The sequence below is a fragment of the Peromyscus maniculatus genome, chromosome 10 (genome assembly GCF_049852395.1).
Source record: "Peromyscus maniculatus bairdii isolate BWxNUB_F1_BW_parent chromosome 10, HU_Pman_BW_mat_3.1, whole genome shotgun sequence".
Taxonomy (NCBI): Eukaryota; Metazoa; Chordata; class Mammalia; order Rodentia; family Cricetidae; genus Peromyscus; species Peromyscus maniculatus.
This window is the reverse complement of record NC_134861.1, coordinates 83,888,614-83,960,702: the sequence shown is the minus strand read 5'-3', so window position 1 is coordinate 83,960,702 and position 72,089 is coordinate 83,888,614. Positions and strand designations below refer to the sequence as shown.

At 40.0% G+C, this 72,089-nt stretch overlaps 1 protein-coding gene across 1 annotated transcript; it reads left to right on the top strand.

The window, feature by feature from the left end:
• The first annotated feature begins 14,403 nt into the window (after nucleotides 1-14,403).
• On the top strand, nucleotides 14,404-45,404 carry Gc (GC vitamin D binding protein). The gene is made up of 13 exons (XM_006991660.4): nucleotides 14,404-14,636; nucleotides 23,905-23,974; nucleotides 24,545-24,677; nucleotides 26,861-27,072; nucleotides 29,212-29,344; nucleotides 29,647-29,741; nucleotides 32,140-32,269; nucleotides 33,300-33,502; nucleotides 35,120-35,249; nucleotides 35,709-35,806; nucleotides 37,186-37,318; nucleotides 41,075-41,134; nucleotides 45,237-45,404. The coding sequence occupies exons 1-12, from the start codon at nucleotides 14,495-14,497 to the stop codon at nucleotides 41,108-41,110; spliced, it is 1,515 nt and encodes a 504-aa protein (XP_006991722.1). The 5' UTR covers nucleotides 14,404-14,494; the 3' UTR covers nucleotides 41,111-41,134; nucleotides 45,237-45,404.
• The last annotated feature ends 26,685 nt before the right edge of the window (nucleotides 45,405-72,089 follow it).

Genomic DNA, 72,089 nt, shown 5'->3' with positions numbered 1-72,089 from the left:
TCAGTTCAGCACAGGAGGAGGCAGCTACCTGGTTGGTTTGTTGGTGGGGAATTAACTAATGGCACTAAGATCAGGGGTAATATTCACGGCTTAGTACTGATACACTTGGTTTGTTTCATATAATATATAGTGCATAGTAAGAGTTATAATCTCTTCTATGCATTCCTAAATATAGCCCTAAATCCCATTACCTTAATTTCATCCAAGCTATGAGCACTGGAGAGGGGGGTGGGCAGCTTGTGTAAACTATAGCATTTGTCTTTAGTTGGTTCATGAATGTCAATATGTTAAAACATCCACTTTATTAGATGGTTATATGTGGTTTCATATTTCAAAAACATAGCAATCATTCTACAAGAAAACCTTCCTGGTTTTCTTCTATATCAAGATCAAACTAAGTGTGGAGTTGAGGCCTTGTTCTGAATAATCAGACAATGTTACCGCTTTGAATTCTAATTTCTCTGGCTGTAGAATACAATACTATCCACCCAATAGAGTTGTGCAGATTCATCTTCCACAGTAAATAAGCCTGGAGCCCTTGCACATCCTAGACACTCTGCCAGAAACTGGGTGTACCATGTCTATGAATCAGAACATGAGACAATAGGAAAGTGATTACACCCCCAAATTTTAAAATGATAAAGCTGGCAAGTGTTATGAGAGCATATATAAACATGGCTTTACCCAATCAAATACCTCCCCAAATGGGATGTTTAAGTTGAGACAAATTATACGCCTCAGCACTAAGATGCAAAGAGAGCAAGAGGAGAAAACAGCAGGTAAAAAAATCAAAGGCCAGAGGGAGCTTAAGATGTTCAAGCAGACTTGCAGTGAGTGAGGAAAATGATGTAAATAAGAGGTGCTGTTAAGAGCAAACCACACAGGCTCTTTTAGGTGGGACCAACAGGAGATGTTTATGGTAACACAGATTGATGAAATCTCCATTAGTACTAAATATTTAAGTATATTTCTGATAATGAAGAATTACTACAATTTAATGAAAGCAGAGAGCAAAATATATAAATGGAAAATTCAGTGAATTTAAAGATGGCTCTGTGGTTAAGATAACAGACTGCATTCACAGCAGACCAGGGTTCAGTTCCCAGCCCCCATCGTAGGTGGCTTACAACTGTCTTCAACTCCAACTCTAGGGGATGCAACACCCTCTTCTGGCCTCCATGAGCACCCCACACATGTGTACATACCCAGACACAGGCACATGCAAATACATATACTTTCAAAAGATTCATTTTAAATAGAATTTAAATTGGAAGAACACACTCTTTTTGTCTTGTTTGGTTTGGTTTTTCGAGACAGGATTTCTCTGTGTAGTTTTAGTGCCTGTCCTGGATCTCACTCTGTAGCCTAGGCTGGCCTTGAACTCACAGAGATCCACCTGGCCCTGCCTCCCGAGTGCTGGGATTAAAGGTATACGCCACCACCACCTACAAACCCACTATTTTTATATGGCCTGCCACCATGACCTATGGAAACCACACAGCTTCATGTTAAAATGAATACAATTAAGATAATGAATGTATTTCTTTTTTTTCCTTTTATTTTAATTTACAATACCATTCAGTTCTACATATCAGCCACGGATTCGCTTGTTCTCCCCCCTCCTGGCCCTCTCCCCTTCCCCCCAGCCCACCCTCCCCCATGCCCACCTCTGAATCTATTTCTTAAAGGTAGTAACAGAGACTTTGGCCCAGCCACACAGTGCCAGGTGCGGGTAAATATTCAATTTTCACTGTGTTGGATTGCTCAATCAAAAGTCCAGGGTTCAGCTAGGATGTTCTGTTTGTCTTTTTGAACTGTGAGGGCAAATAATACAAACTAAAAACCAGAAAGTAACATTCCCTGTTGAAAATAAGGAAAGAGGCTTAACCTACAAAGCATTTTCTTAGAACGTTTACCTTAGAAGACTTGCAAACTCCTTCTAGGATTCTTTGCAAGGTATATAAAGTCTTGCTTTAAAAGTAAAGTCAACTTCGTGAGAGAACACTTTGCCTGTTAGGATACTGTTACTTGTGGACTGAAATGCTGAAGAAACCCCTCCCCCTATTTTGTTTTTTTGCAAAAATCAAGGTATATTCTAGGGTTTCCTGGTTGACCTCAACAGATAAACTGAGATGATAGTCTTAGTTCAGAAATGATCTGAATGTAGATTTACAGTCTACGTGTACAGCTGGCTAAGTGAGATCGCTTTCACAGTTCTGCATGTATCCCATCGGCTCCCCATTAGTCACTGAACCCTTAAAACTGGTATTGTAACATTATCACAATGTTTTGCGCCAATTTTATAAACTTTACAGTACAATATGTGTTCCTTTTCTGAGGCAAACCAAAGGTATATTTCTCAAGGTTCTGCTGCTATCAGCAGTGTTGATGGAGGATTTTCTAAACATTTGTAATAGATAGAAATAAACCAGAAAAAAGAAGAAAAAAAAGTGGTGGAGGAAAAGGTGAACACTGCAAGAATACTCAAAAGGGCTGAGAGTTGCAAACGCCAAGATTGGCTTTGCATAGTAAATGGAATAGAACAGCTCTGAACTATAGCTTACTTTTCCTGGTTTGGTCTGACAGAATGATTGAATGCTTTTGTACAAAAATCAGAGCCTTAAAAACAAGGATTTGGTGAGATTGTAAAATGGTGTGCCACTTTGGCAAAACAATCTGGTGGTTGGTCAAAATGCAAAACATTGTTACTCTGTTACTCAACAATTCTACCTTTAGGAATATAACCTCAAACTACTGAAAATGTGCACCTATGAAACATGTACATGAAGGTTTACAGCAGTGTGTTGCTAATAGTAAAAAAGTTAAAACAACTCAAATAGCTATCAAATACTGGAGAGAAATAAAATGTGGCTTATTCATACAATAGAATATTATTAAGACATAAAAATGAATGAGAAACTGACAGATTAAATGACTTTGGTGAACCTTCATAATTTCATTTGTAGATCTTTCCATTTCTAATTTATAAATACATTTGGGGTTATAAATTATAAATGTACTGCCTCCTGTCAACATTGTATACTTCTATTTGATGATTTCTGTGTCAAATATTATATGGAAATGTTTCCAAGTATTTTCTGTATTAACTGTGAATGAATAGAACAAAATAAATTGCCTGTGTTGGAAAAAAAAAAAAAAAAAAAAAAAAAAAAAAAAAAAAAAGTAAAGTCAACTTCATGCTTTCTTTACAATTTGGGAATGATTTTTTTTAATATCTGAAAACTATCTCCTTGAAATTTCTCAACAAAAACAGAAAACAGCCCTCCTAGTTTCTCTGGAGAAATAGCCTCTCAATGTGTGCCTTGCTCTGAAACACCGTCCTGTCTCAAAATGAGAGACCTTTGTTTTCTTTCAGGTAAAAACACTAGGCTAACACAGAGGATATTTGGTGCTTTGATTATATTTTCCCAACAAAACTCACTCACTTCTCCTTGAATCTTTTATAGTCAAGTACAGCGAGGGAATCATCCTTCAAACAGCATCTATACTTCAAGAATGATGTGGTACTGAGTCTCTGGGTCTTATCACAAGCCTGGCTGGAAATCAAGCCTGTCACTTCAATTGATGTTGTCTTTAGCTGCCCCATGACTGCACTAGGGCTTCGCGCCTTGGACCTTCATCTGAAGGAGCCTGGATCATGATGGGGAAAAATGGCCTTTCATTTATTCTCTCAACATTTCTTTATTACACATGCTAGGACCATGTTTCCAGGCTCTAGATGTAAAAGAGTAAACCAATTAATCCATGTTTTAAACTTTGCTCTATTCTAGGGAATGAAAGTAGTAAGTAAGTAACTAATCATTTTTTCACATCTTAACATTCCAAACATTTTGAAGCTGGGATGCAGTGCCTGCAGAGATCCTGACTAGCCAGACAAAGGGACTGCGTGAGAATCCTGCTTCAATTTTCAGTTTGCCTGCTTCAATCCTCATTAGCCAAGGGCTTTGTCACAGTAATGATTTTCTCACAGCTCACGTTGGTACCTGTGTCAGGATAGTTTCAACGAGTGTGCCACACTGGGTCAAGAGAAAACGAAGAACACATTACAAAGACATGCAGCAGAGTTACGGCATCTCCCCATCCAGTGATAGCTGACCGGTGGAACACTACTGCAATGCTAAGATAAAAGTGAGCTGACTGGAACTCAGTGTGGAGAACTCTCAAAAATACAAAAATTAAATCTACCATATGGCACAGGTATAGCAGCCCTTGGCATGTGCCCCAAGGGTCAGACATCCTATTCTGCAGATACTTGCTCAGCCATATTCATTGCTGCTCTATGTACAACAGCAAGGGAATGGAAACAAACTAAATGTCCTACAACTGGTGATGGATAATGAAAATGTGGTACATAAGCACTGTAGAGTACTCTTCAGCTATTTAAAAAAATTGAAATCGTGAACTTGCAGGTAAATGGGTAGAACTAGAAGAGCTCATATTGAGGGAGTTAACCCAGATCCAGAAAGACAAACCTTAACTCCAAATCTTCAGGTGTGAGTGCATATGCCAGAATAACTGCCGAAACCAGAGAAGTAAAAAGGGACCAGGGCTGGAGTACAAGGGTAGGGCAGCATTAGAGAGGAGAATAGCTGGGTACAAGTGATCTGATGGAGGAAATGGAGGAAAAGAAGGGGAAGAACACAAATACAGAAGAAGCAGGGAGGAGGGGAAAATAACAATAAGGATGTCTGAAAAGGTCAGAAGGAATCATTGTATTAACTATTTACCTTAAAAAAAAATCCATATAATACATGTAAGTCTGTGTGTAAATATATATACATACATAGTTTGAATGAAATCTCTCAGCTAGGCTGACAAATGCTCCCCACCCCCCAAAAGCAAGAGACCACCTGAAAAAAAAAAAACCTCTAACACCAGGCATGAGAAACCATGTTTTTAGTTGTTAGTCAGGGTCATCGTCCAAGAGACATACAGGCTATGGCTACTGCCCTTAGCTGTCCCCTAGAGGTGGAAGGTAAAGTGCCTATTGCTAAAGACACCATGCACTTCACACACAGGGCTCAGAGGCCCCTGACACACATAGCCTGGCAGAAGCCAATAGCTCAATAGTTGAACTGAAGACCCACTGGACAAGCGGGAAAACATGCCTGGAGCTGGAAACTATCCAAGGGGTTAGTAAAGTCATGCATCTTGGAGGAGAATCTACAACAACCGCCTTACTATGCCAGCATAACCCTAACTGCATTCTAAATATGTCCTTATATCCATAGATAAGCGTAGTCGGCATCTCTCATCAAGGAAATTTCTCTTTGCAACAGTCAGAAACCATGCCATAAAACCACCACCAATCAAAATTCAGGGCTGTGGGGCCCAGTCCCAGTGGATACATCTGAAAACGAGTTCTGTACCTAAAGTTCAAGGAGCACTGTAGATGAGGGGGTGGAAAGACTGTAAGGGCCAGCACATCGGGGAGTTTGGTGTGAGACTGTGTCTCCTAGCAGCCTCAGAAGCTGCACCCATAAAGCCTCACCAACATGGCTGCCTAAACATGAGCTGAACAAGAACAATCAAAACAAGCATGCCAAAGTGGGTGGTTGAAAGTTCACAAGGTCTAAGCCTTATACAAAGAACTAAAGACTACCCAGGATACTGAAAGTGCCAGAAATAGTCTTTCCCAGGGAAAAGCAGACCAAGTGTTTTCTAATACCAAGTGGTTAGCCTGGAGACGTACATGCAAGTAACATTATATAGACTGAGCAATTATACTTAGGAATATACATATATACATATATATGCATATAAAACTAATGGCAAACAGTGGCTGTGAATTTGAAAGAGAACAATGAAGACTATGTGAAAAGGTTTAGAGGGAAGAAAGGGGAAGGAGAAATTATGTAATTTTATTATAATCTCAAAAATAAGAGACAAAAGAAAGGGAGAAGTAAGCGGGGGCTGAGAATCCAGGAAACTGTCCAATACAGTCTTTCATTTATATAGTTCATGCAATTTTGTGCCTATATTAAATCCAATATGTCACAAAAATGTGGCCACATTGCCCATTGCTATAACTCGTCCTGAGGCAATCGAAAGCTCATTATTTTTCTCTTCCATCACACATTTTAAATTGCCTTAACTCTCGCAGAACAATTCAGTCCCTCCAGGTTCCTTTCCTAACGAGATCATGCAGATATCCTAGGGGGATCGAAGCCTTTTCCCTGCATGGTGGTTTACCACAGATGCTGACACTGTCTGTATTTATAACTGGGTAGAGAAGCACCAACATGTTCTCCCGGCTTCCAGGTGTTTTCCTTTTTGCCCCTGCTGTACAGTCTCCCTTCCATGGATAGTAAGGACCACTGCACCCTTATAATAATACCTTTACTCTATAGAGATTCAGCAGTATCAGGGAGTACGGTGATAAGATGGGGGTGTGGCAGAGTCCTGCTAATAGCATTTCCTGATGGGAAACAGGACTCTGCATCCGCAAAGCCAGGGAATGGAAAGCATCACGCTATGGTGAGTGGGGCCGATCCTCCCAGCATCCTTTGGTTATCTCACTCACGTTAGAAGAGAGTATGCCAATATTCAGCTCAATGTACACACCTAATTCTGAAAGACAATCTCAAAACCAGTGGTCAGCAAACTGACTTCTTGCCAAAGTCATTTCTTGTTCTAGGCTGTTTTTAAACTTGGATGACTTTCAAGTCATGATAGATGAGTCAGAAGCGTCCTCCAAGTACATTACATGTCACCTCTAAAGAAGTTTACTGAGAACCGGGGCTTTGTAATGACAGAGCTCCTGAAACCTTTACTTGTACTGGAGTTCTCTGAAACCTCCGGAGGTTATTCCTCACCCTGCCACTCATGAACCCTAGATAACAGTACACATCCACTCCCACCCAGCACATACTGCTAGTGATGATAGAGTGAACCAGCATGACATTCTGCAGAAGGGTGAAAAAACACAGGGGTTATGAGAACAGTACTGTCACTAAGAAGCAGAGAATAAACATGTCCCTGGGACAAGATAATGACTGCAGTGACTCTGGGAGTCACTGCCTTGAACACTGCCATGAAACCTTTAAACACTCATGGAGGGATTCTCTGAGCGTCACAGCACTACTATGAAATGATAAGAGCAGAACTGACCTTTCAGTTGCTTTCACAGTATTTCTTAAGCATTTAACAAAACTGGCCAGCTCCACAGTTGCAGGATTATGCCTCATTAGTCTTGCCATGTAAGCCAATAACTCCTTCCTTGGTTAAAGTCAGTCACTGTGATGATGCCTCCTGAGGGCTAGCACCACTCCACCCTGGACTGCCCCAGGGTCAAGGGTGGGGTGGGGTTTCACCACTAGGTTGGTTATTACTTACAGAGACCTACCATGAGGTCTAGTCAAAAGATACCACCAGAGCCTCTAATATGAAATGCTGTCCTACACCCCTGTAGTCATGCAATGCACAACTTGTGTACGAACCTTTCTCCGGAGGCCTCATGGGGATAGCATCCCTGTCACGACCAGAAGACACTATCCAGCAGCAGACTCACCTGCTCTTACAATTTTTCTACCCCCACTTACCCATGGCGTCCTCTGAGCCTTAGGTGTAGAGATTATGTTGTGGCTGTACCAATTGGGCTGAACTCCCAACAACAGCAACAACAAATTTGGCTTTTTGAGACAGGGTTTCTCTGTGTAGCCTTGGCTGTCCTAGAACTCACTCTGTAGACCAGGCTGGCCTCGAACTCAGAGTTCTGCCTGCCTCTGCCTCCCAAGTGCTAGGGTTTAAGGCATGCGCCACCACGGCCCAGCCCCACAACCCTTTAAAACTTTGTTTTGGTGTATGGTGATTATTGCAAAATGGTTTTCTTTCAATAATAATGGACTACTCAGATCAGGCATGTCAACACATGCCTTTAATCCAAGCATCCAAGCATTAAGGAGACAGTGCCAGGAGGATCTCTACTAGTAGGTAGAGCTACAAAGTTGAGGACCTGCAGAAAAAAAAAAAATAGTAGACCAGTTACATTTAAAATTAAAAGTTATTTCATGATGTTCATTGGAGGACTCTGAGTAGCAAGATGGAGGTGCTACATACAAGTTAGAAGGAAAGCAGTTTCAGGTATAAATTATGTCTACAAAAATATTTTATTAGACTTTTTGTATCAGAATTACTGCCTAATATATCTATCTATTAAAGCAATTCTCATCCTGCTTTTCCACCAGTATTAAAATCCATAAGATTAAATGTTTTTGACTATCTTCTTTGTATTTTACCCCAATACTTCAAATAGTACTATATACTAATATAAATGTTTCAACTAGTCAATGAATGAATTTACTAATGTTCGTCAAATTTTGTCACAAACAGTGCAACAAAAATATGATGTAAACATTTTTTTTCTATTTTATATCATATAACTGAAAATCAGGGATGTTGACTATTTTATTTATTCCCTTGACCTACATTAATCAGCATTTATAGAACAGGAAGATTTAGGACACTCTTCATGAGTTAGTAGATAAAATATGTTCTTTTTAACCAATATTTTTATTAATTCCTTGAGAATTTCACACAATTACCTTTAAACATACTCATCACACAAACATCAAACAAATGGTTTTATGGATATAACAGGACAATTTCATGTATGAAAAAGGATATAATCTTTTTAAAAAAAAATCTCCCAGTTCTGTTATGTGTATATGGGTTGAATGTTCTCCTAGATATTTAAAATAAATTATTCCATTTATCTGTTAGCAGGAAGTCCATCTGGTTCATAATCAAGGTTAGTGGTTTCCATATAATTTTTCCTTCTTGTATTCTCTTAGTACTGTTTCTTCTGTGATTACTTTTAGCATCACGACACTCCTCTTGTCTGTCGTTAGTGACAACCTGGGTTAACTCAGTGCGGGGTAATACCAGCTAGGCTGAAACAAAAATGGAAATATGTGCCACTGAACTTCCTAACAAAGAAGAGAAGCAGTTATAGCAGTCTGTAGAAATCAATGCATGAACAGTTCATGAATTTTATGAAAATACTAATTCATAGAACCACATAAACACACAACAGCCTACAGTAGATTTATCACAGTACCTGATTTCAAGCCGTACTATATAGCATATTAATTAAAAACAGTATGGTACCAACATAAACAGACTAACAGACCAATGAAGCCACACAAATAGTTCAAAAATAAAACCAGTGTCTTCAGTCAACTGATTCACACACACACACACACACACACACACACACACACACACACAAAACATACAGAAAAACAAACAAAAATGCACACATTTGAGGAAGGACAGCGTCTTCAGCAAATAGTGCTGGAACACTAGATATTCATATGTAAAAGATGGAAACAACCTCCACCCCTCATACTACAGAAAAATCAACTCCAAATGAAACAAATATTCCAACGGAAGGTCCCAAACTAGTAGAAAAAAATATAATGGAAATACTCCAAACAATAGGTATAGGTAATTGGTTTTTTTCAGATCAAAGTACGAGAACAAAACCAAACACAAAAATATAAATGAATCACAACAAACTAAAAGGCTTCTGCAGAGCAAAAGAAACAACAGAATGAAGACACGATATACAGAAGAGGAAAAAATCTTCGCCAATTATCCATCTGTCAAAGGGTTAATATTCAAAATTTATAAAGAAATAAAAAATGCTTTTATTTAAAAAAAGCAACCCAATTTAAAAATAGGCAGTTGATTTTTTTAAAAAAATGGCTAATAATATGTAAAAAATTCTTAATATTGCTAATTATCAAAGAAATGCAAGTTAGAATCTCAGTGACATACCATCTCACCCCAGGTAGAATAGCATTATAAAAAGTAAAAACTAAATGTTGTTAGGATGTGGAGAAAATGAACTTTCCTCCAGTTTGGAGGAATGTCACGCAGTACAACTATTCTGAAGAACAGTATAAAAATGTCTTACAAACCCTTGCTTGGGAGTGAGATCACAGGCCCTGGAAGGGAACATGATACCTATGTGTGTTCTGCACTATGCTTTGGACACCTGTATTCCTAACTAGATCAGGAGGTCTTTTTGTCCTTGGTAACAACAGCTGGCATGCTATCTAACATAAATTGAGGTGAATTTATGCTAGCTCAGTCGGTAGAGCATGAGACTCTTAATCTCAGGGTCGTGGGTTCGGGCCCCACGTTGGGCGCCAGATATAGATGTAACCAACCGTCTTATTAAATAAGAAACACAGAAACAATGCAAAAGAGAAAGCCGAGAGGTCAGAGCTCAGAGCTAAAATCTCACCCTTCCGCCTGCGGTGTCCCAGCTTCCCGAATGAGGCTTCTATTTCCTGTCTGTTCGTCTATTTAAAGTATTTTGTTCTGCCTTCTCATTGGTTGTAAACCCAAACACGTGACTGCCTCATCACTGTCTGAATGTACAGCCCCCTAGGTCTTAAAGGCATATGTCTCCAATGCTGGCTATATCCCTGAACACACAGATATCTATGGGATTAAAGGCGTGTACCACCACCGCCACACTCTTACTATGGCTCTAATAGCTCTGACCCCCAGGCAACTTTATTTATTAACATACAATCAAAATCACATTTCAGTACAATTAGATTACCACCACATTTATGTGATAAATGAATTGTTTAAAGGTTTTTCTATTGAAAGATGGAGACAGAAAATACACAGAAAGAGGAAGAGTGTGAACAAAGACTGTAGAAAGACCAGAAAAAAACAAAAACAAAAAAAAAAAAACAACAAGCTGTTCCTCCTGTCACTTAATTTAACAGATACCTAGAGTCCAAAAGGAGTGACAACTTTAAAACTTTAAACACAGACTGTGACTTGAGAGGCTTTGAATAGGTAGATTTTAAAAGTGTTAGATAAATGACGGCAACCGAGAGAATGACTTAAAGGCTAGTTAGAAGGCTTTTTCACCACGAGGCACAGAAACTTAATGTGAATTTCAAGCATCAGTGAAAGGGAAGACTAAGGGGGAGGGGTGGGCAAGACTGGAACTTCTCACAGAAGTCAAGAATAGGAAAACAACTCCAACAAGAATACCCTGAAGTCCGGACCATAGTTTCTCTTTATTTATCAACTTCTAAGGTATTACTGCCCACTCTGTACCTAGCTATTATCACAAAGACGAAGGACAAAAAGTGTTGCTGAGAATGAGGAAAAGGGGGGACTCTTAAATACTCTTTGTTGGTAGGAATATTAATTAGTACAGTATGTAAAATAGCATGGAAGCCTCTCAAAACTAAAAACTAGAGTGATCATTGGGTCCAGAACTACAACAACATCCAGGTACATAGCCTAAAGAACTGAAATCAATCCATCCAAGAGCTGTCTCTACTGATAGGTTTATTGCAGGATTATCCACAGGAGTTAAGATATGCAAGCCGGGTGGTGATGATGCACACCTTTAATCCCAGCACTCGGGAGGCAGAGCCAGGTGGATCTCCATGAGTTTGAGGCCAGCCAGAGCTACAGAATGAGTTCCAGGAAAGGCACAAAGCTACACAGAGAAACCCTGTCTCAAAAAACAAAAAAAAAAAAAAATATGCAAGCAAGGCAAATGCCCACCCCTGAACAAATGAAGGAAATAGCATACATTTGTACATGCAAGTATATATAGCGTACATATGTGTGTACACATGGTGTTCCCTCTCATATATATCTCATATGAGAGGGAACACCATGCTTAATGTCCTTAAAAGGAAGGAATGGAATAATTTGCAGTGTTGATACCTGGAGGACATTATGTTGAAAATGCAGGCACATATAGACAAATACTGTGTGATCACTACTACACTTAGACTCTAAACTAAACCAGCCTCATAGAAATGGAGTAGAAAGGTTGTGGGTATCAGAGGAGGAGAGGCTGGGACAGAAACATTTTTCAAAGGACACAATGTTTCAGTTAGGTTAGAAAAATACAATAAGCAATCTGCTGTACTGCATGGCAGTCATTAGACATTTCCAAATTGCTAAATAGATTTTTAACATTCTAAATAACAACTTATGAGGTGATGATAGATTTAAAAGGTGGTATATCATGAAGCAATAATATCTATTTCATCAGGTATCAGACAAACATACTGATGATGCATTTAACAGAATAAGGGAAACAGACTCCCAGGAAGGAGGTCATTTCTACTGGAGTAAGGTGTTGGGGGCATTTTTCAGCAGTCTTTCACAGCACCAGATGTAATAGGCAATGCTTAGGTAAAGAGTATAAGACCTAGGAGCCACTTCGAGAAGAGAAACGTGATAGAAAGAACTCAAGAATGGCCTTGTCTGCTTTCTGTCTCCTTCTGTCTTCCCTGCTGAGGAAAAGAATCTAAGTTTCCTCTAAAGCTAATAGAGGGACAGAGGAAAAAGAAAATCTGTTTTTAAGAAGTTCTTTAAAATTTATTCATTTGAAATGTGTGTGTGTGTGTGTGTGTGTGTGTGTGTGTGTGTGTGTGTGTGTGTGTGTGTGTGTGTGCATGCCACCTATGTGCAAGTGCCCAGAGAGGTCAGATAAGGGCATTGGATCCACAGGAGCTGGAATTACATGTCAGTGTGAATGCCCAACACAAGTGTTTTGAACCAAACACCAGTCCTCTGGAGAGCAGCAAGCACTTTTAATCACTGAACCATCTCTCCAGCCCTAAATACATTATTTATAGGAAAAAGATGCCTGCACAAGTGCACTGCTTAAATTTTTAATTAACTTGATATTTCTGCAATAAATTCATCAATTTCTACAACTGTTTCTGTAACAGGCTCTGAAGTTTGATTTGTTTGGTTTTTTTCCTTTCAGATTTTTCTTCACAACAGATTTATTACCAACAATTATCATATGAGGTTTTGTTCCGGCCATGTAGGAATATTTCTGCTTTAGGATCACACATATGATCACCCTGTAGAAGAATAAGACAAGTCACAAAAGTAAGAGTGAAATGGATGCATTCATGCCGATCTTTCAGTTGGAAAAAGACAGACACATCCAAGAGGATAGTTTTGGCAGCTTGTGTGAAGATTTCCCAAGAGCGTGCCTAAATGAGATGTTGAAATTCTTGCAACATGTAGTTTATCATTAAACATTAGGAGTGCATTTGAAAAACATAAAGTTACCATTTTAAAAAATGAAGACATGGGCAGGTCTTTAATTCTGTTGCAAGCACCCATGGAAAAATGGTCCAAATGTATTCTTTGAAAGAACTAATTATGAGAACATGACTGAAATGTTGAGTAGATTCTAAAATATATTCATAGTTTACTCTTGACATGAAAAGTACAAAAGTATACAACTGTGTTAACCATCATACTGATGTCTTTGTTCTTAGTGGTCTTGGTATTCTGGAACATCCATTCCCAAATAGTTTGTAGTTCAGAATAAAACTCTCTTTAGTGCTCCCAGAGGAAAGAGAAATTGTGAAGATTTGTCTTAGACATGAACTTGATCTTTACACAGAACACAGCTGGTGTGTGAGCAGGAAGCTGCCTCCCATGTGTCTTTACCACTGCTCCCAGACCCTGCTAATGTCTTCTGCTGTGTGGGGTTCCACCAGCTTTACATATAGAGTTCCTATTTAATCTTGCACCATTAACTTTTCCAACCAGCTAGACTCCATTTTCTGAACCTAACACTCATGCTCTTTCCATATGGTCGGTGATCCAACTGAGAATGTAACTGTTTTTTATGGTTTGAGATGTCAGTGGGCTCTGCCTGCATGGTTAATCTTTAGCTACTGAATTGATTGGTAAGGGTATTCACAGGCATTGAATTTTAATCTTCAAATGGATTATAGGTTTCAATGATTCTATGACTTCTTCAGACATTGTAAGCATGAAGAGTCAGGGAGAATGTGGCAATAACTAGAATAAAAGAAGTAACATTAATGCATGTGAACATGTGTTGGGTAAGCTCCTGGTAAGCTCCACACATGGCTTAATTTCACACCAAGCAAGTGGCAAAGGAATTGAGTTATGGGCACATTTCACAAATGAACAGTGAGCTTAGAGAGGAGGAGTAAATCCCTAAGGCTACACAGCAGGAAGAGCTGGGCAAGAATGTGGTTCCTGAACTTACTTAAAATATCTAGTCTGTGATATTCTAAAGTGATGCTTGTTTGTGTTAGACTTAAAGAGAGGAAGGGAGGGAGAAAAGGAGAAAAATAAAGGAAGAAACATAATCCTCCAATTTTCTATCAATACATAAAAATGGTAGGGAGTATCCAAAGACGATATATAGATATGTCTTTTCCTCTGTACAGAGGGGCAAGTGTGCCCCCGTTAGGACATTAAGTCGATTCAGTGGAAAAACTGCCATGGGAAAGGATCTTTATGCCCTGGTTTTTTTCACTGACAAAGTTAATGATTAAAATCTCCCAGACTCTCCTCCACATTTCCCCCGGGGTATCTATTTGCCTTGATGATGATATTATTTTCCTTCTTTGGGGACAAGGTTGACTGTCCCTTGCTTCTGTGTGGAGATTAATAATTGATGGGTTCCTATTTGTAAATGCAACTGGTAACTCTGTGCTCCTGTCCTCTGCATAGTGACCCGCAGATGAGAAGAGGTGCCGCAGGACTGCCTGGACACAACATGAAGAGGGTTTTAGTTCTCCTGCTGGCCATAGCACTCGGGCATGCTCTAGAGCGAGGTAAGATTCCCCTTGTGACTGAGAACTATTACTAGTTTAATGTTCTAGTGCCACTTTAAAAACTGACGAGGTAGTAACAAACAGACGAAATGGTGGATGATTTGGAAGACAAAATGAAAGAAGGACCAAGTGGGGTTGATCTGAGCTCAGCTTTGTCATATAGCATTGGAAAGAAATGCTCCCCACACCAGACGGAGCTGGGTGTGGTGCATGCTGTCAACCTCACCACGCAGGAGGTGGAAGCTGGAGGACAGAAGTTCAAGGCCTCCTGGTGAACTGGCTAAACAGGGAGTTCAAGGCCAGTCTGAGCTACCTGAGACTGTCTCAGAACAAACAGAAAGACTCATGAAAGAAGGTAGAGTTACCTTTTAGTTATCCCTCACACATTGGATGAATAAGATCTATAATGTAACTGGAGACTGATACACAACTAAGCATTTTTCCCCAAATGCTTATCCTCCTTGGCAGCACCACACTGACAGTGGTCCCAGGAGCCATCAGAGAGATCTCTTTGATCCTCATATAGGAATCTTACTCTTGGGCATTTGGAAGGAATTAAAGTTTTTAAAATACCTCTCACACAAAAGAAATTTTGGTAACTGTGTAATAGAATAATAAACAAAGTAACAGAGCTCGTTTCTTGTATAAATCTCCCTTAGAATGGTATGTTCACCTTTATGATATTTTAAGACTTCTGACAATGTTAGCAGACTACATGATGTATGCTACTTCATGAATTCTGCAGCTTGAAAACATTCCATAGAAGTTTCAATTTATTTTTCTGCAGACCTGTTAACCTTAGTTTAATCCTTCATTGCATAGTTCTGGTGTTTGAAAATTTATAAATTTATAAAGTTTCCTATGAGTAATCTTCTCCTCTGGCTTATTCTGTGATGCTTATAAGGGAATCTGCATACAGTCTACTTTGTCAAATTAAGGCTTTTGCTTAGGACTCTCCCTTAACAGACTCATCCAGGTCATCTGTTTATAGTCATAGTAGTAACATATTCAACCAGGGATGTATGCCTTCTCAGGAATCATCACTTACTAATTACGGCATGTATAAGCTCAGTCTTGACTTTATCTTATTCTTTTTGCATTCACATTTTTTATAAAGACTTATTTATTTTATGTGCATGGGTGTTTTGTCTGCACGTATGCCTGTGTAAAGGTGCCAGATTCCCTGGAACTGGAGTTACAGACTGTTGTGAGCTGCCATATGGGTGCTGGGAATTGAACCCAGGTCCTCTGGAAGAGCTGCCAATGCTCTTAACAACTTAGCCATCTCTCCAGCCCCTACATTCATATTTTTCCATGTTATTTTTGTTATCTTAATTATGTGAAATTCGTTTTTATTTATTCACAGATGCTTAAGTCAGATGTAAGTCCTTAGCTAAGACTATAAAAATCTTAGAAAAAGAGATATAAATGGATAAATGAGTTGTGTAGATGATGAATGCCCCAGAGAGCCCCGAAAGCATATTTGCAACAGAGTTTCTGGGGACACAGATAACCTGGAAAAATCCTCCTGACGCTAGTTCAGACTGAATCTCCAAAATCAAAAGTCCAGCAGTAGCTAGATCTTGGAGATGCGTGTGGAGACCACAAGTTGAGAGGCATCCTGCTGACTCGGCAGCTGGCGTCGGCTCTGCCTCCACTGCCAAAAGAGCATCCTCCCATCTCTATTGCAACATTCTCCCAGAGGAAACAAATGCCAAAAAAGTCAAATCAGTTCCCTCAAGGATCGCAGTAACTTCAGTTTTACAGCCTATGTCCTGTAGGCCAGACGATACCCAGAGCCATGTAAAATACATGTACAAGGAAAAGCCACTCAGCATTCATCCATAGTTCCCTTCGGTCACATCAAGTGTGGCATCCAGAGCCCTGCTAGGAAATGCTTCATTCATCTGTTCCCTGGTCAGTAACACCCAGGGCACCAACGGGAGCCATGCTATGACCCTTTGGAGGCTGAGCGTGCCCCCTGCTGGTTGGAAGGGGCAGAGCGCAGACTGAGGGAATGCAGCGTTTCCAACTCGCAGGCACAAGCAGGAGTTTGGGGGAGTGGCGGTAGTTCTCGAAGTCTGTCACCTTCGGAGAGACCTAACTGTTTCCTAGCACACTGTTCCAAACACCATGTACTCAAGACACATCTTGAAAGCTGTTCCTATGGCCTGACATATTTAAGAAACTAGCCATGTGTCACTCCGTGATTCACCATCAATGCCTTAACTGTCATCAAGGCTCTGATAGTCCACAAGAAACCCTATTCAAATCGGAGTTTTCTAAACACCCTGGATCTTTCCTGAGTGATGGTATCTTTGGAGCTGTCTTTTGGAATTTGGGTCTGAAACGATACCTGCTGCAGATGCCCTGTTCTTTTCTGTCAGAGGGCAATGGGGAACTGGACACATCTTGGGGGAAATGGACTTACCAAATCTGCCAAATCATGGTGATATCATAAGAAAACAGCCACCCACTTCTGCTGGCCCAAGACATGCAGAAGCAGTTCTTGCTGGCTGAACTATGTTCTTTCCCAAGAACTGAAGCAGAGCCAGCACTGAGCTGCCGCTGTCTTTCCCCCTACCCTTCCTACAGTAAGAGAACTGTTGACACAGCTCTGCAGTCCCTAAGATAATGATCATCAGCAGCAAACAACTGTGGACTTTAAAACTATTCTGTATACATATTTCTATTAAGTATAACACCAAACTGCAAAAAAACAGAAGTTCCCTTAGAGTTGGTAAATGAACTACATTTTCTCTTCTTCCTCTTCTTTACAAAAAGCTTGAAACAAGTTAGAAAAATAGCTGGTTACTGTCATCATCACAAGAAATATTAGCCCCCTCCCCCCGAAAATCAATAGCAATGTCACAGCTCACCGCTATAAAGCACAATGGCAGGTATGCAGTCACCATTATGTGCATGGTATAAGAATAAACATGCACGCCCTTTAAAAGACCATGGGTTCAATCTATGTAAGAAGATAAAGATGTCCCTCAAAATAACACATGAGGTTCCCATCCACTACCTGCTTCCATCTAATTGTATTACAGACTACTTTCATTCTACTCTTCAATCTATTCTTCTCCAGACACAGAGGCCTCAACCATTCCATGCTGTATTATCTCTGCACCCCAGAGCTCGTCACCAACTCTCCCATCTCCTTGGAACACTGACCCTGCACATATCCAGGGGGCTATGACAGCTTTCAGTTGTCTGAGTATCAACATCCACTTACAGTGAGGGTTTCCAACCAACCTCACTTCGTACCGACCACTCCCGACTTCCATCCACTCATCCTGATCCACCCTTCTTCTTACTGCTCCCTCCTTTGCCCTCTCTCCAGCTACTCATTTGTTTGTCATAACAAATGTGTCATATAATTATCAGCATGAAAGAGAGAACTGGAGTTTATTCCCCACTGTAATTCCCGGTTCAGAATAGTGATCCGTTCAATGAAGTTTTTTGTATAATACCGCAAAATTCAAGTACCAAGCTCAAATGTAGTTTTGATTATTACAGGAAAACTGAAAACCAGATTTTATGGTTCATGTCATAATCATGGAATTCCAGCACTATAGGTGAAAGGCTATGACAGGAGGAAAATCAAATGCTAATATGGAATTCATGTTTTAGAAGAAATAAGCTCTTCATGAGTGTCTACCATTGTTATCATGTTTATGATATAAGGTATCTTAAGACACATTAGACTAAGTTTTATGTTCTTTAAAAAAATGTCTCAAGACTTATTCTTCCAATCTAACTGAAACTTTGACCAACAACTCCATTCCCACCCCCACAGCCCCCAATAAACATCATTGCACTCTTCATTTCTATGAGTTTGACTCTTTACAGTCAATGGATAGAACCATGTTACTTTTTTTTCTGTTCTTAGCCATTTGTACTTAATATAATGATTTCAAGGATCAGGCACACTGCTAATTAATAGAATCTCCTTCTTTTGTAAGGCTGAGTAGGATTTAAAAGCACTGGATGCTCTTGCAAAGGACATGGGTTCAATTCCCAGCACCCGCATGGTGAATCACAACTATCTATAACTCCAGTTCTAGGTGATCCAATACCCTCTTCTGGCCTCCTCAGGTACCAGGCATGCACATGAGGACACATACATGCATTCATAGTAATGTATTGTGTATCAATAACACATTTTGTTTATCCACTCTTCCACTGGTTCACATAGGTTATTTTAATATCTTAATTCTTGTGATTATAATGCTGTTGCAATGAACATGGAAATTCAAAGATTCCATCAACATGATGACATTATTTCTGTTTATCTACCCAGAAGTAGTATTGCTGGATAATACAGTACTATAGTTGTATTTTCAGTTCTTTTAGGAATTGGTACACTGTTTTCCATATGGCTATTCTGAAGTGCATCCTCACTAACATTGTATGATGATTCCTTGTTCTCTGCATCCTTACACTATCCTTCTTTTTAATAATCACCACTCTAACAACAAGTGTGAAATGACATCTTGCTGTGGTTTTGATTTACGTTTCCCTGGTGTTTTATGATATTGAGAATGCTTCAAATACCTGTTGTAATACATATAGCTGCTAGAAATTGTTCATGTATCTATATTTCTTCTTTTATGAAATGTTTTCATTTTACTATTTTTAAATTTTATTGTTTGTTTCTTCATGTGATTTTCTTATATATTTCGGATAGTAAACTCATATGTAGCTTTAAATTTCTCTCACTCTGTGGGTTATCTCCTCATCTTGTTTCCTTTGAAGTCTTTAATATTTGGTGCATAGGGGAGCTGGAGAAATGGCTCAGGATTTAAAAGCACTGGATGCTCTTGCAGAGGACATGGGTTCAATTCCCAGCACCCGCATGGTGACTCACAACCATCTATAACTCCAGTTCTAGGTGATCCAATACCCTCTTCTGGCCTCCTCAGGTACCAGGCATGCACATGAGGACACATACATGCATTCATAGTCTCAGACACATAAAGATAAATGAATAAAAATAAAATACTTTTCATGTGTTCCTATTTCAACTGTTCAATTATTTTGCTTTTTATTGCCTGTTTTTTTTTTGAAGACATATAAAAAAAACATCATTGCTCAAACCATTATGATGTAAGTTTCTACTATGATTGCTTTTAGTAGTTAAATAGTGCTAAGTCTTTCATTTGATTATATTTAATTTATTTGAGTTATTTTCTGGATTATGAAGCATATCATGTGTAACTACCCAACAAAAGAAGATCATCACCACTTGCTATTTATGTCACCTCATTCAAGAAGTACAATACAGAAACACAACTTAGACATCCTCAATTGGATAATTTCTTAAAATTTCACAATGAATGCTTAATAAATTGGCTCTGTGAAATTACACATGTTGTGTACAAAACTGACCTGCACCCAGGAATTAGAAGTTTACATTCGTTTACTTAGTTTAGAAGTTCACTTAGAAGTTTATAATAGGAAAGTTCCCTTCCCAATAATATCTTTCATAGAAAATGGAAGTTCACTTAAAGGAAATATAATTAACATTGATCTCCTTTATAAGACTCACTCATAAATACCCAATGTCATTTCAAGTCCTTGTGTCTGCCGAGACCAAAGAAGTTCACTGAGAAATTCAGCCAACACTCTGTCCTTTCTGTTTTCCTATGTCAAACCCTCTAAGTTTGTCTTTTAAAATTAAAAGTGAGGATTGAGTATGAGAACTTTCGAAGACATGACTATCATAACTAGGACTTCAGAAAGGTATTTTAACAATGATTTTTTTAATAACATAAAAGAAAATGGTGCCAAATCTAAAAGTGATTCTCTAACTCACAGAAACAAATGCAACAAAACAGTTATGCTAATTAGCAAACATAATTTTCTCTAAAAATATCTCAAAGATGAAGTTCTAGGGGCTATAGAAATGGCTCAGCAGCTAACAGCACTCACTATTCTTGAAAAGAAGAGTTCATTTTCCAGAACTCATATTAGGCAACTCACAGCCACCTTTAACTTCAGTTCCAGTAGATGTGACACTCTCTTTCAGTAGAATCTGTGGGCACGCACAAGCACATACATATTCACATATATGCACGTGCGTAAGCGCACACACACACATACAGCATCACCATCATCATCATCATCAAATTTAGAGAAAAAAAATGTTTTTAAATGATGAAGTTCGCTGGGCGGTGGTGGCACACGCCTTTAATCTCAGCACTCAGGAGGCAGAGCCAGGTGGATCTCTGTGAGTTTGAGGCCAGCCTGGTCTACAGAGTGATATCCAGGACAGGCATGAACACTACCCAGAGAAACCCTGTCTCGAAAAAAATAAATAAATAAATAAATGATGAAGTTCTATCCATGCTGTACATACAGGGTAGTATAGATAACAATGATTGATCTGTGATAAACTACACATTTTACTACATTTCTATAAACATTAAAGGGTATGCTATGCATCAAGTATTTACTACACTGCTACTCAAATCATTGGTACTCATAATTTAGCTATTATTATGATGTTAATTATCTTTGTTTGAATTGACATTCATAGAGTACAAATTTAAAGGTTAACAAAATTGGGCATCATGAAAACAGAAAAAACTGCTCCATGAGATAGCCTATAGCATTCTGTAAAATACTGACTCAAGTCATTGTTAATCAAGATTCATTCTCTGCATGGGACAAAATCAGGCATTAGTGAAGGTCTTTATAATAGCAAAAGAACCCAAAGCATCTTTCTTTGTAGACTTCGTACCAAAGTCAGGAGGCTTTCATTGGCTCTTGCTATCAGAATAAAGAATCCATGGGGGTGAGGCTCCACTGGTTTCGGCCCCATCGCATCTCACATTCAGTGTGAATGCTGTGTCAGGCAGAGAGTGAATGTCACAGAACACATCTGTGGCACAGGTGAAGGAATGAATGAATACTGTCCTATTTGTTGTTGGAAGTGCTTGTAATATGCAAGAAGCAACACATTTTCCCAAAAGTAAGTACAACTCATTTTCAAAAGTCCAGGTTTTGATATGATTTACCAGAATATTTCACAATGTAGATTTAATTGGACATGCTGCTAAAAATCATTAATGAAATCTGTAAACATTAAGTACAAAGAGGTCACTTGGTGTGAACATGATTTCACAAGAGTCATTAACTTTATGCCAACAATTTCTGTCACCACACTGAAGTCTAAATCATTCTTTTTCTAAGTGATACATTAAAGAACAAAAATGTGATATTTATAATTCACTTACCATAAAAATTTAACTCACTTTAAATGAGTTTAATTAGTCTAAAAATACTTGTCAGACTGGAGAGATGGATCAGAAGTTAAGAACTCATACTGCTCTTGAAAGACACCCAAGCTCCATTCCCAGCAGCCACTTCTGGCTGTGAGAGAGAACACACAACTAACTGCCTTGAAGCTTCTGGCAATCCACATGCATGTAGTGCTCTCTCTCTCTCTCTCTCTCTCTCTCTCTCTCTCTCTCTCTCTCTCTCTCTCTTTCTCTGCCATGCATTCATGCACACAACCATGCAAATAGTAAAATAAATTTAATTTTTTTCATAAAGTATTCCATTGGTATGAGAAATCAATCTGCAATAATTACATTACAAACCAATTTCAGCAATTTACTGCTTGTGTGTGTGTGTGTGTGTGTGTGTGTGTGTGTGTGTGCGCGCGCACACACACAATAAGGAAAGGATTAACATATCTAACTATCCTCAATAGATATTGTTTCCTGTATAAGTTAATTTTTCCAAAAATACATCCAAGGCCATACATCTGAAAGATCATGGTAATGCTTCCCTCTGTGGGTTATTTCTTTAAGATTATACTTTGTACTTTAATGCAATGCCAGTGCCACCCGTTGAGACTTCATTTGTGTCCTCTCCCACCCAAGGCTAAATGATCCAGCAAAGACAGTTCCAAAATGACTTTAATTCTCACAGTCCAATTTCCCACTTTTCTCTCAGCAGTGTTCTCCGTAACTAAAGTACTATGCAATTCCTATGAGATACAAAACACTTGAGTGTGAACAGGCATGTTCTGATTTACTCAAAACTCCTGGACAGGTTAACATGTAATGCTTATTCACAGCATCCTTCTCATTCATACTGCATTTCGGTAACATGTGAAATGAAACTCAGCGTGTTTCGGGAAATGAGACTTCTGAAACTGAAAAGCTAGAAACAAAATAGTTCTCAAACTATTCATCCGTAGTACCCCACTTTCATACGGAATTCACTTTGCCCACTACTGGATGGTCACAATAAAAGTTCCAACACAAATAAAACTAGTTTGATAGAAGGAGCTTCTTAAAACAGTTACTTGGTGTGCATTAAAAAGGTAAGACTTTTTTTTAACAGAGCTATTTTTATGACTTTTGAATACTAGAGGTTTAAGGAAAAGATTCCAAACTTAACAAAATGAAGATGACTCCAGGCCCCCTTGCTCTCTCATTTGGTCTGCATCAGATCTGAGGACCACGGGTTCCTCCCCACAGCTATCTTCTTTCCTCCCTAGGCTACTTTACCTGGCCCATTACATTTCGATTTCTGGAGATGAATCAGATCCCTGTCCACTGTATCTCAAACTCTAAGGAAAACCTAACAAGGACTAGTGGTTATAAAACTGTTTTTACTATGCCCAAAGGATGAGAAACTACTCCACACTGTTCCTTAGACTCTCGATTTCCTACCTGAAGTCCTTAGAGCCTGGCGTGGTCCCAGTCAGGCAGCAGATGTTGCAAGCACTGGCCTCTTCCAAGTTCAGGCCTCACACAACTGGAAACGCACCTTGGAGGGGAAAAGCCTCTCCATTTCCTTTTGTTCTTTGACTTGTTGAGGCCATAAGACAATAAAAGGGAAGGAGAGAAAAAAGAAGGAGAAAGAAAGTGGGGAGGAAGAGAAAGAAGGAAGAGAGGGAAATGGAGAGATTGAAAGAAATAATCCCCTTCAGCATTTTATCCGGACTGAGGAGAATGGTTTTCTCGTTAGTGATTCTAACTCACTAACTGATGTGTAACATTTGACTTATCCTTAGCATGACTTTGGCCTTTCTACCTTTTTTCTTGCTACACAGTAAAAGTTAATACAAAGAAATCATAAAATTGAGGCTTATTGTGAGAACGTACCTCCAAATAAAACTGTGCACAGATATTAAGAAATGCCTTTACCATGGATCATGTTGGAGAGCATTTTACACATATCTATTTAGTGTAATATTCATTAAAAGGAAAGAAAACCTCACCTATTTTCTCTATCTGCTTTCTAGGCCGAGACTATGAAAAGGACAAAGTTTGCAATGAACTCGCCATGCTGGGGAAAGATGACTTCAGATCTTTGTAAGTTGCAGTGTCCATGCATTTCTCCTGGGTACTTGACCATGAACCAAAGTGAGCACAAGCTAACTTCCACAGTCTGGAAGGCCGAACTGCTCTCTGAGATGAGGAAAGAGCCCGGGCCACTGTGGGCCAACAGGTCAGACAGACGGAGATCAGCCAGAGAAGCCAGCTGAACTACAGTTACTGTGGTCAAAGACACTACCACTGGCCAATTAATGAATGAGTTTGTAATAGAGAGTAGATACAGGTTTCTGAGGTAAATTAGAACTGTCCATTTTTGGACTCTGGAAAACACAAACAATGACCTACATAGTACATTCTTTGGGGTAAGCTCAAAACAGACTGCAGGCTGTTTTGATGGGAACTACAAATCCAGTTAGTATATACAAGATAAATTTCCTGGAGCAAATGTCCGACATGTAACTTCATATTATCACCAGTAGTCAAATAAAAAAGTTAATGTATGAAATATTTCATTTAAAAGTTGAATAGATACCCTGTTTGGCATGAGTCAAAATGCCACAAAAAAAACCATTCAACTCCAATTAATATATTCACTTCCCCCCTCAGGTCACTCATCCTATACAGCAGGAAATTTCCCAGTGGCACCTTTGAACAGGTCAGCCAGCTGGTGAGGGAAGTTGTTGCCTTAACTGAGGAGTGTTGTGCGGAGGGTGCTGACCCCAACTGCTATGACACCAGGGTAAGTGTGGGTCTGACCATCTCTACCATGGCCCAGAGAAAGGAACGGCCAGAGACCTTCCTGTCACCTGTGCAGGACACTCTAGATGCCCAGCCACCTACTCACAGTCACAAGGAAAAACAAAGGATATTACTTTTAGCCCCCACGTTTATTCTAGTACTCAGTTCCTTTCCCTCATTGTTGCTAAAAGTGTCAAAGATAACTTGGGTAAAGTAACATAATGACTTACTATACATACATACACTGCTAATGAGAAGTGTGTGTAGGATTTAAATGCAGGCCAGACTCTGAAAAAATCATTTTTAAATCATTATAAATCTGAACCTTTACAAAGAACTCATGAACCTTTTAAAATAATTTTAACACATGCTGTGTAGCTTAAAATCCTGTCTACATCTTTATTACTATGTTAAGGTTGGGATTAGTGGCCACAGAATAACTAAATGTTGGCCTCAAATTATTTGGGTCACTCAAATATTACTATGTACAGTTTGTATGTATATTAGGTTCTGAGTGTTAAAAAACCCACATATCATATCATATGTATGTGTGTGTTTTTCTCCCAATACAGAACTTATATAGAAATTGAAATTCTGAATGAAAAAAATTATAATTCAAAGTACAGACAGTAACTGATAAAGGTGGAAAAAGTAGACAAAACTTACTAATGCGGTTTTTTTTTAGCCCTTATACAAATGACGATAGGTGGATTTGGCTAACGGCCTCCACAGAAAGATCAATGTCTGCTCAACACCATTATTAGAACAGGTTCTATACAGTGGATATCCTTACCCATTGATTACTTTACTTGCCCCCCTTCAGCCTCTATTTTATGTCAATTCTTTCACCACCAAGTTCATCAATATTCATCATTTCAGCCTCACTCTGTACCACATCAGACTAGATATGCTCCAGACTGTTAACCACACTCAAAACAACAAAGTACATGTTCATTTCTTTTCCATTTCACCACATGGATCTGCTGCTGCCTGCCTTGCTGAGGTGTGAGATTGGAGCTTTAGGGAGAGGTGATGTGGGCAGATTGCACGCAACACCTTTATCCTGCTCATTCTAAGCATTTATTTATTATTTTGTCATGTGCTTATGTTTGTCTAACTTCTACTTTTATTGTGGGATAACTGAAAACAGGAAAACCCAGAGGAGGTTCTGGGGAAACTAATGAAAAGGAAAAGGAGATTGGTTGGAGAGAGATGATTTTCAAAGGCAGCTTAAGTCTTCATTTCTAGGAGTCATGGAAGGAAGGTATGCACAAGTAATGATGAGTTGGTTTGAACATCTCATTCAGCATGTCGCTTTCCTTCACTGTTAGGAAAGGTCCTGGGAAAAGGAACCTTAAAAGGACAATTAATATATATCAAATTACTTTTTCTTATATAAACACCAAAGTGACTTTTCCATGGTAATTTCTATTTCTTTTTCTCTATGTTCTGTTATACCAGTTTTTCAAGTATCAATTTACTTGCAATTTTCCCCCTACAATTGCTTTGGTGGCATTCCATCCTTCAGCATGAATGAGACTAGCAGAGCTGAGGCTGTAAATGACAGTAACCGCTGGTTTCCATCGCTTGCCAAGGATAAGACCTGAAACTTAGGGGAACACAGACTTTCAGTCCCTGTCTTCGACCTACTGTGCAAGTGTTGTATATGCTGGTTGAGTAATATCAAATCCTGCTGCAAAAATGACAGGAAACTGCAACATGCAGGAAGCTAAAGCCGACCCCGTCAAAGGTTGCTCATTTAGTAAAGGGGGGAGAAAAGGCCAAGGAGGTCCTCCTTGCTCTTGGTCTAACTGCAAAAAGCAGGTGGGAGATGAGCATCCCTACCAGAACTTTTCCAAGTGCTCCTCCCCTAGAGATGCTAAAGACCCTTCATCGAGAAACACCAGGCTATATAATAAAGGTCAAATGGCTGCAGCCCCATAAGCACAGTCCATTTATTAATGAAAATTGTTTCATTCTAATCTGGAAAGTGTCATTGATTACCATAAACAAGAGTCTACTTGCCTATAACCAAAATTATGCAACTTTACATGTTTGTGAGCCACGCTATGGAAATTTGATTACTAATTAAAATTTCACATTACAAATGATGTATTATACAGAATGGAGACTCACATACACTGTACAGATTTTTCCTGTTCCCCCTTCCTTCCCTCACTCCAGACCTCGGAGCTGTCTATCAAGTCCTGTGAAAGTGATGCCCCTTTTCCCGTACACCCTGGAACTCCTGAGTGTTGCGCCAAAGAGGGCCTGGAGCGGAAACTCTGCATGGCTGCCCTCAGTCACCAGCCACAAGAATTTCCCACCTATGTAGAACCAACAAATGATGAGATCTGTGAGGCATTCAGGAAAGATCCAAGGGGATTTGCTGATCAGTAAGTGATCTTCTTTGTAAGTCCATCTACAGCTCTTCTACACCAACTCAGATGCCTGCCACTGGGGAGGCAAAGGCAGGGTCATCACAGCACATGCCAGAACAGTCAGGGCTCATGGGAAGGCTTTCTCTCAAAAGCAGAGAGAAAGGAAGCAGGAAAGAAAGAAAGGAAGGAGGGAAGGAAGGAAAGAAAGGAAGGATGGAGGGAGGCAAGCAGGCTGGCAAGAATATGGGAAAAGACAACTCATGATAGTGAAAAAATAGTATCTTATATGCAAAGATTTAAAAAAAACAGTAATATTACATCATGGAAGTAAACCCACCCACTCCCCCAAACTCCCGCCATCGCATGACTTGTTTTCACACATCTGCAAGTGCCTGTGGTGACTGTCCTTATACTAATGATTCTTGCATCATGCAGATATGGAAGCAATTTTACTACTGTTAAAGCACATTTTAAAATACTTTCCAGCCAGGTGGTTGTAGTGCAGGCAGGAGGCAGAGGCAGGTGGATTGATATGAGTTTAAGGCAGCCTGGACTACAGAGTGAGTTCCAGGATAGGCTCCAAAGCTACACAGAGAAACCCTGTCTCAAAAAAACAAAACAAAAACAAAAACAAACAACATCAAAAAATCCTTTCCAATAAAACACAGAAATACATACCTTCTACCCCCCATACATCTTCAGAAACAGCTGTAAGCATGACACATATTACAAAGTGAACATGTAATGTGGACCTTTTTATTGTTTAATCTATAGGAGAAAGCAGGTTGCACTCTGAAAATGTTAATCTTGGGGAGTCATAAAATGTACAGAAATGAAGCTGGCCATAATCACAAAAGCCTGGAGTGCCTTGGGGTTACACTGAAGACAAAGGCAGGGGGATTGCTGCAAGTTTCAGGCCAGCCAATGCCACATGCTGAAACTTTCTCTCAAAAAAAAAAAAAACCAAAATGAATAAGGACAAAAATAAGGAGGAAAGACACTCATGATGAAAAATATCTATATGTGAAGATAAAGGGCGAAATAAAATTAAAACTATTCATAATTTCATACATACTGGTGGATATGCCTATTTCTGTTACTTTTTGGATATTTTGCTCAAGATTTCAGGTGTCTTCTAACATTTTTTTTTAAACTTACCTCATTTTTATGTATATGCTGGTATCTTCAGAGGCCATCACATCCCCTGAAGCTGGGGTTACAGGTAGTTGTGAGCCACTTGACTTGGTTAACTTAGTTGTTTGGAAGTGAATTAAGGTCTGGAAGAGCAGGAAGTCCTCTGAACCATGGAGCCATCTCTCCAGCCCTCAGAATGTCTTTAAGAGCCCCAGGAACACGTGTTGCTAAAAATCGAAATGATTGCTCTTGTCACATAAGTTGACCATACATGGGAATTTTCTAGGATAGCAAAATTAAATGAAAATGAGTAGTAACTCCCCTAATTATATCCACTATCACTAATTCAACAAGCACTTTACTAAGCAGCTACCATTGGTGATGCTCTTAGCAAGACCGTAAATAAAATAAAATTAAAACAAACAGACAGATGACCTCTCACTTGAAACAGACAACGTGAGAACTAAAGAAGCCATTTTTCAAAATAAATACATTTTTATAGTATTATTGTTATTTCTTTAAATTTGTAGTGATTTCATGACCTAATGGGCTGGGGAGTTGGCTTCATAGGTAAAATGTTTGCTGAGCAAGCATAAGGACCTGAATTCAGATTCACAGAACCCATACACTGGGATAGGGCAAAGGCTCCCAATCTCTGGAGCTAACTACCCAGCCAGTCTAATCAAAATGGTAAACTCCAGGTTCAGTGAGAGACATTGTCTCAAAACCTAAAGTAGAGAGCAATAGAAGAAGATAGCTGATGTCAACATCTAGCCTACACACACACACACACACACACACACACACACACACACACACACACATACACACACTATATGTACATACATATATAGATATATACATACACATAGATAGATAGATGATAGATAGATAGATAGATAGATAGATAGATAGATAGATAGATATGAAACAATATACCATGCATGTTTTCTTCATCAAAATACTAACAAAAGTTGAGTTTTCCTATAATTTATTTAATCAATCCCATTTCTCCCCCAGATTTCTATATGAATATTCCAGTAATTATGGACAAGCTCCTCTGCCACTTTTAGTCGGCTACACCAAGAGTTATCTCTCTATGGTTGGATCCTGCTGTACTTCTCCAAGCCCAACTGTATGCTTTTTGAAAGAGGTAGGCTCCATTTACTTATAACAGTTATATATTATTTTTCCATCCTAAACTGGCATTTCTGTTCAATAATGGGAGAAGTTGGGATTTTGTAATTAGCAAAAGTCTTTAAATAACTTCATTGCATTTTGTTAAGTAGAAAATATTCATGCCATTAAGGAGATATCAATAAATTATGGTGCTAGGGTTCAGCATTATATTGATTTTAAAACATCAAACAACTAAAACACCCCTTTCTGTGAATTATTCATACTATATTTCATTGGTTTTCATTATCTAATATAATTCTCTCTGTTATTTTCTAGAGACTCCAGATTAAACAGTCATCACTTCTCACCAGTCTGTCGAATAGACTCTGTTCACAATATGCTGCATATGGAAGGGAGAAAACAAGGCTTAGGTAAAGACTCCATACCATCTTCATGGTTAGAAATTCGCTCCTCCACTCTGTACTCTGTAAGCCTGTGAAAGATGCTGTAGAATACAGCTCGCTAAAGAACCACACAAACACTCTGTGGCACTTTCTCTAGTCTTGTCTTCATTCTTCTTTCACACTGAGAAAGTATGTTTTGCAAGTGTCACATATGTAGTCATAATACAGAGCCATCGTATATATTCCTTAGTTAACCTTGGCTTATACTAGCATTAGAGTTCAGGAATTTACTCTAAGGGATTAGCATTTGATGTGAACAAAGATTAAGTTTTAAAATATTGCTGCCATATTTTTAATAAGGAAAATTCAGATGATCTCTAAATGTTTCTAGAATGGAAAATATCTCAACTATAGTATACAAACATAAAAATATATCAGTGCTTCAAAATTATACTGTAAAAGCATGCTCAATGAAAAGTATAATACATTGCTCAAATAAGTCAAAGATGATACCATAAGTGGAAAGGAACTCTCTGCTTGTGGTTTCAAGACTTAAAACTATGAAAATGCCATACTAGCCAAGTGACGTGATGCATACCTATAATGCCAGCACTTGGGAGGCTGAAACAAAACGGTAGTCATAAGTTTTCTGTGGAATAATCCTTCTGTTCACTGTGAATATATATTACTCTCATTGGTTAATAAAGAACTGATTGGCCAGTAGCCATGCAGGAAGTATAGATGGGACAGCCAAACTGAATGATGAGAGGAAGAAGGGTGGAATCAAAGGAAATGCCAGCAGACATAGAGGAAGCAGGATGTGTAAAAAAATGAAGTAATAAGCTGTGATCCATATGGCAGAGGGTAAATAAGAAATACAGGTTAATTTAAAGTGGAAGAGCTGGCTAGTAACAAGCCTGAGTTATTGGCTGAGCATTTGTAATTCGTATTAAGTCTCCGTGTTGGTTAGTTGGAACTGGAAGGCAGGAAAGAAACATCTGCCTACAAGTTCAAGGCTAACCTAGGCTACATAGTGAGTTCCAGGCTAGTCTAGGCTACATAGCAAGACCCTGTCTCAAACAATAAATTAGTAAATATTAAAAATAATAAATGAAAAAAAATGTTGTACTATTTAAATCCATGTGTGTAGTCAATCCAAGTTCTTAAAGCCATAATGGCATTTTTTTTTAACGAAAAAGTCTTTGTTAATCAGCTTTTCATTACTGTAACAAATACCTAAGCTAATCAACCTACACACAGTACGAGTTTTAAGGTTCCAGTCCACAGTAAGTCAGCCCCATTGTCTTGGCCTCTGGTGGCATATTGATTGGAAGCACATGATAGTGCAAACCACTCAGCTCTTAGTTGGAGAAAATGGCAAGAAAAGGTGGAGGATGTTCTACTATGCCCCTTGGCAGTCAATTCCCAATGACCCAAAGACTTCACAAGAAGACCCATCTCTCAAGGCTTCCAGCACCTTCCAGCAGCATCACCTGAATTCAAACAATTGCCATATGGCGGACATTCGAGCTCCAAACTTCATTGCCATCCAGAAATGAATAAGTTATCATAAGGGAACATCAAAGGACTCTAGATAGACAAAATACTTTTGAAAAACAAAACAAAACAACAACAGTGAGGCTTAAAATAACTACCACGCAACAATAATCAAGTTAGTGTGATACTAACACAAAAAGCAATGTATAGATCCCTGAGCAGAATAGAAGATCTAGATCAAACTAGTATATTTTGTCAAATGATTTTCAACAGAGGTGCTAAAAGTATACAACACAGCAAAGGCAATTTCTCTGACAGTGTTGAGAAACTAGACAGCTACAGTCAAAAGAATGAAGCTTTACCCTTACCTCGCACCATTAAAATTTTACTTAAACTCATATAAGAAAGCGGCAGACATCTTCAAGGCATTGGTTTTGACAATGATTCCTTAGATATGATTCTCAAACAGAAGAAAAGCAAAAACAAAAATAACTGCATCAAACTTTATACTTCTATCTAAAGGATATAATCAGCAAGGGAAGAGGCAACAAGGGAAAACACTGGCAAACTATGACTATTAAGGAGGTAATGTTCAGGATACATAAAACATTCTATAACTCAGTGACAAAAGTGCTGAATTAAAAGTGATTTTATAAGACATTTTAAAAGATAGTGAGATGCCACATTAACATCATGGACTGCCTTCAGTCCAACGTGTGTGAAGATCTGGCTGAAAGAGAAGCTATGTCTCAGTGCTGAATAGTTAAAAACCTTCACTGGGGATGGTTTAATCTTGAGAATGGTAACTTTACTATATAGCACAGATCACATGGCTGGTGTGCTCCATTCATCTCAGTAGCATGTCTGTAATGAAAACTAGAAAGCTAAGAACATGGGTTAACTAACAAATTCATTTTTAACTATCTAGCCATCTCATAAAACTAGCCCAAAAAGTGCCAACTGCTAGCCTGGGGGATGTAATGCCACTAGCTGAAGAACTTACTCAAGTCCTGTCCAGATGTTGTGAGTCTACCTCAGAGGACTGCATGGCCAGAGAGGTAAGGCAGTCCATGTGATCATGTGATGTACTGAGTACTGTGAACTGACTGCCAGTTTTCTCAGTGGCTTTTCATGTACATTATTCAGCATCCTCACATGCATTTATGAAATATAAATACATTCTTAAGTATGACTCACAGATGAGGGGGTCGGTAATTTGAAACCACACAAACAGTGACAAAAATTCACAGGCATACAAGGACAAGATTCCCAGATTCCCAAGCCCTGTACTGTGCAGAGTATCCATTACCCTCACATGGTTATTTAAATTTAATTATAGTTTTCAGTATTGTATTTAAATTGAACACAATTTAAAATTCATCTATGGCATAAAGTCTTATTAGTGCTGACACTATCCAAGCCTGGTAATGTTTCTATACTTTGTACAATTTGGTAAGCATATCAATTTTTTTTCTACTTTCTCGATTTGCATAATTTTCTCAAGTTGATACAGATTCGGGTAATTACATTAGATGAAGATCAGTCTCCATATTTAGCATAGATGCATTGTGCTGTGTGTTCTTTCCATTGCAAACAAACAACTGTATGCATAGCTGCTTTGCTATGGTTTGCTATGATACATGATGTCCACTAGGACTTCACTGGATTATCAACTGTATATATTACATCATCTCTCCAGGTGCTTCATATCTTTAACTAATCTTCAATTATTGCATTTGTGCTGGCTTTTCAGCATTTTAAGCAATGACATGCTGTATAGCACTATAGCTAAGTATCCTCTTTGTCCTAATTACTTCAAGCATAAACTATTCTGTTTGTTTTTGTTACCATAAAGTACCCAGATTCAATATGGAATTTTCATAAACATTCTCTCTCTCTCAGAAGTGAACTTGGACTTTATGTGATAAACTTTCATGTATTAACGAACTCCCTTCCCAAGTATCGTATTCATTTGTTTTCTAAGAGCATTCTCACTGGCATTTATAAATATACCAGGGCTTGAAAGCCTATGTTTTATTTTTAGTGAGACCAACAAGAAGAACACTAACTCCGCCATTCTCTTTGTAGCTGCTTGAACACACATCAAATATATGTGGCAGCCCGTTCATAAAGAATTCTAGGTTTGAAGAGTGCTGTCAAGAAAAAACACCCATGGACACTTTTATGTGCACTTACTTCATGCCAGCTGCTGAGCCACTTCAATTGCCAGCCATCAAGTTGCCCACAAAGACAGACCTGTGTGGTCAGAGTACCACCCAAGCCATGGACCAGTAAGTAGAGCAGTGTGTGGTGTGTTTCTGCCTCCACAGGGGACCAGACTGTGGGAAAGCAAGCTGTGCCTCTTTGCAAACACAAATCTCTTTATATGGCATCATCTATGGAGCTTAAGCATTTGTTAACTGATTTTAAAAGGCTACAAGTCTTTTAACTTGGATGAGGAAGAAGGAGCCTGTGGTTCCTAAGTCCACCTCTTGACATTAGTGTGCACTGGCAGAAGGAGCTTGGCCTTTCTGACTTAGAGTTCTCTTTAGCTGGCTTGAGAATGACAACATTGCTTTACTTAGTGCAGAGGCAGCCAGTAAGAAACACATCTAGAAATGTAGGTCAACATAAGTGTTGTATACAATAAAATGCTCCATACACATAATACGTATCATGGCAACATAAATATGTATCATGTCATTGCCCAGTTTGACCATATTCTATTCCAATTCCACCCCCCCCCTCTCTCTCTCTCACACACACACCAACTAAAAGTTTATTAAGCTTCTGGAGAATAATCATTTGATAATAAGTAAAACATCAAATTTAGAATGTTCTTTCCTTAACAGTATTGAAATTAACTGCTACTTAATAAGAGATTAAATAGAAATAGTGAGACTTGATCTTGTTTTACCTAACTAAAGAGAATCAACACATATACAGTATGTTATATATACTAAGAGTATCTTCACACTTATAGCATAAAAATAATTTACAGCTTGGAAAAATGGTTAGAATGTCAGTTGCCTATATAAGAAAGAAGAGTTTAGACAAAACTAAAACTAATGTGCATTCTTCCTATGAATACTACTTGATTTGATAAGTTCATGAACAATAGTTAGATAAGACAGAGTGGGAAGACTGTGTACATTTTTGTACAGAACACTTGCTTTGAAGTACCCAGCTAACATTAGCTGCAGGGAGAATTGTATTATACTCTCACAAAGAACATGCCCATATGAGCATAAAGGAACATGGTATGTTTATATATGTCCTGTTGTATATATAGTATATTACAGTTATTAAACCCAGCATTAATAAAATGTTTTTTTTTATGAAAATGTCATCTAATCTAAAGTCAGTTTACAGGGAGTTGGTTTGTGTTAAATCCTTTTTAAATTAAGTTAAACAACAGTAAACAAAATATAACTCAGCAGGTTATATTTATTCACATGCACACACAACATATATGTTACAATAATAATTACAGAAAAAACGTGCCATGAATTTGAGAAAAATTAAGAGAGACATGAGAGGGGTTTTAGGAATGAGAAGGAAGGGGAAAGGATGTAATTATATTTTAAATAAAATTAAAATAAATGAACAAAAACCCAAAAGTCAGGCATGCCAGTCCATGCCTGTCACCCCAGCACTAGGGAGACTGCGGCAGGAAGTGCAGAAGGGGGGTCCTAGGATGAAGGACCCACTCCACTGTGAGTTACAGCATGAACTGGGCTGCAGAGCAGGGCTGTCTCAGAGAAAACAACACGACAATCAGAAACAAGATGTCCGCACTGCCTCGGTAGATGGGTGGAATAGTAGTAGATAGAAGATAGGTCCCATCTCCCATTCTGAACTCCAGACGCACCTTGAAAAGCATCTTCTCCGTTTCTGTTTGACACCAGGTATACATTTGAACTAAGCAGAAGGACCCGCGTTCCAGAAGTATTCCTCAGCAAAGTGCTGGAGACCACGCTGAAATCCCTTAGTGAATGCTGTGAGGCACAGGACTCTGCCGCCTGTTTCAGCACTCAGGTACATATCCCCAAGTTTCCTTATCAACAGTGTAGGCCAAAACTGCAGACTGAAGCTTAGGGATCAAACCTGGCAATCTTGCCCTGCAAGCTAGCAATCAAAATGTGGTTTATGGCATTTTTTTACTTACTAAGGAAAAAGGTCAAAAGAAGACTGATATTTCATTGTGTGGGAATTAAATAAAATTAAAATTGCCGTGGCCATTGAGTTGCATTGGAGCAGCACAATTAGGCTGTTTGCCCATTGCCTGTTATCACTGCTATTTAGGGTGGAATATCCATAATAGAGATCATATATGACCTACAAAACTGAAAATATTTATTAACTGGCTTTATGCAAAAAAAAAAAAAAAAGTTTGCTGATACCTGGTGCAGGGACATGGAAATCCGATCTAATGGCCTCACCTGGACAGTGTTCCCGTGCAAAGAATGTTGATGTGCAATTTTTTTTTTTTTACAGAGTCCCCTACTGAAGAAGCAACTAACTTCTTTCATTGAAAGGGGACAGGAAATGTGTGCAGATTATTCTGAGAACACATTTACTGAGTACAAGAAAAAGTAAGTGGCTGGTTTCGTGGCTTCACCCTCCAAATGTGTCTGTCCTGCTTGTCTAATTCTGTGACTGAAAAGTACAAGTGAAAATTTAGGACGTACTGAGTGAAAGATAAAGAAAGGTTACAATGTTAAAAGTTTTAAAAGGTCATCAGAATTCTTTTCTGGAGTCCAGGGTATGCTATGGGCATTAGGTAAGTGACCAATTAAAACACAGCCACAAGAATATAAATTATAAGTGATCTGAGGGGACTTGACTCCAAATGGAGGCACAAACATATAGATGGTCAATATTCAGGACCCTGGAGTTACCTGCCAATGTTTGTGATCCAATAAGAACCAAGCTTTCATGCTGACCCGATATCAACCATCGCCAGCCTGTGATCCTTATAAACTGGAAGTAACAATGCTAATTATCACAACATGGTACAATAGTTATTTTCTCAATTAAATGGGAGAGGAAGCATTTCATTAAGTAGAAATTAACAATAAAATAATTGGCCATAATAATAATAATAGACATGGTGTTGGGTTCTTAGGGGAAAAAATCTCTAAAAAGATTGTGCTGTTTTCTACTTTAATAAGTTTCCATTTTAAATCAGTTGGAATCCAGGTCTCAAGTAAACACACAGATTCATAAAAACATTTTCTTAAAGAACCCCAGAATAGGACATCTCCTCAGTGACCTCCATAAAGTCCTCCTTAGCATGTGAAAGTCTTACGCTTGGAAGTGTTTTCACACCCTTTGGCCCTTATTGCTCACTACTGGTCTAGGCATGTATTTCTTGGAGAAAGTAATAAGCCAAGCTAAGTTGGCCACACTGAAAGTGAAGGGACACCAAGATCATAGGTGGTACAAGCTGGAAAACAGTGAGAGACTTTCTCAAGTCCTATCACCATCTTGAAAACAAGTAAGTGAAACCCCTGGGAACAAGGGCCAAAGGACCCCACTCCCGTTTCGGTGCATCTGAATAGTGAGTTCCAAAGGCGACAAACTGAGGAGCAAGAGAAAGCATAAAACTGAAGTCAAGTCCTGTGAAGGATACCTTTTAAAGCAACTTGAAATTTAACATTGGAGAAAGGTGAAAAGCCAGGGGAAATAGAAAAAGGCATCACTTTTGAGATAATGAGCTACTTCAAAAGAGAGACAATTGGCTTTCAAATTCAGTGGTCATTTCTATACATGCTTGCATGAATTTGAACGAGTTATAGATTTCAATTCTAACCTCAACACGCTCACCGAAACTCCATTCTACAAATAAGGTTCCCCAAGACAGGCAAGTATTTCTATTTCCATTGTACATGATCCGAAATAGCTGTCGTGGTGCTTAAGCAAAGACCCTGCAATCCCTCCAGCGAAACCTCACAGAGAACTGTTTTCTCAGACTGGCGGAGCGACTGAGGACAAAAACACCCAACGCCTCTCCAGGGGAGCTGGAGGACATGATGGGCAAGCGCTCAGACTTCGCCTCCAAGTGCTGCTCCATCAACTCACCTCCTCTCTACTGCAGCTCACAGGTAGGAAAGCCTCGCTCGCCTCTGTTTCTCAGGACAAGAGTGTTCCAGGACTCCAGAGCTTCGTCCCTGTTCTGGATGCTCCTGAAGTGTGTTCAGGTGAAAGGCGCTCCCGGAGTGGTGGTGACCTTGCTAGTGGTCTCAGTAAGGAAAGTAAGAAAAATAGTTTCCAGGTTTTACGCAATCTATAGGTTCGAACCCACAACGGGTTCTAAAAATCAAAGTAGGGAGTAACAGTAATCAGAGTCCAATTTACATGGAGCACATGCTACTTTATAGCATTTTGTTTCATGCATATATATGTGTGAGTGTAAATAATACATACACAGGCATACAGGCAGGTAGACTGTTAAATAGAAATACTTGTAGAGAAATTATATCAGCCCATTTCTTGTATTTTAACTATAAAGTGCTCCATTTAATTTGTTTTAGTATAATAAGAAAATGGCCACATAAGTGTTTATTTACCATGAGACTTATTTTATGAAGAAATATTTTTAATTAAAAATTAAAATGGTAATCATTTTTAAATATTATCCTTTCTTTTAGGCACTAGCAGTTGGCTCTCATTCTTCCCTATTCACTACTACAAAGATGTCTTGGTTTTCTCCTGTAGGCCACAGTGGGAAGCTATACTGTGTTTTCTCTCTCTCTCTCTCTCTCTCTCTCTCTCTCTCTCTCTCTCTCTCTCTCTCTCTCTCTCTCGACGTGAGAGAAGGGAGCCCAATTCAGCTGTGTTGCTTCAATAATGTTAGTCCTGAGCTTCACTGACTTCCGAGATATTGAATGATTATATTGGCATCTCAATCGATCAGTACTAGCCCTAACCCACCAGAAGATACGTGTTGGTCACTGTCAGAACACAGGGATTCCATTTGTTTACATTTCTCATTGTCTCTATTACTCTCCAACAATCATTTAAGGCATTTAGAAGAGACCAAAGGTCAGATCAACACTTTGCCTTGATTGAAGGTATGATAGTTCTGAGATGTTTGATATCCCCACTCCATTTCTGGACCTTGGTGAGAATAATTCAGCAATACACATCTGCCTCACAGAGTCAGAAAACTGCTGCTATTGATGGAGTTGTTCACTAGAATCCAGCTAACAGAAACAGATGCCAACAGCCAAGTAGGAGCTAGGCTGACAGTTTCAGTGATGTGCTTCCCACCTGTTCTTTCCCAGTGCATACTCTCCATGGCATACCCACCTTAGGTTAGTATGTTCCTCAGTAAAGACTTTATGGTATGTTAAACAGAATCAATAGCTCTCTGCAGAAACATTTATAGAATAACCTAAAGCAACCATATACATTAAAATCCATGTTACAGATGGATAAGATGAAACAGGTCCTAAACTGTTCTGGAAAGCAATGTTTGTTCTTATTAGCTTCCTGCTTCTTTTCTTCCAGCCATTGTCATAGATTCTAGCTCCAATTTAGCCAGTCATGACAAAAGCCAAATCTCGAAGCCAGAAAATTGTTACTGACTGAAAACCCAAACTTACTATTGTTAAAATATTAATAGCAAGAACTATTGCTATTGTTGGTAGTATTCACTCTGACTTCCATCTAATCCTTTACCTTGAGTCAGCCCCTATCTCCTTTTTGCTAGATCTTCCCAATTTATACTAGAGTTGTTTTTCCTTGTGACAAAACTAATAAATGTGATACTTTAAATACTTCTTAGAGTTTTCTTTCTCCCTTTTCTTATTATTTTCTTGGCCAACAGTATGTCCTCTGATTCCCTGTACCTTCTCTGAATTACTCAACTCTTATGTCAGAACTATTGCTGTAACTGTGTTGGTAGTGATATGGTACCACCAGAAGCTAGACCACGCCACTAACAAGGCAGTTATACACACTTCTTGCTAACCTTGACAAACATCCTTCAGTTCTCATCAGCATCCTCTGTGAAACATGTGGTACCCACAACTATTTCTTCCTCTTTGAAGCAATGTACTGTGTGTGTGCTCATGTGTGCATGCATATGTGCTCTGGTGTCCCTGTGGGTGAGTGTGCATTTTGATTAGGCTATACTGCCTGGCTAACAAGTTCCATCTACATCTCCCTCCCATATACACTACACCACCACATCCAGCTTTGTATGCAGGGTCTAGGACTCAAACTCAAGTCCTCGTACTGATGTGGCAAGCACTTTACTCCCTGAGCTGTCTTCCCAGCCCTTAATACACTTTCTATGGTATCCATGTTACCATTTTCTACCTTTGGTCTATGACCTTCCTTTCTTGTTCTATTTTATATTTTCTTCATCCTCTACTTACTCCTTAAATTTCCATTTTGCACAGTTTGTCTTTGATTGTCAAGTCCATGATACAACATTTTCCTAAGTGTTCTCCTCTCTGTGAGTGCTGTTAGTGTCTAAACAGCCACCTCTAGCCAATATCTTGCCTCTCTGCACCAAGCTCTCTATACAACCATTTATGGTGATCTCTTCTCATCACATGATTGCTTATAGCACAATAAACTCATACCCAGCATAACCAAAACCCAAAATCCTCCTATCTAAAGCCTTCTGTGTTTCACAAACTGATGATTCATATCAGAATCATTTACCCATTGTCTCCAAATGAAAATTTAGTGATACTTAACTCCTCATCTTTTTCTACATATACCAAATCAAATCCTGAGTCCTGCCACCTCTGCCTTCTAAATATTCCCCAGTCCCCATCCTATATTTTTCAACATTCTTGTCCTAGTTTCCTGTAGTCTGTCCCCTGGATTATACCTTCACAGCTGGCATCACAAATCCAGTCTGATTTCATTGCCTCACACAATCCCATCTCTATGCTGACATCACAATAAACTATATAAAAAAAACAAGGCTAATATATTCATCCAGTGGTGCTTCCTTGTTTCCATATCAAAGTCTGATTTTATTTCCTTTTATTCTTACAACCAAGAGATTTTTATCCTTGATTTTCTCTGCAGTCAGACCTCCTATGACTATTTCTGTGCCTCTGTGAAACTCTCCTGAACTACTTTCAATCTTTCAAACATTAAACTTGTTCTTCCCTTACCCCACTGTGTGCAGATAATGACTAACCCCAATTGCTGCTTCTTCCACCAGCCTTTAAGGTTAAGAATAGAATCAGCACCTCTAGGACTCCATGTGCACAAAGCAAGCTCCTGTGTTATCTGTTCTGTGCACTCACTAATCATCACTTCTTAAATTCTATTGTTCTTAAATTCTATAATGAAAAACTTGTATTATCATTATAATCTTATCCCTTGACAAGTGCAAATGCTGTGCACTGCTGGGGGATGTCTTTCTGTATGCTGTGAATATATATTGTTCCTATTGGTTAATAATAAAAATAAATAAGCTGCATTGGCCTATGGAAAGGCAGCTTAGAGGCAGGCAGGAAATCCAAGGAGAGAGACAAGAAAGAAAAAGGCAGAGTCTAGAGAGACATCAGCACCACCAGGAGAAGCAAGATATGAAAGTACCAGTAAGCCACAGCCACATGGCAACTTATAGATAAATAGAAATGGGTTAAATTATAAGAGCTAGCTAGCAAGAAGCCTGCCATAGGCCATACAGTTTGTAAATGCTATAAGCCTCTGTATGTTTACTTGGGTCCAACTGGCTGCAGACCTAGGGTGACAGAGATTTGTCTGGACCACAAGGCAGGACAGGTGGGACCAGAGAAACCCTCTGACTACAGTGTATCTTCCACATGATCTATCCTACAAATAAAGTGCTTGATAAATTACAGAACATTCTTTTTCATCATCAGATTGATGCTGAAATGAGAGACATCCTGCAGTCCTGATGCAGTGCATATGTACTGTCTTGGGTAAGTAATTTAAAACATGTCATCAAGGAATCTAGAATTTTATCACATGTTTTATAAATCATAGAATAGGATGCAAACTTTACCCTACTTATCTATTCTATTTATTATCTATCCCAATTCATTTTTCGGTTGAGCATAGTAAACCTTGAGGAAAGCTTCAGTGCTTACAGAAGTACACAGATAACTTCTGACATATTTAAGAATAATTCCAGATTCTCAGATACCCAGCCTCATACTTCATCTATCATAATGCCATTATCTAGGATAATGATACCATAAATGTCAAGGAAGGGATCCTGGTGCACATCAAGAGGAAAAACAGTTTAAAGATAAGGCTGTCAAGTATTAAAATTCTCAGCAGAGTTCTGGAGCTCAGCACCACTTGCTTCCTTCAGATATTATGCTTTCAGTCATTTAAAACTGACCAAAAAATATTTAGACTGTAAAACTCTAATTGTACCTAACCCACACTTTAAACTGAAGGTGATCTCAACTCTATGCACTTCAACAAAAGTTTTTTTTTTTCAGTTCAATTGTATTCATTAAACTAATACACCTGAGATTTTTAAATGTTGTAAACAATGATTTTTGACTTGTGTTAGTCAGGCTTTTTATGAAGTTGGGCAAAGAAACTCATTGCTAGAACCATCTAATCTAAATTAAAATCCCCACTCCATTTATCTGCCTTTGCCAGCTTGAAACAATTGATCCATATTCCATACATCTCACATTTCATTCTTTATAAATGAAAATTTAAGTATCTACTTCAGAGTTAGTGTCTATTAAACATAATAAAGTAAATATCAGCAGGGATGCTAGCAAGAGCGTTCATTGCCCCTGCTGCTTCTATTCCTAAAATTCAAAATCCAGACAAACAGCAAAGTCAGTTCTCTACCTTCTGAAGAATAGAACTCAAAATACAAGTTATTCATGCTGTGTGTGTTATAGAATTAAAACAGTATCTGGACCATTGCTGATACATTATCTACACCCCCTTTTAAATGAACTCAGTTTCCCTTCATCACAAACCATACGCGAGAATTCCTATAGACTGAAAATTCAAGTACATTATGGCTACTTCACAAGCCACCCTTCAAGGCATCTGAAGCTTTAATTAAGAATCAAGGTTGTTTAGAAAGCCTTCTGATCATTTCAGTTTAAATCTGTTTTCACCAAACTGTTTTTTCTCCAGTAACTCAGAGCACATTTTCTCAAAGTTTTAGGAAGATAGATTTAGCTTCTCAGAGGACACATAAAAACAGGAGAAAATATCCATCTAGGAAAGCAACGTAGGGTGTATGAGATGGTTCAGCATGTAAAGGTCCTTGTTATTAAAACTGATGAGCCCTGTTGATCCCCCGGCCCAACATGGTGTTCTCCTACCAGTTGACCTTCACTCAAATACATCATGGCCCATGAGCTCACCATATACACAAAATAAATAAGTATATTTTGAACAGAAAACAAAGTAAAAAACATGAAACTAATTATATTTAAAGAGATTTCCTTTTAACCTAACAGCTTTCAGGAATATTTTAATGTTAACTAAATAAAGGGATAAACTCAATTTTAACATAGTAATACATCAATGAAAATTCCAAAATACTCATTATTCTAGTTAATAGTCATTATTTTTATCTTCTATAGATATTTTGTGCCATTTTCCCTCAATTAGTATTTTTCTTTAACCTTTAAATAATCTTTAAATTTCTGTACTATCATTATTTGACCATTGGAATGCATTTTGATCACCTGAATAAAAACTCAAAAATCACTTACACCTTTCTTCTGTAAATTTCTACAAAATGCATTGAGCGTTTCTAAACCAATTTTAGCCATGTCTTGCTGGTCATAAACACAATCTGGGATAAAGAGCTACTAATGATCAATTGTATCAAGATGGTTTTGTGGCTCTGAGAAAGAATTACACCTTATTCACAAGGTTATAGGACTGAGGTGTCATGTCCAGAATATGATACTACATCCTAAACTTTCCTACTAATTTTCATACAACACCCAGTACACTGTGATGCTTGGGCTCTAGGAAAAATTCTGTGGTACTATGGAATAACTCTGGAGGCATTCATTCCACTAACAGGAAACTGCCCTGAGATGACTGAGTCCTGAGATGGACACTCTGTACCCAGTTTTGCAGTCAGTGATACCAGGAGAAATGTTGAGTATTTCCCCCTAAACAAGCCAGTCTTTTCATCACATCTTAAATTGGAAGATACTCGGTGGTTTATTTTTTTTTTTCTCAGCGATTCTGACACCCTAACACTGTTAAGGTAACTTTGACTGGGCATGTAACACTTTTTCAATGAAAACCCACTAGTGCCTAGTGCTCGAGTTTGACTAGAAGCTGAAATAGTTTCTCTCTACTTGTTCTCATCCCTAGTTACACCTCTGATACAGTCAACAGACATCTATTTCCTGCTTCAAAACTGTTATCATAACTGGAGTGCGCATCTTGACATTTACTTTCTTAGGCAAGCCTTCAGGGCCCCAAAGTAATTCTCTATTGAGGAGGGAAGAAGTTTTTCAATCTTATAAAACAAGGCATTTTTTTTTTCTGGAGGAAATTAGAGTTCCCTGGACTGCCAAGATAAAAGAGTTCTTTTACCTTGTAGGTGAAAAATATTCTAGATACCAGAATCACACCTTGCACAGACTACTCACAGTGTGACAGAAACGTAAGAAATGACATTAAGAGCATGTTCATAACTTCTGTCACATCCTCTCTCCAAGGTATAACCTCAGTGAATAAAGTAGCAGATGAAGATTTTCTTCCTGCTGTCTTAGAAAAGAAAAAGAACAAGGGCAAATGAATTTTGCTGTAATACAAACAAGATTTTTATGTAAATACACACACACACACACACACACACACACACACACACACACAAATAAACAAGCAAACAAAAACCAACAACAGCAGCAACAAAATGACCAAACCCAGAAAAAGACCCATCTCATGCTCAACAATGTCTTACTGAAGTAAAAACCACGGAACTGCTCTCTCAATTCCATGACCAGGGGCATTAGAATTCAGCTTCCCGCAATTTTAACAAAATACCCGAAATCATCAACTTATTTTTAAAAAAAAGGGTGATTTCATCTCACTGTCTGAGGTCTCCCATTGCTTTTCGGCCTTTGTGCAGATGGCAGATGGCAGTGGTGGGGAACATGTGGCACAGAGAACTGCTAACCTCATTGTTAGGAATCAAAGGGAGAGAAAGGAAGAGGCAGGGCCTAGTATCCCATCGTCCTCTTTGAGAACACCTATCCTCAATGACCTAAGGACCTCCTACTGCACTCCACTCTCCAAGGGTCCATCTCTTCCCTTGGGACCTGTCTAGTTAAGGTGTCTATTGCTGTGATGAAATGCTGTGACCAAAATAAGTTAGTTAGGGAGGAAAGGTTTTTATTCAGCTTACACTTCCACATCATTTGTTCATCATCACGAGAAGTCAGGACAGGAACTCAAGCAGGGAAAGAATCTAGAGGCGGGAGCTGATTCAGAGGCCATGGAGGAGTGCCGTTTACTGGCTTACATGCTCCTCATGACTTGCTCTGCCTGTTTTCTTATAGCACCCAGTAACAGCCCAAGAATGGCCCCACCCACAATGGGCTGGGCCCTCCTGCATCAACCCTAATTAAGAAAATGCCCTATAGGTTTGCCTACAGCCAGATCTTATGGAGGTATTTTCTCAATGGAGGTTCTCTCCTCTCAGATAACTTTAGCTTGTGTCAAGTTGATATAAAACTAGCCAGCATAGGACTACATGACCTCTGTGGGACAGTCAGCACCCAAACCATAACCAGAGCTCTTTTATCCATTGTTTCTCTTTTGCTCTGACAGTGATTATTTCCACAGAGCAGACAGTCACACAGGCCTCACTAGGTTGTGTACGCAATAAGGATAACTTTTGCTTTGGGTATTGGGAAGTTCTTACTTGTAATCCCTCACTCCCAAAATGGACTATAAAGGATAAATGGGTCATGCTAGACAGTTTTATGTTTACCATAAACATCAAAAGAATATGGCCTTGTATGCATCTAATGTTTCTCAAATGCATCATTTATTCCCATTTTCTCACAGATCTAGAACTGGACCAGCCTGGAAAATAGCCACTGGTAGCCAAATCTGAGCCAAGCCACTGAGCTTCCAGGAAGACCACCAAGATCATTCCATTTTTCCCAGCTACAATGTTTGTGATGAAGTATAAAAAAAATAAACAAATAAATTGAAATATAGTGCAAAGCCTAAGTACACTGGAGAGTGATGCTGCTGTTCTAGCTAGCCACGGATGCTAGGCTTCTCACTAGATCTCTGCTATTTCTCTGAAACACTTCCAATATGAGCATCCACTCTGCAATCCCCAGCAGGCGCTACTCCATTCCCTGACTATTTTTTCAGACTTCATATGCACCATTAAGGAAAAGTTGTCCTTCTTGCTAACAAACAGCCTGGGATATCACACTTCTTAAAAGAAAAACAAAACACCTCCTAGGACCACCCTCTTAGGTCCAGCTATGAGCTTCAGCAGTTAGTTCTGTAGTATCTATCTGCCTTGCAGATGAAACTTCTCCTCAGCTTGAATGGAGAGGGGAAGTATGGGTTTTTTGTTTGTTGTTTGTTTGTTTTAATTTTGGTTTGGGTTTTTACCTTTGCTAATGACTCCTGAAAGCAACTTAGCAAGGTAAGTTCTAGAATATCACAAAATTTCAGCTTGCTATGTACTTACTTTCGATTTACCATGTACTTAAAATATGCATGAATTTCTATGTGTGTGCACTTTGCTCAGGGACAATAAAGGTGCCCTGATTCTTTATTCTTCCTGGAAGAAAGATGTATTTTTGGAATAACTATATCTGTGAAGCTAATAAAACCAAGGAAAACGTTCTCTAGAGTTAACTGAACTGGGAAATCTGACTTCACCTCATGGCAGATATGGTTAAACAGTAAAAGCAAAAAGTGTTCCTATGGCATATATAATCAGAATTAAGTTAAGCACAATCAACTCTGTCACTCTTCAGTGTTCTAAGTCCAGCAGGAGAACTTCATTAATCAAACCAAGCAAAGTGCCTGCACTTTTACCATGGGGATGAACCGTCTGTTCCCTGCCGCCTCTGTGGCAGAAAGCATATGGGATACAGAGGTTCCAAAATGAGAAATTGACTTCAAATGGAGTTCTTGAGAGGCCACAACATCAAAAAACCAACCAGCCATAGATAGACAACATTTCTAACATTTGAAAAATTATCTCTCACAAAAACAAAGCCTTTCTAAAGTCTCAAATATCTCCAAGTAGTAGAGCATTGATAAAATGAGAAGACAGATTCCAAAAAGAACTAGTGCTCAGCAGGGCAGTGGTGATGCACGCCTTTAATCCCAGCACTTAGGAGGCAGAGGCAGGTGCATCTCTGTGAGTTTGAGGCCAGCCTGGTCTACAGAGAAAGTTCCAGGACAGCCAGAGCTACACGGAGAAAAGCCATCTTGACAAACAAAACAAAAAAGGAACTAGAGCTCAAGGTCATAGGAAGCAAAAGGCAGGACAGACATACCTCCAATTAACATTCCGTGGAAGTTTTGTGGGCATATCTGAAGGACAGATTCTTAAATCAAATTTGTTCTGAAATTTTACCTCTCCTTTGGAGAGCCATAATTTACTCTATATAAGTCATCATTTCCCAAATTTATTTATCTACCAACCCCCTTGTGTGAATACTGCCCAGAATTATTGCTCTGTTAGTTTTCGAGAATTCGTGCCCTGTTTTCAGATGAGAAATGGTATTCACAAATCATTTATGTACGAACTACTGCAACCTGCTCCAGTTTACTCAGGTATTTTAGGCTTGATCAGATAGAACTGAGTACTGATAACCGGGTACTTTTGTCACTAAGGAGTCAATAAATTTAACACGGCTGACTAAAATAGTGTTTTCACTAGTTTTATTGAACTCATCTTGACTGTGCTTTGTTGGATTAAGAATCACTGAGTCAAATGTTCCATCACTTTAGTAGGAGTGTTAGGTTTCAGTCTTATGTCTGTGTTCATGCCCTTGCTGTTCCACTTCCTATGAAGCAGTCATCTTTTGGTAGGATACCCCTAAATGATGTCCAACTTAAGGGATGATTTTTCATTTTCCATCTACTGTCAACCATAGGTAATTCCAAGAGGTAGTTTGTTTTATATAAGTTCTCAATGATTTATAACTTAGTCATCAACTTTGAGTCCTCACTATATCGAAAGGAAACAAAACTCTATTGTGTTTCTAAGAATGACAAAAGTTGTACCAGGGTTCTCCTAGGAAATGACAGAGGATAGATTGGATTTAAGGTATGGGCTTATCCCATTGTGAAGCTGGTAAGTCTGCCATCCACAGGGCAGGCTGACAGTGTAGACATGGGGGGAAGGATGCCCATGTTACAGATGAGGTAGAATTCTTCCATGCATGGAAACTTGTTTCATCTCTTAAGATCTACAATTAGTTGGATGTCCATCTTCTTTAAGTTGACTGATGGTAAATGTTAATCTGACTGCAATACCTATCTATCTTCAGCTTTCACCAAATTCTCACCAAAGCCTGCTCAGTGGTTAAGAGCACTGGTTGTTCTTCCAGAAATCCTGAGCTCAATTCCCAGCAACCACATGGTGGCTCAGAACCAACTGTAATGAGATCTGGTGCCCTCTTCTGGCCTGCAGGCAAACATGCAGGCAGAACACTGTATACATAATAAATAATACATTAAAAAAAAATTCCACTAGTGTACAAGCTCTCTACTGCTGTCCTTTGTACAGTTTAGTCTTTTACACTGTAGTAGTCAGTCACAATGCTTTCTGGATACTTAGGTCATCACATAGATGGCTCTTACACATGACCCTAATGGTCTTAAACGCAAGGATTAGTTTATTATTATCACATGATGAAATTCTTCAGAAGCAAGGTTCCCTATTCTGGAGATTTAGATTTTGAAACATGAGAAAAGCTTTTATGTCATTTAATTCAAGGACGATAACCCCAAGTAACACAAGAATTTTATCAGATTTGACATTTATCAGTTTCCATTGGGGTAGAGATAGCTAGAAGGAAACAAGGGTTTGGAAAAGAAGGGTCTGGAAGGCTGTTTGTTAAGTCTCTGGACCCTTTACAGAGCCCTGCCTCACATTAGAATCATGTGGAGAATTGTACAGAAATACAAAATATCCTCTCCCAAGCATCACCTCCGAGATTAAGATTTGATCACTGTGCCACCATCATCCCTGAGAACAGCCAATTCATGGTTCTCATCTGTTGGCTAAGTGGCTGATACCACTGCAGCAAGGGTGAACTGATAGGGCTGCATTATCTGTAGCTGCCACTGCATTTTTAATATTTTTTCCTTAGTGACAGGGTGACAATTTCACCTTCCACTAAGTATTCCCAATCGTGGGTAATCAAATAAAAATATTTTCTGTTCCAAAGACTGTGTCATTCTTGTTTATTTCTTCCAAGATTTGAAAAATGCCTTTTCCTATTAGAAAAGCACCTAATTACAATCTCTCTTTGCACCCATCATTCCAACAGCACTACTATTCATAACTTAAGCTTACTAGCAAGTATCTGCTACCTGGGTGGAGATTTTTATACTTTTCTAGCCTTAAGAAAGTTTTTAACGTCTAAATTAAATGCTTGGCTCCATGGTCTTCAACATCAGAAGAATGGGTTGATGTATTACACCTGTTGTATGCTGTGCTATAAAGACTCCTAACTTGCCTAGTTCAAATAAAACTCTTTGCCTCCACCCTGTGGATGACATGTCTAAATACAGCTAACTACAGAAAGGGATTCTGAAATGAGATCTTTTCCATAATTCTAAATTTTACTTATTCTTTTTTTGTTTGTTTTGTTTTGTTTTCTCGAGAGAGGGTTTCTCTGTGTAGTTTTGGAACCTGTCCTGGAACTCACTCTGTAGCCCAGGCTGGCTTCGAACTCACAGAGATCCACCTGCCTCTGCCTCCCAAGTGCTGGGATTAAAAGCGTGTGCCACCATCACCCCACTAATTTTACTTATTCTTAAAATGAGTATACAAAGTATTATGCTTGATTAATTTGTTCTGTGGGTTCTCTGCTCGCCTCTTCTCCCAGTCCCCTCAGCCTGCCTGGTTGCCTGGCTACCCTTCCACCCCTGTCAGCGCCTTTCAGCGTTTATGTCATATGTAGTCTGTTCTCCCCACTTCAATACCTCCTTTCCTCCTGACTCCATTCTTCCTAGTTTCATAACCTGCACCCATATTTATACACACACACACACACACACACACACACACACACAGTTTAGTGTTAGCTGTTTTATTAAGATCTATTTTAACATTTACATAATTATGGTGTGCATGTATATGTATATGCAACATATAACTTATATATAAATACGTTAAAAACATATCTTAATAAAACAGCCAACAGCAAATCGTTTCAAATGCACTTTTTCATAATAGTTTGCAGCTAACAGGAAAGTTCTAACGTTTATTCTCTGTGATTCATTTTAATAGTTTTTGTCAATTTAGTAGCTAGAGTTTTTCTGCCTGGCCCACAGTCAGGACAAATCTTTGTCACCCACCAGTCCCACAGCCGCTCAGACCCAACCAAGTAAACACAGAGACTTATATTGCTTACAAACTGTATGGCCGTGGCAGGCTTCTTGCTATCTGTTCTTATAGCTTAAATTAATCCATTTCCACAAATCTATACCCTGCCACACGGCTCATGGCTTACCGGCATCTTTTCATGCTGCTTGTCAGGGTGGCAGCTGGCAGTAACTCCTTCTGCCTTCCTGTTCTTTTATTTCTCCTCTCTGTTAGTCCCGCCTATACTTCCTTCCTAGCCACGGACCAGTCAGTGTTTTATTTATTGACCAATCAGAGCAACACATTTGCCATACAGACCATCCCCCAGCACAGCCAAGTGCAGACCATCTCAGACACCTGCACTCAGGCCCGTGGTCCTAATCATCCTCTATGCGGACCTGCTGGGTAAATCCACGAGGAACCCAAGAACGGGCTCCCACAGGACATACAGAACATCCCACAGCAAATTTGACCACTTTTTACACATACACCAAATGTATTCTGTTGTAGAATATTATTTTAAGGTGTGTTACATTTGTTTATGCTGTGGAACATTTGTTTAATAATGCAAAGATGTGCTGCATTCTTTTGTGTTGCATTTGTTTAACTCTGCAAAGCTATGTTACTGTGCCTAAAACACCCAATGGTCTAATAAAGAGCTGAACGGCCAATAGCAAGGCAGAAAGGATAGGTGGGGCTGGCAGGCATAGAGAATAAACAGGAGAAATGTGGGAGGGAGAAAGTGGGAAGACACTGCCCACTGCCCGCTAAACCCCTTTAAGCCTGTCCATCAACCCCAGACTACACCCCACCCCTGGGCCCCATATCTCAGCCTACTACTTTGGAAGAAGTCTTTGGCTTTACCAGAGGTTGGGCAGCATCTAGGAACCCCAGGTAAGACACTACCCACCACCAGCTAAAACTCCTTAAAACCTGCCCAATAAACCCAGGTTGTTCCCCCAACCTGGGCTCCATACTAGGGCCCAAAGCTCCAGCTGCCTTATGGGAGGCCAGGCTGGTCCTGGGAACACCAGGTAAGACACTGTGTACCACCCACAAAAACCCTTTAAAGCCCGCCCAACAACCCCAGCCCACCCACCCCCTCCATATCCTGGTCTACAATGTTGGGGGAAGATTTCTGCTTTACCAGAAGCCAGGCTGGACCTAGGCTAACCTAACCCAGAGAGAACACCATACTGGACCTGAAGACACACTATTCACCAAGTAAGTCCAAAGACTTGTCCAAGGGGTAGGAGAGACTGGCTGTACTTTTTGATAAGTGAAGTAACAAGAAGTTCACAGTGTTTCAATGCTAGCACATATACTGTATGTCTATCTACCTCTTGAGGTAGGTAGCACTAGTATCCTCGAATTTTAGACGAGGACACTGGGGCACAAGGGGGCCAATTAGCCCGTTTAAAGTTAATTGCTAGGAAACACACAAAGTAGAATGACGCGCTGGGGCTCCATGGTGGAGTATAATTAGCTTAAGTTCTATACATGCTCTCTCGACAATGAAACTGGTGACTGGATATATGCAGATAATTTTGAGCAGTGTTTTGACATCCACTGCAACTCTCTGCTAAAAGTCTCTCAGGTAAAAGAATTCTCAAGACAGCAATACTGTCTTACAGAATACAGATCTTGGGCTGGAGAGATGGCTCAGAGGTCCTGAGTTCAATTCCCAGCAACCACATGGTGGCTCACAGAATACAGATCTTTAAACATGTCCAGATCTTCTAGTCAGCATTTACCAAGCTTAGTCCTTAGTATTAAAATGGTTTCCACTGTGCTTAGGCAGATAGACATGTAGGCCAATAAATTAGGGAGTGGAGGGTGAGTGAATGTCACTGGCAAATGCAGAATCACTGAGAAGAAAAAGAGGGAAAAACTGGCCCACCTAAGTATCCAGTTAATACCGGGGCAGTCTCTCTGGTGTAGAATGGTATTCTCTCTCTCTCTCTTCTCTTTCTCTCTCTCTTCCTCTCTCTCTTCCTCTCTCCTCTCCTCTCCTCTCCTCTCCTCTCCTCTCCTCTCCTCTCCTCTCCTCTCCTCTCCTCTCCTCTCTCTCCTCTCTCTCTCTGCTGTTCAGTCAGCTCCAGGGCAGTCACCTTGGTGTCTGTACAAGGAATATGTCATCTGTGACTTCTCCTGAATCTCACCAGCCAAGTCAGTTCTCCTGACTTTCCTTCTGGGAACTGAAGCATGGGATAATAAAAACAGTGCCTCCCTCACTTGTGTCTCACCATAAGTTGTTTAGTCTGCTGTTTTGTTAACTTTCATGATGCTAGGGAAGATGACATATTGCATAATTAAAACAAATCGTGCTGCCACCATCTACTCAATCAGGCTCTGGAAAACCTACCTGGGCAAGCAGGAAGGATGTAAACAGCAGCTTCCATGGGCCTCTACCTCCAGCTCGGGACTCTCCCTGCTTCTACTCAAACTCTTCATGGACTCTAGGGCTCTGAGACATGGCTACAGTGCCCTAGTTTTATATTATCTTTCAATTCTTTTCAGTGCATTTGTATCGCTACGTTTCATGTGATTAATATCCAAATTGGTCTAACAGTTTAAAAGTGATTTAAATTTATTGTTCCCTTTTCCAGAAATACTTGCTTTTGGGGGAAAAAAAAAACATGTGGGCTGAAAGTAGAAGCCAAAGGAATCAATATGTTATAAGTTTTTGATGTGCACAGATAGGAGAAAGTATTTTATAGCAGGAACTCTCCTTAAGTCTAACTCCCAAGAGATGCTCAAGTCCTTTCCACCCCACCAACCTTGTCAGCATCCTAGTCACCTTACAGGGCTCCTGACTCAAACAGAACTGATCTCTAAGGCAGTGTCCTTGAAAATGTCAATTCACAGAAACCCGTAAAAATAATGGGAAACAAACACTTTCCTAAGTTGGGTTGGGACAGGAATGATGAAAGTGAAATTCAAAATATTTAACAGCTGGAACGGCATCTGTCCTCACTAATCAGAGTAGGAAAATGGCGAATAAGAAGACATGATGGCTGTGAGCGACTGTTTCCATCACAGGGAACATGCATGCCTGAATACTGCCTGGCTGTTGGGAAACAGAACAGCTGAGGGAGCTGGGGAAATCCTTGAAGAGAAGTGGGCAGAGCACAAAAGTGGCAGGATCTTATACACTACATTCGTTTGATTTGATTTGATTCTAATAAACTCACTATTCTCTTTCACTGGCCACTCCAGAGTCGGTTTTTAACGGTACAGCTGCAGTGCAATGCGTTTCCTGGGATCATGATCAGAGACGTGGTGGACAAGTTCCTGGCACCTGAAAATGTTTTAAGCAGCATTGTTGTCATCAATCACAATTGGGTAGAACATCACCTACGGAAAGAGATGCACAGCTTTTCTTTCTTTCTTTCTTTCTTTCTTTCTTTCTTTCTTTCTTTCTTTCTTTCTTTCTTTCTTTCTTTCTCTCTCTCTCTCTCTCTCTCTCTCTCTCTCTCTCTCTTTCTCTCTCTCTCTCTTTCTCTCTCTCTTTCTCTCTTTCTTTCTTTCTTTCTTTCTTTCTTTCTTTCTTTCTTTCTTTCTTTCTTTCTTTCTTTCTTTCTTCGTTTCTTGTTATCCCTGAAACACAACTAAGGCATGCGGTGATCTAAATACTGGTATAAAAAGAAACACCTTCTATCAGGAGCCTGCCTGTGACACTGGTATCTCTAGACTCTGCAGTAGGGGAATGACAAATGACTGGGTTTGTGTGCAGAAAGGAGGTCTCTCAAGGTGCACTTAGCAACAGAAATATCCACTCACAATCTCCCTTTTTCCTCCAAATACACAGGCCCATCATCACCACCTTTCAAGAATTTGAGACCCAGGAAACAGAAAAAAACAAACAAACAAAACAACCCTGTAAACTTCAGTCTCTAAACTTGCAACTCTATAAAATCCTAGCCCTCCCCCCGACCCCGTCCCTTGCTATGAAATACAGTGCTCTCATCACCCCGTCACAAATCTGTTTGAGCATCCATCCCAGTGCACAATTTAACAAGTTAGGAATAAGATTCAGATTTCACATCTCATCCCTGCCATACTCCTTAACAAGAGACTCCTTTCATCCTTCACATAAATTGAAAAGAATACCCATGATGGGGAGATTTTCAGAATTAGGAGCTTTCATGCATAGCCACCTAGTTAAATTGATACATTATTTTCTTTTAAATTCAAGAGCACTGGGTTTTTAAGCAGCTAACTGTATTAAGTGGGGTTTTTGATGGAAGGCTAACTCTTTTCCCACTGCCCAGCCTCTATTTAAGGTTGCTCCATCCTCATTAAATAGGGAGCTTGAGTTCTTATTTGCATGATGTGGGTAGAACAGAACAAAAAGAGATTTCCAAGGAGATGTCTCTTCTCATGATTTACAGTTCATTTTACTCCCAAAATAGAAAGATCACCTCTGCACCACCTCAGGCAGCAACCGTGTCTCTTGGAAAATAAAGGAAAAGAATATTTCTTTAGTGTCTAAAAGGAACATTAGCACATGACCCATCCCTATGTTAAATCCAGAGGCCAAGATCTGGGCAACACTAGAATGTCTATTCCAGCCTTCCTCTAGCCCGGACCGTCCCAATGAGTCCAGACATTATTAGAGAAGTGCCTCTTCCAAGTCCATTCTTCCTCCTTCCACTTTACTAGACAGAATTCCATTCAAAATTATAACCTCTGCACAGACCTCTTCTTCAGGCAGATTTCACTGCTACTGAACAATACTAACGACCAAGGTGACCAGAGGCACTTGTACCCTGTAGATAGAGTTTATAGGTGTGTGGGTCAAGGTTGAGACAGGTATTACGTGTGAAGTCCTCATGGAGACGTGCAAAGTTGGGATTGAGGAAAAAAAAGGGACAGGCCATAAACTGGAGGCTGCCTCATGCTCTGCTGGGAAGGGAATAGTGAGGCGGTACAGCAAGTGAAGGTACTTACCACCAACCCTGCCCACCTGAGCTACAGCGCTGTAACTCACCTGGTGAAGTCCCAGGACCAACTCCCAAAAGCTGTCCTCTGTCTCTCTGTCTCTGTCTCTGTCTCTGTCTCTCTCTCTCTCTCTCTCTCTCTCTCTCTCTCTCTCTCTCTCTCTCTCTCTCAGACACACACACACACACACACACACACACACACACAGGGTGGTTAATGCTCAGAAAAAAACTAAGGATTTTAAACTTAAACTTGGATTTCCAGTTTGTTGCCATCACACATTTGCCCAGTTAGGAAGATGTAAACATCTAGATACATGCTGTGTGGGCCTCCTCTTATGCTTTTACACCAGGGCCTGCAGAAGCAGGGGCAGGGCTGTAGTTTAGATATACTGAAATGGATAAAGCACATGAGTGGCCCTCCCCCTAACCACCCTTCCAAATCGATTGATTTGGGAAAGGGAGCTGTTCCACTGGGAACAGAGCTAGAGTGATATACACAAGTCATAGACCCAATCCATAGCACTGCAGAAAGAAAGAAAGGAAGAAAGAAAGAAAGAAAGAAAGAAAGAAAGAAAGAAAGAAAGAAAGAAAGAAAGAAAGAAAGAGAAAGAAGTGAGGGAGGGAGGGGGAAGGAGGGGGAAGGAGGGAGGGGGGAGGGAGGCAGAGAGAGAGAGAAGAAAATGAACAAAATAGATTTAACGAGTATGCAAATTATAGCCTGAGTTTTTTGACTTGTGTTAAAATGAGCTGATGGCTGGCTTCCACTAAAATAAAGTACCCCAAACTTGAAAATATTTAGAGGAAAGTGGCATGATAAAAACATAAGAACCTTGCACCTAGAATCATAGATTTAGTTACATCTGCATGTGTTGGGGGTAGGGCGGCCTGTGCACATGAGTGCAGGTGCCTGAGAAGGCCAGGAGAGGACTTTGGATGCACAGTAGCTGTTCTTCCAGGCAGTTGTGAGCCTTCCGATGTGGGTGCACAGATCCTCTGCAAGAGCAATACCCACTCTTAACCTCGGAGCCATTTCTCCAGCCCAGCATTGAAAAATCTCTCTCTGTTTTTCTCTCAAGTTCAATGTATTTCTTATAGACTTGGTGCAAACTATATGTTAACCACAGTGCTAAATATTTAAGTATATTGACTTGACTACATCCAGAAATAGTTCAACTTATTGGTTGTCATCACTGTACAGATGTGGTAACTTCAGCCTTAGGAAAAAAAAATGGTGTAAAGCTGTCTTTTTAAAAACTGTTTTCGCTGGGCTGGAATGATGACTTAAGACATGAAATGCTAAGGCTCACAACTAAAAACTTATTTTTATTAATTCTTTGAAAATTTCATACAATGTATACTTTGGTCACAGTTACCCTGCCCCATTCTTGCCCCTAATTCCTCCCAAGAACACCCTCACCACCCGACTCCCCAACCTCCCATCCTCTTCTCTTTGAACATGAGTCCAATTTCTCTATGACACCTCTGACCAATAACATGAAGTGAAGTGCCCCACACCTAGCAGTAGGCTTTTTATTTAACAAACAATGGCTCCTGAGATGAGCATCCCCTGTGTGGAGTAAGCTTCTAAAGTACTAGGTTTCCATATGACTTTTTCAAACATCCTCAGTGTTGGTCAGCTCTTCCCAAGCCCCCTCCTCTACTCTGCCCTCCATCCCTCTCCCCAATTAAGTTTCCCTCCTCACTATTTGCATTTCCCCCTTCACATCACTGTGTTCTACCAGGCCCTCTCTGTAAGGCTTTTCTTCCCCTCCCCATCAACAGTCCCTTTCTACTTTCCTGGATTCCACAGGGCCCCCAAATTAAACACACAAAGATTCCATGCTCAAATCCACATATGAATATGAGGATCACCTTTCTGGGTCTGCTGTCTTCCACTTGAAAACTCGATGAGTGAAGGAAGTTGACTTGTCACAAAGTCAACCCTGGGGTGAAAACTGGGGGATAGCTTCTAAAAGTCTATCATGCATTCAGGAAAGTTTAAAACTGATAATGAAGGGGAAATAGTTCCTACTCCTGGAATGGATAACTTAATATAAAATAGTGATTCTGTTCAAATGCATCTGTAAATTCAATGCAATTTCTATTAAAATTCCAAGTGAGTTTTTCCTAAGCCCCTCAAACTTTATTTGAAAATTATGTAAAAATACAAAGTCTACAACAGAGCAAGCCTAAAAAAGCAGTATGTAGGAATGTCCATAACCAGGTATTATTGTGACACACAATTCAAAATCATATAAATAATAAGTAGCACAAATAATACACAAACAGATACTTGGAACAGAATAGAAAATAAGAAATATGTGGGAACTTATAATGTTATGATGATACCAGATACCAATTAAAAAGTTGTTTCCTTCTTATAGTTGGTAGGAAAAAATTAATTGAAATCCTGTAAAGCAGCACATGCCCAAGAGAGATGAAGCTGGATGACAAAAGCTGTCCCGAGAATATGCAAGCCCCTAAGTTAAATCTCTATCATTGAAATTTAGGGGCATGGGTGTGGGCTTCTCTCAGTTGCAGAAAGTAAGACACACCCAAGAATGGGTATGGCATCCTCAAGGGAGAATTACAGGTGTCTCAGCATTAGCCATCTATACATATAATTTGGATGGTTCTCAGATCACATTTTAAAGGGTCTCTAAGAAAACTTTCCCCTTCCGCTCTCTTTTGATAAGTGAGATAAGCGATGCTGCTCTAGAGACACTTTGAATGGAATCGTAAACTGATAAGGGGAAACCATGAAATCTATCATTACACTAGAGGTCTAGTCCATGTCCTCTTCCTGCAAACGGATTCTGGTGAGATTCCTAGAAAACTGCAGGTGTGTGACTAGGAAAGGGGAAGGACCTCAAGCAGTTGTTCATTGGGATGGAATTTTTGCCTCACTGCTGGCCAGAGCAGAGAAGGGGAGGGGCGATAAGAAAAAGGGGAGGAAAGGGGAGAGGAAGGGAGGGGAGTGGAGGAAAGGGGAGGGGAGGGGAGTGGAGGGAGAGAGGGAGGAAGAAATGAAGGAAGAAGGGGGAAGAAGGAAGGAAGGGAGGAAATAAGAAAGGAAGGGAGGGAGGGAGGGAGGGAGGGAGGGAGGGAGGGGAAGAAAAAGGAAAAGACAGACAACACAGTGAATGCCAAAAAGACTGCAGATAAATTGACAACTTAAAAGATAAATTCTCATGAAAAAAACATATCTGTAACATGTGTGCAAGAATACCTACTTAAAAATTCAGATTAGTTTTAGTATATAAAAATTAAAGTGTTCTATCCAACAAAGGACTGCAAGGGTGATGTCCACAGGCAAACGCAAATGGAGAACACCTGTACAATATTAAAGCCGGGAAAGCATGTAATATCTTTAGTATATAACCAGATTGAGAAGATCAAAAATCAACCAGGGAAGAAAAGACTGGTGGGTCCTGACACAGTGAGGGGACAGAAGCACAGCTCCACACTGCTGCCTTCAGCAGCCTGAAGAGTTTTAGAGACCTTGGACTGAGCCAACTGTGGGTTTGTGGCTTCCACGCTGAAAATGATTTCAGAACTAGCCCGTTTATGAAGCAGAATTGGAGATGTTATTGAATACATTTTAACAGAGGCTTAAGCACAAGGGTCAGGAGTAAAGGGATGCTCAAGGAAAAAGAATATATACCTGAGAGCATTGGCGTGGGCTCTTCTGAGAGAGTTTCAGATAATAAGGCACACCCAAGAATGGGTATGGAGTCCTCAAGGGAGGATTACAGTTGTCTCAGCATTAGCTGTCAGCATATCATTTCATTTCAATGGCTTTCAGATCACATCTTCCAGGGCTGCTAGGAAAATGTCCCCCCTTCCTCTCTCTTTTGATAAGTGAGCTAAGAGAGGTTGCTCTGGAGACTCTGGGTGGAATCATAATCTGATAAGGTGAAAACCAAGAGCCCCTATCATTACACAAGAGGTCTGCCTTATTGTCCTCTTCCAGTAGTAGGATCCTGGAGAGATTCCTAGACAATTATAGGTTCACAGCCAGAAGTGGGAAAGGCCTTAAGCAATTGCTCATTTTGCTGGAATTCTTGCTTTACTGCAGGCCAGAGGCTTCAACTGGACTCTCCAGGGAGGGGCTTCATTTCTTTCTCATGCTCCCCAAATTTTCTCTGCCTCTCTATCCTGCCTCTCCTGCATCCACCCACGGCTATTGCTTCCAAGGGATACAGCTCTGAAAGCTACCCTGTGAGGAGCCTGACAGTGGAAAAGCCTGAGGTTAGCAGTAGGCAGATGGAGTCACACTAAGACACCAGGGAATCAGGAGAGAGAGGGACAAAGGAAAGGCTGCTTCAGTGTGAGGAGTGTGGAGTATGCAGAAGCTGAAGAGAAGACTGAGGAAGAAATAAATTTTAAAAACAATTAAAAGGAACAGGAGCCTCGGGTGTGAACAGTCATCACTTAAAAAACAGAAAATGGATGGGAACAGAGGTGGGAGAAGCAGGCAGCAAATGACAGCAACTGAGAAGTGATGTCTAACCAGGCAGAGATGAGGCCTGAGAAACATGGGTGCTGAGGAGTTCTCTCAGTCCCGCTGTTCTGCAGGACAGTGACAGGAAGCTATTTTGAGAGGCTCTACTATGAAGCCCAGCTTTGGGAGTCAAGCATCCCTCAGTTAGCCTATCTCTAAAAGTCTTAGCAAGGATCAGGCACTGATCCAGCAGTGTTGTCATGGAAGGTTAATGTAGTTTGCTGTGGGATGGTCTGTATGTCAAATGCTCTGATTGGTCAATAAACAAAACACTGATTGGCCAGTGGCCAGGCAGGAAGTATAGGTGGGACTAACAGAGAGGAGAAAGGAGGGAACAGGAAGACAGAGGGAGACACTGCCAACCACTGCCATGACAAGCAGCATGTGAAGATGCCAGTAAGCTATGAGTCACCTGACAAGGTGTAGATTTATAGAAATGGATTAATTTAAGATATAAGAACAGTCAGCAAGAAGCCTGCCATGGCCATACAGTTTGTATGCAATATAAGTCTCTGTGTTTACTTGGTTGGGTCTGAGCAGCTATGGGACTGGCAGATGACAGAGATTTGTCCTGACTATGGGCAAGGCAGGAAAACTCTAACTACACTAGTTACTTGAGAAAGACTGAATCGAAAGCTGGAGAGCTCCCGTGCCTAGGATTTAATGGGTGAGAGTTAGAAGTCACTATTCATCTGTGTCATCCAGTTCGGAGGCTCACCAGACAAGCTTCCAAGTGATTTCCAAGCAGCTAAGTTGTGAACAGTTGAAGATGCCCCTGGGTGCCCAGGAGAGTCTCTGTGTCAGCATGGAACACTGCATCCTCACTGGGCCTCCCGATACCACACCTAGGTACCACATTTGAGTGCACTGGAGACGAGGTCGGCTCCTCAGAAAGCTTGTACACTTCTGGGTCCTAAAATCAGGACAACCCAGAGAGAGGACATTCAGCTCTGCACACAACTCTTCGAGTTGCCTGGTGAATACCAAAAAGCAAGAAACGAGAAGCCAACAAACGGAAACTGCTCCCACCAGGTGCCTCACAGGCCAAGTGGCCACAGAAAGATGGGCTTGTCCACATGGTAGACCATCCAGGCTGGCCTCCTTAGCCCCTCAGAGGAATGGCAACTTATTGTCTTCTCTTTTTAAAAAGTACTTTTAATCCTTCTCTTTTGGTGTTGTGCTTTGGAGCGTTTGTTCTCTTTCCTGTAGGGACTTAAAAACAGACTGATGGCTTTAAATATTTGCATATAAAGTTTTATTATCTTTTTGTAGCTTCCTTCTTTCTCTTTCGTCTTTTATATTCTTCTTACTCTGCTTTTAAAAGACAGAGTCTTATCTTGGTTTGTCTTGTTCCCCCTCCCCCTTTTTAGGTTGAAGTTGTTTGTTTCTTCTGTTTTGCTCTGCAGATCACCATGTATCTCACATCTCCAACATCCTGGAATCTCCACTGAACCTTACTCTTCACGGTCACAGTCACCTCTTAGGACCTTGTTGCAGGAACTCTACATATTGCCTACATCCTACTACATATTGCCTACATCCTACTACATACTGTCTACATCTACTACATATTGTCTATAAACTACTACATATTGTGTACTTCTTACTACATACTGTCTATATCCTACTATATACTGTCTACATCCTACTACATATTGTCTATACATACTGCATATTGTCTACATTCTACTACATACTGTCTAGCTTTAACAGCTCTCTGGAACTATGACACAAGACTCTGTGACCCCTCAATATTGCATCTTTCATGCCTAGAAAATTAGGACCATGTAGACAATGCTGCCACATTCTACTCAAGATGGACCTACCTACCCTCCTTGGACCACAGTGCCATTGACTTTTGCATGCTGGTTCTGGCGAAACACTTTCCTGTATGGTTGTTTTTGAGAGGAAATGCTTCAGAGGCATTCTTTGGTTAGTCTCTCTCTTTTCAAATTTGGGTTTTCACAAGATGAAACCACCTATGGGTGGGGTCTTGCTCCAAGGGTACCTTTCCTATTGTTCCAGTGAAAAGAGTGAGATTTCTCTTTAATGGTGTTTGTTAATTTCTTTAAAAATTACAGATACTAGCCAGGCAGTGGTGGTGCATGCCTTTAATCCCAGCACTTGGGAGGCAGAGGCAGGCTGATCTCTGTGAGTTCACAGCCAGCCTGGGCTACAGAGTGAGTTCCAGGAAAGGCTCCAAAGCTACACAGAGAAACCCTGTCTCAAAAAAAAAAATTACAGATACTTTATCATCCACATTCTCCTTGTCAAAAACTTTAAACTTGATCACACATCTCACCAAACTACATTTTTCATCTCTTTCTGCTCCACATTCTGCACTCTTTTTCACTATAGACTTGAGTGAGAAAAGTGAAGAGTAACTATGTGTGGTAGTGTGAATGAGAATGGCCCGCCTAGGCTCAGAAATTCAGTGTTTGGTCTCCAGTTCTTTGTTAGAGCTATTTAGGAAGGATTAGTAGATGTGGTCTTGTTGGAGGAGGTGTGTCACTAGGGATAGGCTTTGAAGTTTCAAAAGTCCATGCAAGACCCAACCAGCCTCTCTCTCTCCTTCTCTCTCCTCCTTCCCTACTCTGCCTCCAGCTTGCTCATAAGATGTAAGCTCTCTACTCTTGTTCCAGAACCATGCCTGCCTGCCAACATGCTCTCCACCATGATGGTCATGAACTAACTTGAAACTATAAGCAAGCCCCCAATTAAATGCCTTCTTTTCCAAGTTGCCTTGGTTATGGTGTCTCTTCACACCATAGAAAAATAACTAAGACACCATGAAACAAACTAAAAGCTTCCCTATCTTGAGAAATCCCTTCCTTCAAACAACTTAGTCCATCACCTTTAAATTCAGCTTTACTCAAGTTCTCAGATTAGTGACTAACTCTGTGTCACCAACAATGTGTCTGTGCTTCATTAAGGAGAGAAAGCAAAGCACCTCCCCTTGGAGTTATTTGAGCAAGACAAGTTCAGATTTGAATTCTCTACTTCATGCTGCCCGTGTCTTCTTTCCTCTGTTGCATGAACCTGATGGCAAAGGCTTCCTTGGGCATCTGAAAGTGAATGGTGACAGTGTGTGCAGTATGAATTGGACTTGGTGGGTAATGAAAACCAAGGAAAAAGAAGGACAAGCAGTTTGTGGGTTGTGAAGGATCTAAGAGGAATTAGAGGAAGAAGTAGGGAGTGCATATGATCAAAAATACAAGGCATGCGTATGTAAAATTCTCCAAGAATAATAAGAATATCAACTATAATAAAAACAAGAAAAAAATGATTGGTGTGTGTCAAAAATAATTTGACTAAGGGAAAAAGAAACTGCTCCAAGTCACTACACACTGGTTAATAAAACTCTTTCCTGTGATGAAATGGGTTGATTTTGAAACTGACATAGGTTTTTATTAAAACTGAACACAATGTCAGTGAGTGTGGTCAGAGTAGGGATTCTCATGACTGTAGTGAGAATGTACACATTAATGTGGGGTGGAGGTTAGAATAAGCTCCCTTTTCAAAGACATAATCAAACAAAAACTATAGATCCAGCCCCACCATAGCATTCTACTATAATGTGAAAGATACACTCCATGAATTATACCTAGTTAAAAGACACCAGAAGATGGACATATAGTAAGATGGATAGATTTTAAAATCATAGGGTTAACAAAACAATAATAAAAAGAGCCGTAAGACTTTTTAGAGACTATTATCAACATAAATTTAAAATATGGCACTGAAAAGATGGTTCAGTAGGTAAGAACACTTGTTCATGAGCATGAGGACCTGAGTTCAAATCCTTCACATCCATATGCTTGCAACAACCCTAACACAGAGGGGTAGAGGAAGGTGGATCTCATGAGCTCACTGACTAGTCAGCCAAGCCAAACCATTGAGCTCCTGCATGGTGAAAGACCCTGTATTAAGGCAATGAGCCAGAAAGCAATGGAGGAAGACATCTACACACTGCATGTGTGTAACACTGCACATATCATATATACATACATTTTTAAAATACATTCATATGAAATAACATTTTATATTTAACAAGAATATATGCTTTGCATAGGAATCACATGAACTAGAAAGAGAGAGATGGAACATTGAGAATAGGGATAAATTAGGCAAGGTCTCAAACAAGACAAAGATGATAATGTGACTGAACTAAAGAGTATGATAGACATTATAACTAACCTTCCATTCTTGACCCAATAGGAAAGAGAAGCATATTCTAATTTGGAGAAGACAACTGAGTCTGAAAAATGCTATTCCACAATAATAGCACATTTCAAGAAACTAGAGAGAAGACTTTGAAAGTTTCGGCGTAAAGCAAGCATAAGTGTGTTGGGGATACAGCTCAGTTGGGAAAATGCCTCCTAGACAAGTATGAGGAACTGAGTTCCATCCTTGGACCCAATGTAAAGCATAAGTCAGGCATGGGTGACAGTATTTAGTCTCTGCACCTGTGAGGCAGAATTCCTGGGACTCCCTGGCCCCCCAGCCCAGCCTAATCAGTGACTTCTAAACAAGTGAGAGACACAGTTTTGTAAAACAAAGTGAACAGCTCCGGAAGAATCCAAGGTTGTCCCCTGGCCTCCACACACAAGCACACATGCACATACAGTGCACATATATCAGCAGATGCACACTCATACACACACAAACACACACACATACAAAGAAATGAAATAAGTGATTGAGATGATTGCAGAGAATGATATATTTGCCCTGTCTTATACATGAAACAGTACATCCATATTTTGAAACACTGTACTGTTATCCTATCAATATGTATGATTTTTATGGTCTTATGGATCACTTTAAAAAAGAAATGTAAGAAAAAAGAAAGCATCATGTACAGAATGTTATTGTTTTGTTCCTATGTAAAATGTAGTTCGAATGCACACTTTCCATGTCTTTTCTCATGGTCTGAGATATGGTATAACATGATTTCCCAAGAACTCTCCAATGAAAATTCTCTATGACTCTGCTGCCAGCAATTCCTTTGACCATGCAGAGGTCACCACAAAGGTGTCTCTGTCAGACCAGTGGGGCTAATGTCCTCTGCCCAGCGATAGGTAGGCAAGCAGTGAGGAGTTTAGCACTGTTCTTCTGCAGCTGAAGAGCAGCTACTTCAATCCATCCTTTCCTCTTGGGATACCAGCCATCTCCAACACGTTCTGAGGAAGAGAAAGGCTACCATCTACCCTGAATTACTTTAACGTTAGTTCACCTGTGGCAGCACAGCTCCAGATAGACTAGAACAGAGACAGACTTGACACACTCAGGAAAAAACATTTTTTCAAGATACTGAAGTATTATCGCCCAAGGAAGAGAATTAGTTCCAAATGACTGGAATGAAGGATGGGCTGAGACTGATGGTACCTGACTCATGGTCCCACTTTGCTAAGCCTAAACTTTGTTAATTTCAAGACCACTAACTAGAGATGGATTAAAAACAATTATTTTACTAGCTAAAAAAATCATTACCACATATCAAGCATTGTTGCAAATACATATATCCTCATAAATAGACTGTGAGATAGAGATATTTAATGTTGCTTTGAAATCAATTGGCTGGATAAAGGCCAGCCATATTTAAAGCCCGTTATTAAGTTCTTATATTTTGTGTGGCTTTGTTTTAAAAGGGCTTTGTAGCTGTTGTGTTTCTTTTTTCTATGTTGTAAAAATGTTTAAAAGTATTTTAATGTTTTAAAATTCTACAAATTGAAGATGACAATATTAGATGATTGACATGAAGATAGGAAGATGCTGGGTGATGGTTTCCTCTTGTGAGAATAACGGAGCTATACACAGAGAACTACAAAAGGGGTGGAGTTAGTCAAACTCTATAAAACCTCTCACACAGTGGAATTCATCCACCCAAAAAGATTTTTCCCCTAACAGGAGTCTATGTTTGTCTCTGTCCAAGCTCCCCCGATGTATTTCAAAAGAAGAGCACCAAATAATGAGATTTTACTTTTCCAGACAATTTTAAGGGAAAAAAAAACACTAAAAAGTGTGACCAAAAAAAGAATCTACTCTTTTATGTCATTATCCTTACATGTCCATATTTACAAAACTGCTCTTCAGAGCATGGTAAGTGTTAACTGGATTTATCTTGCAATATTATTATGTATTTTGCAATGTTATTAATATGCATAACAAATCTCAAAGGTAGCATTAGAAAGTATTTTCAAACAAACTTCTTTGAATATGGCTGCAAAATTCTTCTAACACTTTGATTACAACAGTACTATGTGTACTTGATAATGCATTATTATGTGTATGTATCATGTACATTCACATCGTGTATGTATTGTTTGTATGCACTGTGTGATCTGCATATCGTGTGCATTATATATATGCCCTATGTGCATTTGTATACTGCAAATATTACGTTCCACTGTTTATCCTCTAACACTCTTTTCTTTCATTGTGGGGAATACAAACTGGACTTGGTTTTTTTTTTCTTTTTTCTTTTCTTCTTTTTTTTAGGGGGAGGTCACCAGGGAGAGGTGGACCTGGGAAGACTGGGAAGTGAGTGTGATCAGGGTGCATTGTGTGAAACTCCCAAATAATTAATAAAGATATTATGTTTGTAAAACAAATAAATTTTCACCAGATGTCTATTTTTAGGCACCTAAGAGATAGAAACTTAATCTAGATTATTGTAGAAGATTCCATATATGATCATATAAACAGATTCAAGCATAAATATATCCAGACATCAACATATACATATACTCATATCGCACACAATCTCTTTCCTTCCACGAGTCTGAGAGCTGGCAGTCAGAATGAACATATGCTTAATACTCTCTGTGCTAGATGATGCACAATCCTTCAGGAAAGACACTGAGCTTTGGAGTGCTCAGTGCAAAGAGACTCTTATTTCCTATTTGTGGACTATCAGAGGAAAAGAACACTGAATGATAGCAGAGACTGGAGTTTGATTTCCAGTTTTCTATGCTGTAAGAGCTGGGAGACATCATTCAGTCTCTTCACTCTCGCATCTTATCTGTAAAGTGTTGGTAAACAACTACAAAAATTCCAGAAGGACTTCTCCTCGCTGGTAACCACATTCACTGATAACATTAAATCATATGGGGGAGGGACAGAGAGACAGAGACACAGACAGATGTGGTCTAAAGACCGCTGGCTAGAAAATGTAGATTACTCAGTTTATCCACTAGATGGAAGCAAATTCCGGATAACTAACTGATTCCGCCGGTCAACATCTTGGACAGTGTCCTGAGGGCTGCTCTCAGAAAGTTAGTGAAAGAGCTTCGTCACACTGATCACAACCTTGAGTTGTGCTCACGGCTCTGCCATTAACCACTTACATGATCCTTGGCAAATAAACCTGTCAATATTTCTAATTATCCTAGCATAAAATCAAGTCTCTTTGAAGGGTTTAGCATCATTACCATAACAAGAACGAGGCTCATTTAAATAGTACTGTCCTCTTGACCTCCCTGAATCATTCAACCTGTCTGAAATTGACATAAAGAAAAAAATTTTTCTAGCTGAGCTATTGGGCTGTTAACATTTTTTTTAGTTTCCTCATGGATAAAATGGGAAAGTTATGGTGTCTATTTCTTCAAGTGTTTTACAACTAAAGAAGACACCACAAGGAAAGCTGCTAATAATGTTCATTACTTTTGTTGCTAGTTTTAGTGTGTGTGTGTGTGTGTGCGCGCGCGCGCGTGCGGCTCACATGTTATTATTTTCTTTCATAGCATAGTGACTCTCTCATGTTATCGGTCTCCTCTCTGTTTTGATATTTGTGGACATAAACCAGTAGCTGCAGATACATATACATCAAGGAGTAGACAGCAAAGCCATGGATCCAGAAATACCTCAAAGAATCCTTTCTGATACACACTGCTGCAAAAAGATCAAGTCTGTAAGTCCAGGAGCCTAGATCTAGGTCTTGACTTTAGTCAATCCTCACTAAAATCCCTAAACAGGACTTTCTCCAGGCTGTTTAGTATAAATTTTCAGCCTGCAGATTATCATACTAAAGAAGACTGGAGTCCCTTGAAGATCTTAAAGTACAAATAATGAGCTTCCAAAATGAACAAAATCTCCAAATACAAGTAAGCAAATGATAACTCATCTAGATTACAGAAGCCAGTGCACATGGTTGGTCCTTGGATTAGCTCTATTTATTCACCATATTCATAAATTACATTGTTTCTACAGAAAGAAAAAGTTGATATATAGTTTGAAGAAAGTTTCCAAGTCCTCTTATGTCGAGTTTTATTTTAAGGAATGTGTTGTGTGTGTGCACATTCGTACATATATGCATGCATGTCTACCCACCACAAGGTGCTCATAGAGGCCAGAAGGAGTCTGATTCCCCGGGAGTAGGAGTTACAGGTGGTTGAGTCCTTCAACGTGGGTGCTAGGAAGTGAACTTGGGTTCTTTGAAAGAGCAGCAAATATTTTAACCGCTGAACCATTTCTCCAGCCTCTCAGGTACTGATTTAGACTAGAAATAAAATGCTGAAGAACTCAGAAGAACCAGGTCTTTGAAGTAAACAAAATTCTTAGGATCCACCCTGATTCTTTGTCCTTGTAAGCCGTCCTCACTTGTTAAAGCACTTGATACGATCACCTAGCAGGATTAAAGTGAAGAACTCAGCAAATGCTGGCTGTAGTTACTACCAGGAACCTTCCGCTTACTTCACCCCCTCTTTTTCTAAAATAACTATATTAAAACAAGTCTTTCTGTTCTCTTTTTCTGTTGCAATTCAGTGCCAAGCATGGAACTTATTCAACAATGACTTAGGTACAAGGAGATATCGTGTTCTGTGTAACAGGGTGAGCCCACGACAAGATGTCAACACTCAGAGGGAGTGGTGAGCAGAGAACTTGGCCAAGCCCGGGGCAAATGAGGTGGAGGATACAAGCTGGACACTCAGGACTGCTCAGGTCGCGAGAAAGCAGAAACGGCGGGCAAGAGCTGAATCTAGAAACATCTCACAGCTCTCATCCTTAGATGTCAACAGAGACGAAGACAAGAACCTGGGGCTGCCTGGAAGGAAGCGAACCAGGAAAAGAATGTACCAGACTATCTAACGAGGCAGAGTGTCTGGCTCCTACATTGCTGGTTTTGTTGGACAACAGATACTTCAACTATGCAAATAGGATATTTGATAACTGTTCTTCATTGCTTACACCATATTTAAAAAGTGTAATAAATACAAATTAGAAGAAAAAGAACAAGCTGGCCTCTGGTTATGTGTTCTTTAACTTGGAGGAAATTTGATAACACGGATCCGTTACCAGTGACTCATTTCACAAGATCACCTGGGGCAGAGAGCCAGCCAGATCCAGTGATCGACCTGGAGCTAGTCACATATACTCTTAGGGTGCTAGATGATGCACCCTCTACCTTCCGTCACTCCTGCCCTTCAAGCTGAAGTTTGGTATAAGTATATGAAAGAATTCAACAGCCTGAAATAGACACTAAGCCAGAATACAGGCTCCAAACGGTTGTACATCTCCTGTGTATCTATTACAGCTGGTAGCTTGGAATACCCTGAACACCATGCCAGCTGCAGGAAGTAATACGGAATTGCTCAGTAAACGTGACACCTTAGGTAGGAAGATAGGAGACAGATACTGTAGACCTACAGTTGGCATCCACTGCCCATGAAACCGGGAATGACTCACTTACTGATTATTTTTCTTACTCGTAACTTAGGTTAATTGTCTCTAAAGTCTATTTCAGAGTCATTTTCTTCCTCTAAGCTGATCATTGGGAGGAGAAAACCAGATTCTCCAGGGTCAGCCAGTGTCCTTGATGTTCATCCATTCCCACGCAGAGTTTTCCCACCCTAATCCACATACTTTTCAGTGTGTGAGCAGCTAAACTGCTTACAGGAGATTTGCTGGTAGCATAAATGCAAGAAGGATTCCAGCAAATGACATGTAATCATCTTCTGTGCACGTCAGAGCGGTGGAGATGCTCACCGTTTCAACACCCTCATGAACAGGCAAACTAACAATCTAAAAAAGAAGAAGTTTAGCAACTTAGAGTAAAGCCACAGAACTTAGACAAAGCAGTCTTCGGGCTGACTGGCAGGTGTTACCTGAAATAGTGATGCAATTGGCAAATGTTGACGAAGCCAGCCCTCAACAGACAGCTAACCAGTGAAGATAGGTCTATCAGGGTGGAGTTCTGCAATGTGCAGCTTGCAGTTCTGTGATACTAAGGTTTACAGAAAATGATTTTTCTGAATTGAAAAGAACCACCATTCGTTAATGTAAGACTTTCAGGACAGCCTGGTAGTGACAGGAGATGGTGAGTGTGGGAGTTGGGGTGGCCCTGGGTGAAGCTGTTTAAGTCTGATCCCTAAATAATCCCATCAGCACCATTCCCCTGGGGTACTCAGTGTTCTCCGCCAAATTTATAATTGCAAAGGTCATTCGGTTCAAAGCACACCACCCTCCGATCTAATAACATTTCTGCCTAGTTCCAGCAAGATGGAACAAGCACATTCTACCATTTATCTCCCACTGGGTGTAGTATAAAACCTGCAATCCACAAGTGGATGTTTGTAACGCATGTAGCTTTTCCGGGGAGAGAAGGCTTTTAGTGGGAAGGGGGCTTCAAAAGGCCACTGAACCACCAGTGCGGAGTTCGCATTTCCCCACTGATGCCCATCCTTAACTCCAACCATCCTAAATCTCTAAGTGATCAGTGAGAACAGAAAGATCATTTGATAGTTTATCTCAGTTTTTCAACTTGATAAGATCTAGAATGTGGACCTCTGAGCCGGCCTGTGGAGGACTGTCTTGGTAAGGTTAATTGAGGTTGAAAGACTTCGGACAGCGCCATTCCCTGGGCTATACAAAACAGAGAAAATGAGCTAAGCATAAGCAATGGTGATCTTCTCCCTGGATGTGGATGTAATGGGTCCAGCTGCCTCAACTTCCTCCCTGCCTTGACTTCCCTGTCACGACTGGCCTGTACTCTGAATTGTGAGCTCAAATCCCTTCTCTCCCCATTGCTTTTGTCAGGGTATTTTATCCCAGCAACAGAAGAGTGGGTAATAGCGACCTCCCCTGAAGAGCATCACTCATGGGCTCCCAGACCGCACAAGGATTACCTGCCAGAAGTCCTAATTCTGAGGAAAGAGATATGTCCTCTCCATGGGGAGAGCTTTGACCCCCCAAGACACGAGAGGATGGGTGAGCCTCACAGTCCTCCTGCTTATCTGGGGACACAAAAGTTTCAGGTAAAACAGTGAAGACTCTAGCTGCCTGAGGAAAAAGAAACTGAGGATAGTTTCAGAAAAATGGAAAATGATGAAATCATGCAGAAACAGGAGATTCGGGCCTCCCCTGCCTGGCTTATCCCATACTGTACATGCATGGATCTGGCCTTAATCATACCAAAGACTCTGAAAACCAAAAGTCAAGCATTTCCAAGGCCTGAGACTGGCCACTGAATGGTACGCACAGGGGTTAGGTCTAAATGCATAGCAAAGATTCTGAAAACAAGAAGAGAACATTTTCATAGATAGTGCAGACATTGGAACAGAAAATAGTGAGTTCCACTAAGGAGTCCATATCATATAACGTTGACAACAGAAATGAAATATGTGGACCAATTACTTCAAATCTATAAACTGTCTAAACCAGTGGTTCTTTTTTATTTTCTTTTTTTATAATTAATTTAATTTTACATATCAGCCATGGATTCCCCTGTCCTCCCTCCTCACCCCCCCAGTCTTCCTCCCCCAATCCACCCCCCATTCCCACCTCCTCCAAGGCAAGGTCTCCCCTGGGGAGTCAGCTCAGCCTGGTAGATTTAGGTGAGGCAGGTCTAGTCCCCTCCTCCCTGCACCAAGCCTGAGCAAAGTGTCTCAGCATAGGCCCTAGGTTCCAAAAAGCCAGCCCATGTACCAAGTACAGGTCCCAGTCCCACTGCCTGGGGGTCTCCCATACAGTTCAAGCTAATCAACTGTCTCACTTATCCAGAGGGCCTGGTCCAGTTCCATGGGGGCTCCTCAGCTGTTGGTTCACAGTTCATGTGTTTCTACTAGTTTGGCTATTTGTCCCTGTGCTTTTTCCAATCATGGTCTTGATATCTCTTGCTCCTATAATCCCTCCTCTCTCTTGCCGCTTGGACTCCTGGAGCTCCACCTGGGGGTTGCCTGTGGATCTCTGCATCTGCTTCCATCGGTCACTGGATGAGAGTTCTATCATGACAGTTAGGGTGTTTGGCCATTCGATCACCAGAGTAGGTCAGCTCAGGCACTCTCTTGACCATTGCCAGTAGTCTATAGTGGAGGTATCTTTGTGGATTTCTGGGGACCTCTCTAGAACTCTGCTTCTTCCTATTCCCATGGAGGTCTTCATTTATCATGGTATCTCTTCCCTGTTCTCCCACTTCGTTCTTGATCCAGCTGGGACCTCCCACTCCCCTAAGCTCTCTTTCCCCTGACCCTTGCCTTCCATTACCCCCCTCACCCCCAGTTTGCTCATGTAGTTCTCATCCATTTCTCTGTTGCTGTGTGATCCCTGTGTCTTTCTTAGGGTCCTCTTTACTAGGTAGCCTTCCTGGAGTTGTGAGTTGCAGGCTTAAAATAGTGGTTCTTAACCTGTGGGTCCCAACCCCCTTGCAGGGGAGTCAAATGACTCATTCACAGGGTCACATATCAGATATCCTGCATATCAGATATTTACATTACGATTTGTAACAGTAGTAAAATTACAGTTATGAAGTAGCAATGAAAATAATTTTATGGTTGGGGTCACTACAGCATAAGGAACTGTATTAAGGGATTGCAGCATTAGGAAGGTTGAGAACCACTGGTCTAAACTAATCTAGAATGAAGTAGAAAACTGTGGTTCTTGGTATTAAGGAAATT

What these genes read in the sequence shown, in the direction of transcription:
- Gc (XM_006991660.4), top strand. Translation starts at nt 14,495, where the DNA reads ATGCAACTGGTAACTCTGTGCTCCTGTCCTCTGCATAGTGACCCGCAG. An exon ending in AGGACTGCATGGCCAGAGAG is followed by an intron (nt 32,270 to 33,299) that starts GTAAGGCAGTCC and finishes TTCTCTTTGTAG; the next exon opens with CTGCTTGAACACACATCAAA. An exon ending in CCGCCTGTTTCAGCACTCAG is followed by an intron (nt 35,250 to 35,708) that starts GTACATATCCCC and finishes TTTTTTTTACAG; the next exon opens with AGTCCCCTACTGAAGAAGCA.